This window comes from Lactuca serriola, chromosome 6 (assembly GCF_051521515.1).
Source record: "Lactuca serriola cultivar US96UC23 chromosome 6, Lser_US96UC23_V15, whole genome shotgun sequence".
In the NCBI taxonomy this organism is placed as follows: domain Eukaryota; kingdom Viridiplantae; phylum Streptophyta; class Magnoliopsida; order Asterales; family Asteraceae; genus Lactuca; species Lactuca serriola.
In genome coordinates, this window is record NC_136413.1 from 175,753,782 (window position 1) to 175,822,564 (window position 68,783).

General features: G+C 37.4%; 2 protein-coding genes and 2 long non-coding RNA genes across 4 annotated transcripts; all 4 read left to right on the forward strand.

The window, feature by feature from the left end:
- The first annotated feature begins 31,571 nt into the window (after positions 1–31,571).
- LOC145060428 (uncharacterized) lies at positions 31,572–33,879 on the forward strand. The gene is made up of 3 exons (XM_079008097.1): positions 31,572–32,252; positions 32,801–32,975; positions 33,113–33,879. The coding sequence occupies exons 1-3, from the start codon at positions 31,572–31,574 to the stop codon at positions 33,877–33,879; spliced, it is 1,623 nt and encodes a 540-aa protein (XP_078864223.1).
- Positions 33,880–34,967: 1,088 nt separating this feature from the next.
- On the forward strand, positions 34,968–36,357 carry LOC145059131 (uncharacterized). Its single transcript, XR_013686646.1, has 3 exons — positions 34,968–35,271; positions 35,477–35,544; positions 36,183–36,357. It is a non-coding gene; the product is annotated as an uncharacterized LOC145059131 (long non-coding RNA).
- Positions 36,358–42,230: 5,873 nt separating this feature from the next.
- On the forward strand, positions 42,231–43,572 carry LOC145059213 (uncharacterized). Its single transcript, XR_013686704.1, has 3 exons — positions 42,231–42,534; positions 42,740–42,807; positions 43,446–43,572. It is a non-coding gene; the product is annotated as an uncharacterized LOC145059213 (long non-coding RNA).
- A 3,467-nt stretch (positions 43,573–47,039) lies between these two features.
- LOC145057416 (uncharacterized) lies at positions 47,040–48,465 on the forward strand. Its single transcript, XM_079005253.1, has one exon. It carries the CDS (start codon positions 47,247–47,249, stop codon positions 48,261–48,263), a length of 1,017 nt encoding a protein of 338 aa, XP_078861379.1. The 5' UTR covers positions 47,040–47,246; the 3' UTR covers positions 48,264–48,465.
- The last annotated feature ends 20,318 nt before the right edge of the window (positions 48,466–68,783 follow it).

Below are 68,783 nucleotides of genomic sequence, written 5' to 3' on the forward strand. Positions count from 1 at the left end.
ATGGTAAGCAAAAGGGTCATTTCCGTCTGCACTTTCGGTTCCTTTGGATTGATCATCAGCCATTTTTCTAGCAGCATAATCTAGAACTTGTTTCATATTGTCAACTTTGTTTTCTTTCACAGTTGATTCTGAGTCAATTGCCTTTTGAGGCTCATCAAACAAGAGCATGAATTGGTCGAAAAGATTCGAGCTGGAGATAGTAACCTGACCATTCTTTGGAAATATGTCTTGTGATGCATCTTATGTTGCTTTTAACTTCTTAACATAACTATCGTCAAAAGTGACATAGTATGTTTTTTCAATTTTCTTCAAGCGTTTATTGAGAACTCTACATGCCTTGGAGTTCAGGGAGTAGCCTAAGAAAATTCCTTCATCCGCCTTAGCATCGAACTTGTTTCGATTCTCTTTGGAGTTGAAAATGAAGCATCTAGAACCGAACACATGAAAGAATTTCACGTTAGGTTTTCGATTGTTTAGGATCTCATAAGGAGTAATGGAGAACCGTTTATTTAAGTAAGATCGATTCAGAGTATAACATGCAGCCGCAATTGCATCAGGCCAGAAGTATAATGGCAAGGATGCGAAGCATAACATGGTACGAGCAGCTTCACATAGGGATCGATTTCTCCTTTCAACAATGTCATTTTGTTGTGGAGTATAGGGGGATGAGAAATTGTGGGTTGTCCCCTTTTCAGCAAGAAAACATTCAAAATCATTGTTTTTGAATTCCAGGCCATTATCGCTCCTTATATTACGAACAACCTTTCTGAGTTGCGTTTCTATCTGTTTAATGAAGAGCTTGAGCTTTGGTGTAGCTTCAGACTTTTTGCTTGAGAAAGAAGGTCCATGTGAACCTTGAGAAATCATCTACTATAACCAGAATATATTTGTTTCCTCCAATGCTTTCGATGGACGATGGACGACATAGATCAATATGCAGTAACTCCAATGGTTCTATTACCTTAGTGTTGATAATTAAAGGATGACTCTGTCGACTCTGCTTTCCCATTTCACATGCTGGACAGAGATGTTCTTTATCGAATTTCAGAACTTGCAGCCCTCGAACATGATCACCTAAGACCAATTTGTTGATGTCCTTGAAGTTCAGATGAGAGAGTCTTCTGTGCCATAACCAGCTTTCATCGAAGTGAGCCTTTGTGAGTAAACAAACTGCTGGTTTACCTCTTATCGGATTAAGGTTCAGGGGATACATTTCCCCTTTTCGCTCTGATACCAATTGATGAGTTCAAAAACTCTTAGATCGTTTAGATCTTTCACAAGAACGATAAAAGTAATGAAACAGTGTATGATTAATACGAGTATGAACACAGAACAAAATCAAACTTATGCTTATGATTCAAAACTAAGTCACGCCTCAGCAGAGCTCGATGAAGAACTTCCACTGTAGAGGCGGGCTAGGGTTTACAAGCAATGAAAATGAAAACAATGAAAGCGATGACATCTAAGTCTGCATGCATCCAGCTTATATACTAAACCCTAATACAAAATAATGCACGGCTGGACAGGCCCAATACCGGCATTCAAACTAGGCTATGAACCGAGCCTATGATGCAATCCAATAGACTCTACAAGTACTACAACTATCGAAGCAATTGTTCCACCACCATCACCAACATCCATCATTCCACCAACATCCACTACAATAGTTTCTCCAACTTTTGAGAACGTAATGCAAAAACCAATCACAACTTCATTCTCATCTCAATCTACTGAGCCTGAGAAGAATGTTACTGAAGAAGAAACATATGATGATGATGATGATGATGTCATGCTTTCATTTGCTGAGATAAAGTTAAGCAAAAATGTTGGGTAAACAATTTAAATTCTCTACTCCAAGATGAATTCAATTCTTTAAATCTCGAGTGATACTACTGGAAAGAAATCCGTTAGTGGTGTTGAGGTCGAATATCTTTTAATAGCTCAAGAGTATCGCATAAAAACTCTTATGGAAAATGTTGATAAAACAATTGATGATAGGTTGGCAACTCATTCTCATACTTCTGATTCAAAGATTTCAAAATTATGTGATGTTACGAATGATTGTCGTAAACTCTTCGTGAAGATGGTATATGTGTAAAAAAACTCTGTTGAGCTGAAAATTAAGGAGATTAGTTATTTGTTCTTCAAATAGGTTTATAATCTTGATAACTTTTGTGTTTCTTTGAATAAGAAACTTGATGTATTGGTTTATGCAACAACTCGATTGCTAAAAGACCTTACAGCTTTCAATATGGATTATTCTGGTATCTCAATGTCAAGTTTGAAATAGATGCAAAAGTATTTCAAAAGGTTGAGAAGTCTATTTCTGACTTTCAAGAGAATTTGTTGAAAGTTTCTCTTTCATCTCAATCTTCAATCTCACAAGACTCTATTTCTACCATGCTTTCGTATATTGAGTCAAGCTTCAAACTTAATTGGCTCCTATACTGAATTTTTTTCTTCGCTTACCAATGAATTCTCCGCGTCCTGCATACATTTCGCAAGGGGGAGAAAGGGGGGTTGGTTCTTCAAAGGGAACTGGCAATGAAAAGGGGTAGTTGTGGGAAGATTTATGTCCACGCAAATTCCCACATCGATTCCAATGAAACCGATTATGTCAACAACAACAACAAGCACATCAACAACGAATGTTCCTCAACTCAATGTTGACTCATCGAATTTGCAGAAGAAAGGAATTTCAATTGTTGAAGGATGATCGAATTATGTGGTTTTTAAGCTAACAGCAACAATTAATCCATAGGACAAAGGGAAGAGTATACAAGTGGAACCTTCACCTCAAAAGAAGAGACTGCATGAAGTTGTAATGAAAAGGCAAAGGCAAGTGAATAGCATTATGACTCAAAGGATGTATGATCCTACAGGTTTGAACAAGGGTGATCCTAATAAGGCTTGGTGCTATGAAACTATCTAGATTTTTGTGCTCGCTAGTGTGGAGGAATTTATGAAAAGACCAAAGAGAAGCTATGATATAAAAAACACCAAATTCAATCAACTTGATTTTCTAATGAATCATCTGATGTTTGATTTTTCCCAATTCAAACTTGCCGAGAAATTCAATGACAAGGATGAATACAAGAACTTCAAATTTTACTTCCATGCAGTTCTAGATAAAAATGAAGAAGAAGTTTGGTCACCAATGAAGATTGTGAGAGTTATTTTGATTTTTCCTGATGTGCTTTTTGAAGGGTTGATGCAGAATTTTTGATATTATGTGGTGCAAGTGGATAATGTGGCTTTCGAGTTCACGGATGTAGATTTTCCATTGGTGAATGTAAATGATCTCATCATAATCTCAAATATTTTGTGTTATGTAGATGCTTCACAAGTTGCTAAGGTAAATCGAAACACATTCATCATTGGATATGGTCACATCAAAGCCTTCATTGATTGCTACTATGATTATTTGGCTATTATAGACATTGAATTAGACATGGAAATCAACAAAAGATCAAAAGTGTCGAAAGATTTGTTGAAAGGGAGAATGAACATTGAGAAATTTGGAGATGGAGAAATAATCCATAAACCATTTGGAGTCTTTTTCCAATCGAAGAATAAATGAGGAAGATTGACAAAATTTCTTTTCCAAGCAAATGATGTTGAGAGATATACGAACTCTCCTTTTTTGAATATTTTGCTATGTATCAACAATTGCAAGAAGAATGAAATGAAGACAAGACGGAGATCCGAAAAATCATTCTTTGGTATGTGGAAATAAGGAAGGAGTTGCTACAGGCAATTAAGACACTAACTTGAAGTTTCGACTGTTCTCACAAAGAGTGAGAATGTAGAGTCGGAATTTGTTGTGGGATTCCAAGTAGTGTTATTTTATATATTTACAAGTCATATTAGAGGTTTCGCTTTTAACGTGTGGCCCATGTATTTTTTTGGTTTGTGAGTACCTTATAAATAGGGTAAGTACTTAGGGGTTAGAGTAAGGAACTTCCTCAGAAATACTCTTGTACTTGAAATATCTTTGTATTGTTCCAGACGTATATTGAGCTAAACAAATCTTATTTAGATAGAGGTGTTCTTTTCTTCTTTCCTTAATCGATTGACTCAAAATTGTTTCTAAACACTCTTCATGTCCAATTACACACGTTCAACACTCAAATTACTTCAATTGTAAGTGTGAATTAACCTAGAACAACTGAACACGAAAATGCAAGAATGGTGGTCTATATGATTGTGATTCTCTCATGACTCTTCTCGTTGCCACAAAATTGAAACCTTCATTGTATATTTAAGGGTCGTTTGTGATTTCTTATTTGACTCTTCAAAATACATTTTTTAAAACTTCATTTTGACATGGGATAAGCCAATAAACACTTAAATAATTAAAACCATAAGTTGTTTTAACTTAAATATAACATCCCAAAAATACCAATAAAAAATTTTCATTTTCAAAGCATCAAATTCATATAGTATTTGTTCCAAAATCAATCATGATAAAGTGTATCTCAAACATCAGAATGGAAAAGTAATAACAACGCATAAAAAGGTATCGAGGGATGATGTACAGTCAAGTCGGGCCCTTCCTTTTGGAACTGTAAGTATCTGAAAATGTTTAAACCACAAAACCATAATCACAAATCTTAGTGAGTTCCCCATAGTACCATATACGATACATATCAATAAACCCATCCCTAAGGGTGTATAACAACCACATGTGAATGTTATGATCCAACCATAGTCTTATAGTTACTTCTAGAGACAAACAAGTGTTGTGATCTAACCATAGTCTTTCATACAAATGATGTGATTCAACCATAGTCTTTCATACAGGTTTTCTAATGCAAGCATAGTCTTTCATATAGGTATTGTTATCCAACCACAGTCTTTTATGCAAGAGTCACAAAGCCATTCTAACAACCTACATAGTATAGTGAGAAGAATCACCTCAACCTACAGACAAAACAATCAAACACACGAGCTGATGATACTAGAACTCCTCACACATCCAAAATAAAAACCAAAAAATTAAGGTAATAACAACCACTCGAAGAGTCTTGATTCATGCCTAATCCTCCTTAGGAAAAAAGACCATTTTTCCATTTCAAGACAAAACCCAATATAGTTGACCAAAAGTCAAAATGGTCAAAATTCAACCTCCTGGTGCTACACTCAACATAACACACTGCACTACGCTCATAGTAGAGCTTCATGTGGAAACGGAAAAACGTAGGCTACCCTAAGCGTAGAGAAAGCTACGCTCAGTGTAGTTGTGCTGATACACCCACTTTGTATTGAGCTCTTAATACACAAGGACCAACCATCCAATTCTCAGATCTAAACCCACAAGATGTCTTAATGGGTAAAGTCTTTATCTTTACCCCTTTGCATGGCTAAAAAGAGCACAATACCAAACCTAAAGTTCTTAATACCGCCTTTTGCTTAAGAACTCATGCATAGATGGATAAGAGTGACCAAGCTCTAATTTTATGAGTCAACAACCCCAAAAATATCAGGAAATGGCATTCAAATGGTCTGGAGTAGCACATACTATTAAAGACCAAGATTATGGAACAAAAAGCATATAATTCCATGACCAAATTAGATCTAGCATGAAAGAACACCAATATGCAAACTTTATACCATCTAGAGGTGGATTATGAGGTGCAAAGTCTGGATCTAAGGACTCACATCTCTCATAAGGTAGCTAGTGTTTCAAGATGACTGAATAAGGAGGTGGAGGCTAATCGTTTAGAGGGACTCAAGGAGTTAAAGCCTTTAAATGTGCCTCACAACCCCAAAATTAGGCTTTTGGTAATGCTCACCTACGCTCAGCGTAATTCACTCTACGCTCAACATATGTCATTAAACCCCTCATACGATTTATCACATATGGCCAACATAGGGGACTATCCTATACTAAGCATAGGATACCAAAATGCAAAAATGACAAATTTAGTCTATAAAGAATTATTCATGAGGATACGGGTGTTACGACTCTCTCCCACTTGAATCAGACTTTGTCTTCGAAGTCTGCCACTTCAAATAACTTTGGGTAATGCTCCCTCATGTCCTCATCAAGCTCCTATGTCCACTTCGAACCCTTCCGACGCTTCCATTGCACCTTCACCAATCCCATTCGAAACTCGAGGTTTGATCATTGTCGGTCGGTGTAACTCTTCTTGTGACTCTGCACAGTCTGCAACCGACCACGCACCTGTTGGATCAACTCAATAGCCTTTTGTACTACCTTACTACTCCCCATCACTTGATTCCCGGATTCTCCCTAACAGACCGGGGTCTGACATTTTCCCACATACAACATCTCAAAGGGTGGTCGATCAATAATAGGATTATAACTATTTTGTAGGAGAACTCGGCCAATAGAAGATAAGTATCCCAACTTCACCAAAATCTAGCACACCTGCCCTGAGCATATCCTCGAGTGTTTGAATAGTCCTCTCATTCTATATGTCGGTCTAAGGGTGATATGCAATGTTGAAAAGTAGCTAAGTACCTAAGTCGCCATGAAACTTCTTCCAAAATCTAGAAGTAAAATGAACATCGCGGTATGAAACCACCAAAATTAGAACCCCATGTCGGATAACTAACTCCCTGATGTAGATGTCAGCCAACTTCTCATCGAAAATGTTCTCACTAATAGATGAAATGAGAACTCTTGGTCAATCTATCGACCATGATCCACATAAAATCGACCCAACATGTCATCCTTGGCAACTTGGTGATAAAGTCCATGGTGATCTCCACCCATTTCCATACGGGAATAGGTAATGGCTACATCTTATTTTGGGGTATTTGGTATTCGACCTTGACTTTCTGGCATGTTAAGAATCGTTCCACATACCATGCTATCTCCCTCTTCATGCAGGGCCACCAATATCTCAAACTCAAATCTCTATACATATTTGTGGCCCCGGGATGGATAGAAAACTTCAACTTGTGAGCTTGCTCCAATAAAGTATGTCTGACCACACCCACAATCAGAACCCATATTTTACTACACTGAATCAGTAATCCTCGACTATCCCTAATAGAAAATGGAATCTGATCCCTAATTTTTCTTCCTTCCACTTCTTTTTCTTTAACCCTCTACTTGTGCCTCCTTCATCCTATATAAGAGCGGTGAAATAATAACCATCCTCAAACATAGATCTCCGATGGGTGCACTTGTTGCCTTGCGAATCAAGGCATCAGCCACAACATTGGCCTTCGCACAATGATATAGAATCTTGTAATCATAATCTTTCACCATATCTAACCATATTTAATGTCTAATGTTTAAATATTGTTCATCCATCAGGTACCTAAAGCTCTTGTGATTTGTGTAAATGGTACAACGAACCCCACATAAATAATGTTGCCAAATTTTGAGGGTAAAAAACACAACCCCCAACTCCAAGTCATTCGTAGGATAATTTGCCTCGTGAGGCTTCAATTGCCTCGATTCATAAGCAATCACATGACCCATTTACATATGTACCACACCCAAAACCAAAATTGACGCATCACAATAGACCATAAAACATCCATACCCTCGAGAAGGATTGGAATCGGAGCCTCGCATAATCTTCTCCTCAAGGTATCAAAATGTCGCCTGCTTCTCAAGCCCCCACCCAAATGAAACATTCTTCTTTGTAAGCCGGGTCAGAGGAACGACAATGTTGGATAAATCTTGAATGAATCTTTAGTTGTAACTTTCCAACCCAAGGAAACTCTGAATCTCCGATGGTGTCCTCGGAATCTCCAGTTACATCACTACCTCGATCTTGGTTGGATCGACCAATATACCATTTTGGTTGACGAAGTGTCCCAAGAACTAGACCTCGCAAAACCAGAATCACATTTAGAGAAGTTGCCATAAAGCTTCTCCCTCCTCAAGGTCTCCAAAACCTCCCACAGATGCTCCTCATGTTGTTCCTTGGTCTTAGAATATTCCAAAATATCATCAATAAACACTGTCATAGATCGGTCCTGTTGGATTAATGTCTAAGTCCATAACTATAATTGGTAAGACTTGACCCGACAAGGCATGGTCCATTTGGGTTGCATGGCATCATGCATTTGGATAGACTATAATGCGAGAAATAACACATAAAGTTGGTTAATATATTATAAGTTCTAATATACTTATAAGATTATTTAATTAGTATTCAGCAAGAATTAATCTAGGATTAATTAAGTGATCAAAAGAAGACTAATTAAATATATGGGTTGATTGTGCAAATCATCCATAACTTATATAGTGGGCCAAACTCCATGGATAATCAAGTTGGATTAAACCCATAGGATGCTCCATGGAGGTTACATAACCCATGGGTCAAGGAAATGAAAGGTCATGACAATTAGGGTTTACATGGTGTAACCCTAATTGTAACACACTATATAAGCATCATATTATTCACCAAAATCGGCCACTAGTGTGTGAAAAAGAAGGGCTAGCCGATTTCATGAGTTGTCGATTTCTCTCAAGTCATTCCAAGTGTATTTGGTGTTGTGTGTACCATTTGGGGTGTCACACTTGAGGCACTAGGCACTCAAGCTTCATGAAGACATTATACATCAAGGAGGTATGTAATCTATCTTGTTATATTCATTGTTTTGTATGCTAGATTAGGATAATACCTTGGATGTTCATATTTGTATGTATAATAGAGAAAACATAGATCCAAGGTAGTTAGGGTTGCATGTACACTTAGGAGTGTTAGAATTCTCAAAACCCAATAGTGGTATCAGAGCCTAGGCTTGTTTTCTTGTTATACTTGCAAAACTGCATAAAAATCGAAGTTGTTTGCTGTCTGGGCATCAGACTCGGCGAGTCCATGCCTAAAATGTGATCAAATCGATCCAACTCGCCAAGTCGGTTCATGCACTCGACGAGTTGGACCCCCATACAGCATATATTCGACTTTGTTGGCTGGAATTGGACTAGGAACATTACCCTAAGATATTTTTGGACTTATAAACTTGTTTTTAATGTGGTAATGTTCATGCTAATCCAATTTCAAAGATAATTGTCGATAGATTCATGTTTTGTATTAGTTTAAGGTTTTGACTAACTACATGAGAAATTTTGATTTGAATTATCTTGTTCTTATGAGTTGCTTAGATTAATAGGAAGTTATGTGAAATTGTTGTTTTCAATCCATTTTAATCTAAGAGTTGATTCTAAAATGTGTTTTTGTAACTTGCCCTCAGGTTATATGAAAAGTCACATTTAAGTTTCATAAAACTCATAACAGTTGGCAATGGTTACAAAAAATGAAGAGTCTTGTCCTCAAGTTATGGAGGTTCAAGAGTCACTTCATTTAGTAATAAAATATGTAACCTTAATTAATTCCATAAGTTACAAAATAAAGAAAAAGTTACATTCTTTAATAATTTAAAGTCTTCCATAACTTGTCCTCAAGTTATGGAACTTGAAGAGTTTTTTTAATTAAAACTACTTTAAACTCATAAGTTATGGAATTAATTAGTTTTGAATAGTTTCAAAACTTGCCCTCAAGTTTTGGAATTTGTAAAGTTTTCTCTCATGAATACTTTAATTCCAAGTTAGCCGTTAGAATTTTAAAAGTTAAAATTCAACCCTTATACTTTATAATATTATAAGTTAATAATATTTATATATATATGTATAAGAGTAAAGTCAGTTTTACCGTTAGTAGGCCTCATTCACGAAGCCGGTCTATAAGGGGGTATAAGGTTACTACCTATAAAATGGCAGTTTAATGGGTGTCCACTCTCACCCACCGCTTCCTTGACCGGTGGAGGGTCGTTAGCCGAACGGGTAGGACAAGGACTAGAATTCTCCCTTCATTAAAAGTATTAATGATAAATACTAAGTAACTAAACTCTTATTAATACCCAATCTTAGTTACTTAGGAAAGTGTGAATAAGGTGCTAATCCATGAACTTACACTTTGCACTTTGTTTAAGTCGGTTAGTGGAGCGTGTGTGGTTAACCGGCACACTAACTCATATTTAACAATGTAGGCAAAGGGTAACTTAATGTTTATCATATTATCGATGGAGCGTGTGTGGTTAACAGACACATCGATTGAGGGGTAAACACTTAAGGGTACCAAGTAATTTGCATGGTTACTTCACACCTTGTTTTGTGATCCTCGGCATCCCAGTCACAAAACCTGAAGGGAACACTCGAGATTGAAACATGCCATTGAAAAGTTCAATGAATCTCAAAAGATCTAGGAGTTTCAAATCCAATTAAAACCTAATAATACATTTTGTTTATCTTGGTGGAAATTGGTGAATCGTCATTCACCTACCTTCAAATATTTTATAGCTTGGATTATGGCATCCCTCTTCTAAGTTATAAAATAGTTTGTTGGATCCTAGCCTTAATATTTCATATTGGGTGTCATATTAAGGACTTTAGATCAACTATCTTGAATATCTCCCAAAAGATGTCTGGTTTAGACATTTATGATCTTCCCAAATCTCTTGAAACAAGCTTTCCTAAATGATGATGATGTCCCATGGAAATCATACTTCTTTCACCTCCTCCAATTATTCTCCCTAACCCACAAGTTCTTGAAAAGTTTAAGGTCACTCAAGCCCTATTTGCAAGTAAAGGTCTATGTTTGGTCACATCTTTGAGATGTAGTCACATATTGACAAGCCGGGAGAGTTGGGTGTCAAAGTCTTGAGAAAGTTGGTGGATCAATCACTTTCTAAGTCACATAGTGAGTTCCTTTGGGACACCTATGAAACAGAATATGACAAGACCCATAATGATCTTATCTATTTGCTAAGATCTACTTCCTAAAACTTTATGGACATTGACAATAATGACATGGGATATCCAGTAAAGCTCTTTCTTCCCAATGGAAAGGGATCGGCCATAGTCGACTCGGTTGACCAAATGGTAAAGAGAGAGGCTAAGTCTGAGATAGTCTCATTATCAAGGGTCCATTTCCAAAGGAAGGGGCATTAGTTGCGAAGCTGCCTAATTTTACCTAAGGATGTTTGACTCTACTTCAGGTAAAGTCCACTACCTAACTCTGCTAAGTTTCTATTCTGAGATTCTTGATACATGATGTGACTGGGTCACATGTTGATGTTTTAAGAATCAAAGAGAACTGAAGAAACTTAAAGAAAGAATATGTTGAATCTGATCGCGTAGATGGATTTCTATCGCATAGTTTGAAGATCGGATTCTTGAGCTACTTCTTAAGAGTTATGAGATATTGCTTAGGAATAGATAACAACAAGTTTTCATATGGATTTTAAGGATAAGTTTTTCCGCAAAGTTTTAAAAGAAAAGGAAATTTTTGATTTTATTTATCTTATGTATCCATACAATGGCGTTTGTGGAAAATTGTTGCTTATATGATTCCATTAAACGCAAGAGTGGAAATATGAATTTGATTCTTTCATTTGTTGTAATGTATAAATTTACCAAATATGGAAAGATTCTCATCACCCAAGTTTCAGTTGGATAGAAACTTGGAATCATGCAAGTTGTATAGCATGATGAATGAGAACTTTGAAGCATTGGAAAAATTAAGACTAACTACTTGTTCACATGGATGTGTAAGTTAAGTAACGAACTAAGGGATCGAGTACACATTCTTGTGCACTGAGTAAGTCCACCACAAAAGATCGATAAGACTATTTGTCATAGTTTACTAAAGCTCAGTAAATATGATTATACTTACAAGCTTAAGTGTTACTCTGAGACATTGAAAAAGGTTCCAATGTATGGCAGAGCGAATAAGAAGAATCAAATTAGGCAAAAGGATAAAAGTTTCTCAAATCTGAAAAGATGGGTGAGTACTTTAGTATCATGTTATATGATCATCTTAATGATTTAGAGACCTTATCACAACTCATCCTCTAAGTGCATTCTGATAGTTAAGAAGAGGGGTTATCAATTGTTGAAGTGGTTAAATCAAGAAGATGATTCATACTTCATTCCAATATAAGTCTTAGAGCTATACTCCAAGATTGTAACTTGAGTGACATGTCTTAAAGAAGGTTTAAAACACTTGTCAAATGTAAGAGTAAAAGTTTTCTACTCTTATACATTTGAAATTGGTAAGTTGTGATGTTTTGGATAAAACAAAGACCAACGAAGGCCAATTGTGTGAAGTGTTTGTCTTGATTAGAATCCGCACTATATCTTGGATGTTTGACAAGGGAGTCTTATAGGTCAAAAGGATAGTGGGAGTCTTAAAGGTCTTGAAAGTCTCGAGAACTAATCAAGAATAAAACCTGAAGTTCTTCACTAGCATACAACTTGAGGTTCATAACCTATCGTATTGACATATTCTATGTCCATTCCAATTAAAGTTGGCTTTACATATGAGTTCTTAGAGTTCTCAATTGGTTGCACAACAACTTGGAAGCAATGGCAGGCCCTTGAGCTGCCAGGTGGCAAGAAATTAAGATTGAGTTCAGTCCATATAAGCTTGGATTTGTCATTATCCTTGTCGCGTGACTATGGTTTTGACAATTCACATGGATAAGAACACATACACCATTAAATTTAAGGGTCATAAGGTTTCTCTCTGGTTCATGAAAATGATGGCGAGGAAACACTTCCACCAAGTAGATTTGAAGTAGATAGCAATTGTAATATTTGCATTCTCAAATTCGTTAGTGGAGCTGTGTGGTTAACCGGCACACTAACATGGACTTGTGAGAAGTGGCAAAAAGGTCTAAACAGTTGAGACTATGATTATGGCATCCCTTTTCATAGTTCTAAAATTGTTTAGACACACCTGTGAGCTATCTAAAAGAGGTGTATGATTTTGATAAAGTTTTATCAAAACAATCTAGTATCAGAAATCTGAACTTCGGTATGAAAGTCAGCTAATTTCTGAGTACATGTCAAAGCTAGTGGGAGCATAAGTGTTATGCTAATAATCATCATGTTAGTGGGAGCATGATAATTATGATAAAGGTTGCAAGTTAGCAATGTTAATTATAGGAAACAAAAGTTTCAACTGGGAAAGAGTTGTTTTGCTATAAATAAGGGAGAGGAAACTATACTTCATCTCAAATCTAAAAGCTTAGATTGAGGTTTTAATCGTAGAGGTTTTAATCGTATTTAGTCAAGGATATATATATGAATTTCATGTTGGAATGGCTCAACATAAGGAAATTCTGTATATGGGTCCATTATTTGCGTTCTAAAATTCGATTATGATTACAGCATCCCATTTCATAATCTGAATTATGAGAACCTGGAAAATAGAAATGGAAATGTTATAGCAAAAGACTGGTTTAGTCTTTATGTGAGACATCATGAATCGTGTCCCATATGCTTCGGATATAGGATCGATTACATGTGCTATATTCATCCTTTCTAAAAAATTTCCAAATGCCTGGGGCATTAAGAAGGGAAAAGGTCTAGAATTGGATATGACTAAAAGGATTAAACAATTGTCAAGGATAATCTAAGGTTTACCAAAGATTGGTTGCTCAAGGACAGTTGGAAGTATAGTGATAATTCTGGAAGGACCATATTGACATAATATGTAAGGAGGCAACTGTTGTTCAGAAGTAATAGTCAAAATGGAATATGGAAATGTTTCAAGGTTAGAAATTATTCAATCTATGTAAGATTAGGAAACTTAATGCAAGAAGGTTGTTTCCAAGGAGTTGATCTCCTTTGGAATGCTCTGTAATGGTTATTGTCAAGTCTTTCTGACTTTGTACATAATCATTACAAGAGGATTAGTGCATATAAGTTTAGAATCTAACGGATTTCAGTAAATGGCATGAATTTGGAATTCTTGCATTTGCAGTAAGGATTTGGGACTATGAAAAGAGGATCATTAGAGTTATGTTCAATTGATCTATTTCACAAAGTAAAGATCATAGACAAACATAGTATGCATACTTGGTGTATGGCATGACTAGTGTTTAGAAAACATAGTGTATATGCTTGGAGCATGGGACAACTATTGTTTTAAATTCAAGAATAAATTTGATAGTTGAAATAGTATACAATGAATAATGTGTAATCATATGGTGATAAATAAAAGGTGTTTTATTTATGTTCATAGGCTTTGATACCATATTGGATTAAATTATTATTGTGTTTCACTTTGCATGTTTTAACTTCCTGAATAACTAGGTCATTGTTCTGGATGACTAAGTTATTAAAACCATCCACAGTCGGTCATATGTTGGAAGTAGATATGAATTAAGACTGTCATGGGTTTGCTTGTAGAGGTCTAAGATGTTGGACAAACAGCTACAACACTCATGAGTGCTCATAAGTTCTGAGTATTGGATTCAAACCGCGCTCATTGGAATCACATCATGGATTTTATCACGAGTGATCACGAGACGATAATATCTTATATTCTTCAAACCTAGAGATATGCGTTGTTACTATGAGTTGATCATACATTGATTGCACGAAAACGCATTGGTAACTCGATGTTATAAAACGTGCCTTTGTGTATGATTCAACAAGTAGTAGAACAAGCCATATGAGTCGAAGTTTATCCATTCCTTTTACCTTCGGGATAAAAGCGATATCTGTGGGGCCCTCAATGATTTGATGATGACAAATGGAAGTGCTTGGCCGGGCCAGGACTGATTTGATTTGTTCAATTAGTCAGTCGTCATAAATCGGAAATCGGGAAACAACAAATGGATAGAGAGAATGATTATAATCCATGTCTCAGTCCATATGATATCTAGAATGGAGGAATATACGATCCCTTATCTAATGGACAAGTCATTGACAAAGGTTAGAGTTCATCGGCAAGGTCAGAGTTCGACAGAAACTTTTGAGAGCTACGATTTCCAGTCGATTCTTGAAGTCATACTTGCAATAATAGTTTTAGACTTATCCAAGTGGGAGACTGTTGGATTAATGTCTAAGTCCATAACTATAATTGGTAAGACTTGACCCGACCCGGCATGGTCCATTTGGGTTGCATGGCATAATGCATTTGGATAGACTATAATGAGAGAAATAACACTTAAGGTTGGTTAATATATTATAGGTTCTAATATATTAATAAGATTATTTAATTAGTATTGATCAAGAATTAATCTAGGATTAATTAAGTGATCAAAAGAAGACTAATTAAATATATGGGTTGATTGTGCAAATCATCCATAACTTATATAGTGGGCCAAAGCTCCATGGATAATAAAGTTGAGTTAAACCCACAGGATGCTCCATGGAGGTTACATAACCCATGGGTCAAGGAAATGAAAGGTCATGACAATTAGGGTTTACATAGTGTAACCCTAATTATAACACACTATATAAGCATCATATTATTCACCAAAATCGGCCACTAGTGTGTGAAAAAGAAGGGCTAGCCGATGTCATGAGTTGTGGATTTCTCTCAAGTCATTCCAAGTGTATTTGGTGTTGTGTGAACCATTTGAGGTGTCACACTTGAGGCACTAGGCACTCAAGCTTCATGAAGACATTATACATCAAAGAGGTATGTATTCTATCTTGTTATATTCATTGTTTTGTATGCTAGATTAGGATAATACCTTGGATGTTCATATTTGTATGTATAATAGAGAAAAATAGATCCAAAGTATTTAGGGTTGCATGTACACTTAGGAGTGTTAGAATGCTCAAAACCCAACAGGTCCATCATCGGTGTGCACAGCTGATTCATGAGATCTATAAACGTTGCTGATGTGTTAGTGATCCCGAATGGCATCACCACAAACTCGTAATGATCATAACGATTCCTAAAGACCATCATCTGATGATAACCCAATCTCAAATTAATCTTAGAGAAACAAGATGCACCCTAAAGCTGATCGAACAAGTCATTTATCCTTGAAAGTAGATAATGCTTTTTCACTGTTAACTTATTCAACTCCCGATAGTCAATGCACATCCTGTGTGAACCATCCTTCTTTTTCATAAAGAGGATCGGTGCTCCCCATAGTGAGCTACTTGGTCTGATGAATCCACTATCTAACAAATCTTGTAGCTGTATAGAAGACTCATGCATCTCCAGAGTTGCTAAGTGATACGACGCCTTGGCTATCGACGCTGCACCCAAAACTAGACCAATATGAAACTCAACGTATCTCTCAGGAGACACTCCCAATAAATCCTCAAGAAACACATCAAGAAACTTGCGAATAATAGGCACGTGCAACACAACCTTCCTATCCTCAACCTCACATATCCACTACATAAGCTAGGAACCTAGACCACCCCTACTGAAGATACTTCCTCGCTCTCGCAACTAAACAGATAACCGGTCCATGTTGCGCACCCTCGCCATGAATAACCAATTATTCCTCATTTGGGGTTCGAAAACTTACTAACTGGTGCTCACTATCAATCGTAGCCCCATTGGGGCCTAACCAGTCCATACCCACTATAAAATTCGACCTTTACAGAGGAATCATAACCAGATCAATCGAATACCTTTCACTTAACGTAATCAGAACACAACCATAATGAACACTCGAAGCTCTCACAAAACGATCATCGGCAATCTCCACCACCAATGGATATTCTAGAGTCATTGGAGCGTTGCTAAACTTCTTTCTAAGCGCAAGAGACACAAATGATTAGGTAGCACCTGAATCAAAAAGAACAAGAGTCGAAAACCCATTCACTAAAAACATCCATAAATAATAGCAAAACACAAAGCATAAGCATAAACAATGAAAGAAATAAAGAGCATGAAGATACATACTGGTAACCACATCTGGTGTTGCTTGTGCCTTTCAACTATCAACTGGAATGATCTACTTTTCACCATGGAAGCCTCCACCTTGCCACGACGACCATCAGTCATCCTCAAGGTGGCTGGTATGGATATCGCAACTGCTCCCCCCATCAATCTCAGGCAATCAGCCTTCTTGCGTCCGGTTTGATTGCATTGGAAACATATCAATACTTCATGAGGGAAATCCCTACCAAAATGTACAATCTGACCACACCTAAAACAACCTGAACTCGCTGCTTGGCAAGCCCCATCATATGGCTTGTCGTACTTGCCACAACGACCCCGACCCTGTATCCCCTTACAACAAGAATTAAATGTATTGTTCATTTTCACTTGGCCCATCATTTTTCTTTATCTGCTCCGGCTTGCACTTCGTCCAAAGCTCCAGTTCAATCTCCCGTTCCCGGGCTCTAACAATAATGTCCTCCAAGGTCCTACAGCTCGACATGCTCACAAACTCCCGAATAACATCCCTGATCATTTTATGGTATCTTGTCTTCCTCATCTCCCCATTCACAACATACTATGGAACCAACAAAGCTCTCTCCCTAAATTTGGCAGTGATCTCAGTCATAGTCTCTATAGTATGGTGAAGGTCCTGGAACTCTTTCGCCAACTATTTCACCTCTATAATAGGTGCATAATCAGCTTTGAATCTTGTCATAAACTCACCCCAGTACATGGCCGCCATGGCCTTAGATCCCAATGCGTGACCAGTCTCCTCCCACCAGTCGCGAGTTCGGTTCTTCAAAAGGCAAGATGCAAATTCCACCTTCGACCCCTTGGGCAGAAACTCGCCTGCTGAGCATTCTCCATGTCAGTGATCCATCATCGGCTGGCAATAGGTTGCTTTTCCCAAAGAACTTTGGGGCCTCCACAAGCTTTAAACTCCCAAAAAAATTAGAGTTTGTGCCCCCAACTGATTGGCCATCATCTCGGCGCGAAAAGATCCTAATTGATCATCTAATAGCTCCATGATCCCATCTTTGATGCTACCAAACATCATAGGAGTCGCATCCAAAATATTACGAGTGATCTCAGACATGATGTACTCGTGTATCCTTTCATCAATCGGTTTAGCACCAAATCCGAAACCATAACATGAACCACAACCTCTTCCTCGAGTGCTCACCACCATACTAAAATACAAGCATATAAACGATCAAAATATACTTGATGGATCTCTCACACTAGAAGCTCCTTAGAATCTCCGTGACTTTCCATAATTCGAGTGCGGATCATGTGCTTCCAGTAGTACGGTCCTAATACTACCTTCCACACCTATATATACTTTCCTCAAGAACTATCTTGAATCCTCTAAGTCACTTTACAATAGAAACTCACATAAGCCTTACGTTAAACAACATACATGCCCTATTATAGCACTCTCAAGGCTCTCCTAGGAATCCTCGTCTCACTTGCATCTACCATATTAGTATCTTCTAACAACACCGTTGGTTTCCTTTTGCATGCAAATTATAAACAATACGGGATCAAATAGACTATCGAATAAATTACTCTACCCTAAGCCCACAACCAGACAAGGCACGGGCAATTAGGCTAAACTAGTCATTCTAGGGCTATATGATCCTAATCGTATATAATTTTTAAACACACCCTTAATAATTAACTTTTCCAATACATATTCCAAGTAATACAAAGCATCCAATTCCTCCAACACTACAAGGCATCACAAATTAGGCAATTCCTAAAGGTATCCTTAGCCCTAAACTAGCATGCAATCTCACATGATATCATACTCAGCGTATTACTCATGTATGGGTATTTTGAGATTCACTTACTTGAGCTCGGAGGATTGCATGCACCGCGCCCCTTTGTTTCTAAAAAATCATTTTATAAAATTTATTTTCTTTCAAAAAAATTTATCAATTCCTCGTTTTGAGTAGTGTGCCCCAATCCTTCAAACCAAGGCTTTGATACCAACTTCTAACATCCCAAAAATACCAATAAAAATTTTCATTTTCAAATCATAAAGCCATACAGTATTTTCTCCAAAATTAAACATGATAATTTGTATCTCAAACTTCATAGTGGAATAGTAATAACAATGTGGTAAAATCATCTGGGGTTGATGTGGATATTTTGGAACTGGAAGTACCAAAATATGTTGAAACCACAAAATTTTAAGCACAAAGCTTAGTGAGTTCCCCAAAATAACACATACCATACATATCAATGAGACCAACCCTAGGAGTGTGTTTCAACCCTATGTGAAACATCCCAAAAATACGGTCCAAAAATTTCATTTTTAAATCACTAAACAAACCATAATTGTTAAATCATTTCTTTCATAAACATAAGTTGTTTTATCAAAACAGAGTATTAATTCAAAACATGCTTATTTTATCAGAGTAAAGCATCCTAGGCTAAACTTCTTGGTGTGTGCCATGCAGTCATCCCGAGCTCTTCCCTCTACTACCGGAAGTACCTGAAACCAAAACTGAAAACTTGTAAGCACGAAGCTTAGTGAGTTCCACAATCTACCACATACAATACAGATAATCACATACGGGGCCCCCACCTGCTTCATCAGGACTTGCCCGACATTGGACTCACTCCGGCATCGGGCCCCGCCCGTCATCGGATCGTGATCCGGGACATATAACATACAGTACCTAGGGCTAACCCCCTGGTCTTCCTACTATACACAAACATAATGGGCCGACATTGTGGCCTTAGACCCATGCACACAGTGAGGAGACTCACCTTGCACTGCTGAAGTCCTGCTGATATCCTTCCGGCTGCTATCTGGAAATTCCCCGAATTGCTGATCCTTCGGCTCCCCGAGCTACCAATATCAAAATAACACTTAGTCCAAATCAATAATCGTTGTAACGTCCCAAAAATCCAGACCAAAGATTTCATTTTCAAATCATTCATCAAGCCATAATTATCAATCATAAACATAAGTCGTTATCTCAAATCAGAGTAACATTTCAAGACATGTTAATTTTATCAAAGTAAACATCCCTGTCAACCCGAGCTCTTATCTCCGCTACCAGAAGTACCTGAAACCCAATCTGAAAACCGTAAGCACGAAGCTTAGTGAGTTCCCCAACCTACCACATACCATACACATAACCACATACTAGGCCCCCGCCCGTTGTATCGCGACTTGACCAGTATCAGACTTGCTCCGACATCGGGCCCCGCTCGGTATATAGATCTGTCTCTCGTAGGCCCCGCCTGTCTCTAGGCCTCGCCCGCTATACACATACAAAATATAACTTACTAGCACATAAATAACCATACTCTACTGTACTTTTGTACTAAGGTCTCGCCTAACTTAGGCCATGCCCCCGGTCTACTACTGATGAGCTATGGAACCTCGTCCACACTCCTCCTATTAGTGAGACACAGGCCCCCGCCCACACTTACTACTCTCGGGCCTCGCCCCTACCCTGCTAATATTGAGATATGGAACCCCATCCATACTCAGCTAGTGATGAGATACGGGACCTCGCCCACACTCACCTCCCTACCACACACATACATGTATCACAAAGACAACAAGTGTAATCTAACATGCCAAATAAATCTTCATCAGGCTTGCCCCGACATCGGACTCTAGTCTGGAACACATTACCATATAGACATACTTCGGGATTGCCCCAGCATCGGACCTTGGTCCGGAACCTATCATTCTGACACATGCAAAAAATCACAAAGACCTCTAACATACTAATATTCCTCGGGCCTTGCCCGACATCGGATCGTGATCTGGAACATATGCATACAGTGCACAGGGCTGTCACACCCCAAAACCAAGAACAGCAGAAATGTTATGGGGCGGAGGACGTCATGTACAGTATCACAACAAGGAAAAGTAGTAAACAAGCAACAACATCATCCATTGCATTAATAATATAATTTTAATACAAGAGTTCTATTAAATTATAATAGACACTAAAGTATAAACAAAATGAAAGATGAGTCTTGAACGAGCTCCATCTTCTCTAAACCTTGCATCGGTAACTGTCTACTATTGACCTGAGGATACAAGTTATTTTGAAAGAGAGTATCAGCTTTAAAGCTGGTGAGATCATAAGTATTACTGTGTCTTAATTTGTATGTAAGTATTTGTATGACATGTAATGAAAGACTTGAAAATGCTTTGAAAGAAAGTTCGTGTAAGTATGAAAAGGTTTGTAAAACAACTGTAAATGTTTGAAAAACCCTAGAAATCCCTATGATTCCTACTATTATAAAAGGGAGTCTTCTACCAGGACCTAATTGTTTTGTATGTTCGTTTCTTGTAAGAGTGTGTAATTTTCCCAAGTGTAACTATCATTAAAAAAATATAGTTTGTACATTAATGTTTAAGTGAAATGATCACTAAATATATGTAAAGGGTAAATTAATGTAGTGCTGTAGTGTTGTATTATAGGAACTACTGTTGTACTAACTGCCTTAAACCAGATTTATATCAAGGTATTATGTAATTAATGGTACCATACTATTGACTATGTAACACGACAATGTAGGTCATAAAAAGGTATGACGTTTGGCACCCGCAGACCTGCAGGTCCGGCTGTAGCTAGCAGCAAGGTGTAGGATAGTCAATCCAGTATAGATCTATACGCAAACTCACGCTCTCCCTCCAAGAGACTCTGGCTACAACTCGGGACATGACATTGAAGGCATGCTCCGATACAATGGACCACAATTATGTTAATGTATTCATGTATATGTAATATATTGTTACTCGTTCTAGTATCGTTATATATGTTCTCTTTGTAGTATAGTTGTAAATGTTCTCTTTCTAGTATAGTTGTATATGTTCTTCTTCTAGTAACATAATGTATATGTTCTCATAGTAATGTAATGTATATGTTCTCATAGTAATATATTGTATATGTTCTCATAGTAATAAGTACTAACTCATGAATGAACTGACTCATTTAACATCTCATTATTCTAGCAATAGTATAAGTATTATCCTATGCTACCCTTATGGTAATTTACTAATGATGTAATTGGTATTTATGAATATGGAAGCATACCCTCGCTACCCAAGGGTATTGAATGAACTAGAAAGACCTTTATGACTATGTATGTACATATGATATATAACTAATATTTAAACAACCTTCGGACGGATACCCGATGTCCCACCAGACCACATCTCAAGCGCGAAAAGGAAATAGGGTGGATAGCCTTCCTAAGTCTTTTAAACATTTCTTATATAACTATACATATATAGGCATGAAATTTATAATATAAAAGTATAAAATAAGTTTTGTAAACCTTTGAACATAATTATTATCTAAGAAAAGATCGACTTGATGTCAATCTATAAAACGTGTTGAAAGCATGTGTTTGATAAAACAGTTTAAGTATAAAAAAACATTTGTTTGAAACACATTTGTAAATGAGTTTGAAATGAACATACGGAGTAAAATGTACAGTTTAATAAGGAGTTTTAAACCTATAAAGTGTTTATGAAAAACATTTGAAGGAAAATGTTTGGTAAAACGGCTAATGAGTAGCCAATCATTTGAATGCTGCTTATTAATCACAAGTGATTGATATATTAACTAGCATGATTCTACTTGTATCCCCCCATAAAGCATTTAAAAACATTTAAGATATTGATTAAGGGGTATGAACTCACCTGTTGCGAGTGGATCGGAAGGAAGTGTCGAATAAGTGCTTCGTTTCAAGTGAAGACTTAGACACGCACAAAGATCCTAATTACATATGAGGACATGTGTATATAAACAATTAGTCATTAAAAAACTAATAAAAAAGTCAAGACACTCTAGGACATGACAAACACTTTGTATAAGTGTTATAAGTGCTAAGGAGTGCATCTAAGTGTTGTAGGGAAAGGCTAGTGTGTTTGGGGTTCAAGGAACACTCCTAAAATGAGTTTACTCCCTAAAGACCAACACCCCTTGAGTTTACGGTCGTAAACCATTGAGTTTACGGTCGTAAACTCCTAACCTTTTTACCATTTGTTGTTTTGAAGTCTTCTAAGCTATTCCAAACATTCCTACTTCATGTTTAAGCCTTAGGAAGTGTTGTGTGGCATCAAAACACTCCTAAATGGAGTTTATGGACTAAGGACCATTTCTCCATGAGTTTACTACCTTAAACTCATGAGTTTACTACCTTAAACTCATGAGTTTACTACCTTAAACCCATAAGTTTGGTATTTGGGGGTTTTCAAGTCCTTAGCTCAATCATGGCAATAGTCTAGGTTAGATTTAGACATAAGGAACAGCCATGGGACTTTTATACACCTTTTGGGGTGTTTACGGTTTTGGGAGATCCCCAAATCGTAAACACATAAAAATGTAATGTTTTGGTGCTTTTTGTGTGATAAACGTATCAAGGATGAATCTAGACAAGTCCCTAAGGCATTGTGAAGCATCTAGACACCCTAAAGCACCCTAAGGCACTATATTTGGTGATTACGGTTTTGGGAGCCTCCCAAAACCGTGAACACCTTGTTCTTGGTGTTCTTGGGACTTTTCCTTGGTATAAACATGCATAGCAAGCTTTAAATGACTCTAGGATAGAAGTACTTACATTATGGATGCTTGAAATGAACTTAAAGTCCAAGAACACTAGTGTGTGTTCTTGGTGTTTTGGAAAAACTAGTCAAAACACATAAATGGATGAATTAAAGGGTGTACAATCACTAGATTACGTGATATACTAACTTGAAAGGGATAGAAACACTTACTAGATTGAAGATATTGAACAAAACTTGGATGATACTTGAGAGGGTTTTTGAGTTTACTCTTTTGGAGTTTACTCTTTTAGGGTGAAGAAATGAAAAGTGACTAATTTGAGGAGTAAACTCATGATTATGCATGAGTTCATAGTTTTTGGATGATTTTCCAACCCAAACATAAAAGTTTGGTCGCGAACTTCTAAGACACGAGGTGTTTGCGGTTTTTAAATTTTAAGACCCGAGAAGACACGTTCTTTCACCCATTCGTTTAAAGAATAATATTAAAATAATCAAACGAACTTTAAATTTGCCAAAAATAATTAATAATGTAATTGACCTATAAATCGAAGTGATTGACTGTTAGGGTTTGACCGAATGAAAATTTCGAGTTGTCACAAGGCCTAACCCCCGGGTCTTCCTACTATACTCAAACATAATGGGCCGACATGTCACCTTATACCCATGCACAAAGTGAGGAGAATCACCTTGTACTGTTGAAGTCCTGTTGATACCCCTCTGACTGCTGTTGGATAATCCCCGAACTGCTAATCCTTTGACTCCCTAAGCTACAAATACCTAAAATATCACTTAGTGCAAAACAATAATCCTTCTTACGGTAAAATGACCATTTTACTCCTAGTCCAACTTGGTCCACATCTAAGGGCTAAACCATGTTCTAAAAATGGCCCAACACTAGGTAGGCTTCCCAAGCCCATTAGTGGCCCATTAATGGCCTAATTTGCTAAATTGGGCCCAAACCCTTTAATAGGCCTTACCCTAAGCCCAAACATCTTCTTGGCCCACATTATCTGACTTATGGCGGCCCAATAAGGCCCAAAGACCCAAAACCCCTTGCATGGCCCAAACCGAGGCCCAAAACAAGCCAAACCCAAATATGATGAGTACGCTGGGCATACTCATATGTACGCTAAGCGTACAAGCTAAATGGTGCGTACGCTAGGCGTACCTACATGTACTCTCAGCATACTCCCTTGTTAAGTCACCTTCCCATTAAGCGCTTAATACTCTACCCCAGAAGCTACAAACATAGATCCAAGTCCTTTTCAATGTCTTAAACCATAAAGTCCTTCACTTGGTGGCTTGCAACCCACCAATAGAGCCCAAACTTGAAATGTGATAACTAACTTCCATTGAAATGGTGTTAACTCATGCGTGAACCCACTAGGACATCCAAGATGGCAACTTTCTACCTTAGAGACTCATTTAGAACTGAGAGTAGCAACTCCAAGTCCTAGAAATCAGATTGAATCACAAAGCTTCAACCTTTGGACCAAAATGGTCCAAAAACTCAATCTAAGAGATCTAAGGAGATAATCACCAAGTTTAGATCTTTATACCTTGAAATGGTTAGAAATGAAGCAACAATCCTAGATCTGCAACCTTTCCTTTGAACCACCACCTTTCCTTGCTCCTTTCTTGTTTGGAAAATGGATCTACAACACCAATATGCTTCTCTAGTGACCTTCTAAGCTCCAAGACACTCAAATATGGATTAGGGTTTTATCTCCTTTAGGGTGGAAATAAAGGCTGGCCTTCGAGAAATAAGGTTCTTTATATAGGGCTTAACCCTAAACTTAGGGTTTAGGAACTCTGAGCGTACACTAGGCATACTTCTATGTACGTTGGGCGTACGTCCCTCCGCACCAGCGACCATTCTCCTTTATATGCTGGGTGTAACCCAGCTTACGTTGGGCATACACTCGCGTCTACCACCTTGCATGCATGGTACTTTCTTGCCATCTTTCTTCATTAAGGACCAATATTGCTAATAACTTCAAAGTGCTATAACTCCTTAATTCTATGTCCGTTTCCAACGAACTTTATGTTAGAATAGTGTCTAAGCCCGTAACTATATTTGGTAAGTATTGGACCCGGTTGTGCATGGTCCTTTTGGGTTGCCTTCATCAAAGCAACTAGATAGGATGATTTATGAAGAAAGAGGTTAATTATGGTTTATTAATATATTATATGAATAATATATTAATAGGGAAATCATAATGTTTAATTAATAATGGACAAGAATTAATTAAAAAAATTAATTTTGTGGCTAAAATAGATTAATTAGACTTGGGGGACTAATATTGTAATTATAAGATAATTGCATTGTGGGCTATGGATTCCTAAAGGGAAGGAGGTTTGACGAAATCTATGGGAAGCCCATATGATTTTCTTCCAAGGGCCTTCTAGAAAGGTTCCATGGGTTGCTTAAGTCCTAAGTAGAGAATTAGGGTTTGTCCTGAAACCCTAGCAGCCCAAACAAGTATAAATAGACCCCTAGGGATCCCAAAAACGTGGCTAAGTCTTCTGGTAGAGATCTTGGACGGTTTTGGCGCTCCTCTCCTCTTTCTAATATCATCCTCTTGCTTGTGTTGTTTGTAAACCATTAGAGGAGTGATATTTGTGACTCTAAGCTCCGAGGATACAAGATTCAAGCCATTCTATAAGAGGTATTCATCTAGATCTGTTCTTACATGTTAATTTCGATATACATATGGTAGATCTACGGTTTATGGCTTTGGATGATTATTGCATGTTCATTAGACAAACTAGATCCAAAGCTTTAGGTTTTGCATGTACAACATAGGAATGATGTAGTTCTCAATACCCATCACTTTATACCCACAAAAGGTGGTGAGAAGCCCTACGCTTCTAACTACCCACACAAGGCTTAAATCCTTTCGAATAAAACCCGAGACCCATAAAAGACCGAATCGCTTATACCTTGGGCTTTAGAAACCACAACCGAAGTACTTTTCAAACGGGGTGTTACAATCCTTCCTAGGGTAAAATGAACATTTTACCCCCTAGTCCAACTTGGTCCAAATCTAAGGCCCAAAACAATAATATAAAAGGGCCCAACATTAGGTAGGCTTCCCAAGCCCACTAATGGCCCAATCTGCGAAATTGGGCCCAATCCCTCTAATGTGCCTTACCCTAAGCCCAAATGTATTCTTGGCCCAAATTATCTGACTTCTGATGGCCCACTAAGGCCCAAAGACCCAAAGTCCACTACTTGGCCCAACTCGAGGCCCAAAACCCACCAAGCCCATAACTGATGAGTACGCGAGGCATACACCTCTGTACGCTAAGCGTACTGGCTAAATGGCGTGTACACTGCGTGTACCTACATGTACGCCCAACGTACTCCCCTGTTAAGTCACTTTTCCCATTAAGTTCTTAATACTCCATCCCAAAAGCTACAATCACAGATCCAAGTCCTTACTAATGTCTTAATCCATAAAGTCGATTACTTGGTGGCTTGCAACCCACCAAATGAGCCCAAACATGAAATGTAACAACAAACTTCCATGAAAAGGGCTAGATCTCGTGCATGGTTACTAATGGTCCCTAAAGATTGAAACTTTACTGCTTATGGAACACTTTTAGCTCTAAGGGTAGCAACCCTAAGCTCAAAAACGAAGTTGCATCAAAAAGATCCATTCTTTGGACCTATGAAGGTCCAAAGCTCCATAACTCTAGATATAAGCTTCTATGAGGAAAGTTGGAAGATTTATACCTCCTTTGAGTGCCAAAAGATGAGATAATCCCAGATCCTTGAGCTCAAGGTACTCAAGTTCTTCTTCCCTAACTTCTCTTTTCTTCTTTCAAGCTCTTCTTTACCAAAATAAGCTCCAAAGGATCAAACTCACACAAAAATGGAGTATGAGAGCGGCTATCAAGGCTTTCTGAGTTTTAGAGACTAATAAAGAGGCTAGGGTTTGAGCCATAATGTTCCTTACATAGTGGTTAGCTCCCAAAATTAGGGTTTAGGATCTATAAGAGTACGCTAGGTGTACTTCTCGTACGTTGGGCGTACTCCTCCCACACCCGCGATCACTTACACTTCTACGTTGGGCGTACCCCCATCTTACGTTGGGCATACTCTCGTGTCTACCACTTTGCATGCATGGTCCTTCCTTTCCATCTTTCTCCATTAAGGACCAATAATGCCAATAACTTTAAAGTGTTATAACTCCTTCATTCTAAGTCCGTTTCCGACGAACTTTATATCCACAAAAAGGTGGCGAGAAACCTTACGCTCCTAGCCACACCCCAAGCCTGAAACCTTTCGGATAAAACCTGAGACCCATAAAATACCGAATCGTATATACCCTTGGCCTCCGAAAGCCACAAACGATTACTTTCAGAACTGGATGTTACATTGTGTGAATGCTATGATCCAACCATAGCCTTACAATCACTCCCAAAATATAACCCAACCATAACCTTCCTACCATGATCCAACCATGGTCTTCCATGCAAGTCACAAAGACAAACAAGTGTTGTAATCCAACCATAGTCATTCATATAGGTGTTATGATCCAACCACAATCTTTCATGCAAGAGTCACAAAGACAATCTAACAACCTACATAGTATAGTGAGAAGACTCACCTCAATCTATAGACAAAAAAATCTCATGCCTGCCCTGGTGATACTAGAACTCCTCACACTAAACATATCCAAACAAAACCCTAATTAAAAATTAAGGTAATAACCAATACTCAAAAAGTCTTGACTTATAGTTAATCCTCCTCGCAGAAGAAGACCTTTTTGCCCGTTCAAAACTAAACCGAACATAATTGACCAAAAGTCAAAATGGTTAAAAGTCAACCTCCTGGTGCTACACTCAGCATAACACACTGCTGTATGCTCCACATAGAGCTTCAGGTGGAAAACGAGAAAGAACCAAGTTACACTAAGTGTAGAGAAAGCTACGCTTAGCATAACTTTGTGGATACACCAACTTTCTATTAAGCTCTTAATACACAAGGACCAACCATCTAATACTCAAATTAGAACACAAAGAGAACAATACCAAGAACGAAGTTGTGAATACCACCTTTTGCTCAAGAACTCATGCATGGATGGATAAGAGTGACAAGGCTCTCATTTTTATGACTCAACAACCCCAAACACATTAGGAAATGGCATTAAAATGGTTTGGAGTAGCTCATACTCTTAAGGACCAAGATTATGGGACAAAATTACAAAAGCATATCAATCCATGACCAAACTAGATGTAGCATGAACGAACACCAAGATGGAAACTATATACCTTCTGGAGGTGGATTATGAGGTGCAAATTTTGGATCTACAAAGCTTGAAGCTCTGAAGTGCTTCTTCAATGAACTCCTACTTCAAAGATGCACACAAGAACACTCTAAGACCTAAAATTTCTCACAAGGTTGATAGGGTTTTGAGATGATTGGATAAGGGGGTGGAGGCTGAGTATAGAGAGGGCCTCAAGGAGTTAAATCCTTTAAATAGGGTTCACAATCCTAAAATTAGGGTTTTGGTGTTATGCACCTACGCTCAGCGTAACTCACTATACGCTCAAAGTAGTCCATTAAACCCCTGAAAGCGATCAATCACCTAAGCCCAGTGTAGGGGACTATGCTACCTCAGCATAGGATACCAAAATGCAAAAATAATAAATTTAGACTGTAAATAATTATACCTGAGGATATAGGTTAAATCTTGGATGCATTTTTTAGATTTGAGGCAAGCTTTGAACTTCTAGTGTCGTGGGCATGTAACTCTCTTTATATTGGTATCTAAATTCTAATTGATATTAATAATACACTTAACAAAACAAATTTTTATTGTTAATAAAACATGAAGAGGATTAGTAGCATGTAAATATGCTATAACTGATGTATTATTATTTGTTCTTCTAACTTTTTAGTATTATAACTTTTTTTTTTTAAAACAAAACTTTAATCGGAGGCACCGTGCAACAACACCAATTGCACACCCAGGGTCGCCGCTGCTTGAAGGCTGAGAAAGGTTCCTAGGTTTATTCCTTGTATAATGCGTGGAAGACCAAAAGAGGGTACTAATAGACCAGAAATTTTTTGTGGTTTTCTCATCTCCCCTCCTTTTATTCTCCTTTTTGACGACCGATAAGAAAAAACCCTTAAAGGGTTTTCAAGTTGCTTGATCATCAATCAAAGAATGTTTGATCTAGTTGTTTGCTACTTTGAAGCCACAAGGTGTGATTCTATTAGAGGGATTCTACTTCGAATCCTTGATCTTCTTGACAACATAAAAGTAATTATTTCAACCCCTTGTAGATAGTTAGTTATTATTAACTATTAAACAACGATCCATGTTTCAGTCATGATATTTTATTTATTGATTGTATTTTGATCGTATCAAAATTTACATCATGATCAAATTATCAACCACCCAAGATGTCCCTAATGGGTTTAACAGTAATTGTAATTGTCATAACTCTCCTTTAACATTTTATTCGATGATGTTGGGAAAATCTACATATACATATTTTAATAGAAAAGAATTGTTGGAACTTTGTAAAATGTAAAACTTTATCTATGGGACTTGTCCCACATTGGAAGAAAGAAGAAACTTATACTCCTTTAAAAAGCCTCCTACTAGTTGTTTACTAATTAGATCAAAGGCTCGAACTAAAGGGATTGGGTTGGATTTGGTGATTGGGCTAATCAAATTGGTCTTGAAAGACTTAGATTAATATATATATTTAATGGTCAAAATATTGGCCTTGGGCCTGATTTTGACTTTTATTTTATATTAAAAATCTGTTAAATTCGTTTTAACTATCTTGACAGTTATTTTCGGTTAGTAGTTTTTTGAGGGAAAAACAGTCAATCTATATTTATAAATTGATCACCAAAGAATAGATTTCGGGTTCAGAAAAACCACACACATATTCCTCATATAATTTTGTATTCCACAAACAATGAAGGGAACATAATAAATTTCGTCAGAATCAAGAGAAGATCTTGGTTGATTGTTGTATCCTCTTGACAGATCCCTACCATGGAAATTTCTCTCTGAGGACACTGCAAAGCAGGCCTCAATCTGTACAATTCCGTGATTATATTTTCTGTGTATTCTACATTCAAGTATGTTTTCTGTAAACTGATTCTTGTACATTATATATATATATATATATATATATATATATATATATATATATATATATATATATATATATATTTGAATTTTGTTTGTTTTATTTCAATTAGTTTTTTTGATTGTATACTTCTGTCCTAACAATCTAAGACAAAAATCAAATAGGGAAGAATAGATCAAAATTCCATCACCAAAACACATGTGGAAAAGCCTGAGAAATTCAAAAGCTCCGATTTCCGAAAATGGAAACAGAAGATGTTGTTCTATCTAACAACTCTCCATGTTTCTAATGTTCTCACTAATGATTCTCTCTCTCCTCCTACTAGTGTAACCACTGCAGAAGGAACAACACCACCCACTGAAGCCTAATTGGCAGCACATCAAAGGGCTGTGGAAACTTGGAACACAAATGAATATAGTTGCAGAAATTATATTATGAATACTTTGGATGATTCTATCTATGATATCTACTCTACCATGACTACTGCAAGAGAGATATGGGAATCACTGGAAAAAAGATACAAAAGTGAAGTGGCATGTTCCAAGAAATTTGTGATTGGAAAGTTCATGAATTTCAAGATGGTGGATACCAAATCTGTCCTCAAACAAGTGGAGGAAATTCAAGTCATTGCACATGATCTTGAAGTTGAAGGTACAGGTATAAACTCTAACTTTATTGTTGGTTCAATCATTGAAAAACTTCCTCCTTCTTGGAAGAATTTCCAACTATATCTTAAGCACTTAACTGATGACACAAGTTTTGAGCAACTTGTGTTGAGAATTCGCGTGGAAGAAGATAGTAGATTGAATGAGAAGGAAGATGCAAATTCCTTGGAACCAAGTGCAAACTTTTTTGGAGAAGCAAATACTTCAAGGACAAAGCACAACAACAAGAAAGGGAAGCAATGCTCCAAAAACTCTTCCAAAGATGGCAAAAATCATGGCCCTAACAAGAAGAATTCTGGTCCATGTTATGTTTGTGGTAAAACTAGACACAAGGCCAAATACTGTAGATTCAGGAGGGGTCGAGGAGGAAACAATGCAGGAACCAATGGAGGAAACAATGGTGGTAATTCTGGTGGAAGAAATTCTGGTCAAGCCAACATGGTTGAATCACCAAATCAGTTTGTTGTTGTGATTCAAACCAACATGGTTAGCAGTGGCGTGGATTGGTGGATTGATGCTGGAGCCACAAGGCACATTTGCAACTCTCAAACCATGTTTTCTACATACTAGAATGTCTTGGATTTTGAACCAATGTTTATACGGAATGGCTCCACTGCAAAAGTTAAAGGAAAGGGAAAAGTGAAGCTACAACTGACTTCTGAAAAAGAACTTGTTTTAAGTGATGTGTTTCATGTTCCTGAAATTACTAAGAATCTGATTTTTGGTCCTATTCTTAGTAACAAGGGATTCAAACTTGTACTTGACTCTGATAAGTTTGTTCTCACCAAGGGTGGGATGTATGCTGGAAAGGGATACCTTGATGAGGGTCTCTTCAAAGTCAGTGTCTTACCTTTGTACTATGGTGTAACCAATGTTACTGCTAATGCAATAATGGGCACTACTAGCCCCTCTTCTATGTATATGCATGATCCTTCATTTTTGTGGCATTCTCGTTTGGGACATGTCAATTTACGCTCTATTCAAAGAATGTCAAAACTTGGCATGTTACTAAAATTTTCATTAGACAAAAACATAAAATGTGACGTTTGTATAGAATCAAATTTTTCACAGCATCCTCATAAATCAGTTGAAAAATCTAATGAAATACTTGGCTTAATCCACTCCGATTTATCTGATTTTAGAGCAACACCTGCAAGAGGAGGAAAAAATTATTATATTTATTTTATTGCTGATTACAGCAAGTATTGTTATATTTATTTGTTAAACACCAAGGATGAAGCCTTGAATTCTTTTAACAATTACAAGGCTGAAGTTGAAAATCAACTTGACAAAAAGATCAAAATTCTAAGGTCTGATCGAGGAGGAGAATATGAATCCAAAGACTTTGCTGAATTTTGTTGTATAAATGGTATTACACATCAAACAACTGCTCCATATACTCCTTAACAAAATGGAGTGGCAGAAAGAAAGAATAAAACATTGAAAAAGATGATTATATCAATGTTAATTACTTCTGGAGCACCACATAATCTGTGGGGAGAAGCATGTCTTGCAACAGATTTAATACATAATAGAATCCTCATAAAAAGAGTGATAAATCACTCTTTCATCCATGGAAAGGGAGGTTACCCTCTTACAAAAGGATGAAAGTGTGGGGTTGCCTTGGTAAGGTACAAGTACCTCTTCCAAAGAAGACTAAACTTGGACCAAACACCATAGATTGCATCTATCTTGGGCTTGCCATGAATAGTGCAGCCTATAGGTTTCTTGTGTATAAATCACATGTTGATGATATCCATAACCAAACCATCATGGAATCAGCAGAGGCTAAATTCTTTGAAAATAATTTTCCTTTTCAGGATAAAGGGAAAGAGGTTACCTGCTCTAGGAAAAGACCTCTAGATGATGGACTGAATGATACCATTCCAAAGAAAAGTTTACAATCAAATGAAGAGAGTTCTTCTAAGGTTCAAGAAGAGAACTTAGAAACCATAAGAAGCAAACGGGGAAAAATTGCCAAAGATTTTGGACCTGGTTATATGACCTTTGTAGTGAATAATGAACCTCAAACATATAAGGAAGCTATGGACTCTTCTGAAGCTCCTTATTAGAAGAGGCAATCAAAAGTGAGATTGACTCCATTGTGTAGAATAACACTTGGAAATTGGTAGATTTGCCACCTAGGCAAAAACCAATTGGGCACAAATGGATACTCAAGAAGAATTTTAGGCCTTATGGTACCATTGAGAAGTACAAAGCTCTTTTAGTAGCTAAAGGGTATCGTCAAAAAGAGGTTAAAGACTTCTTTGACACATATTCACCTGTTACAAGAATTACACCAATTCGCACGTTAGTAGCAATTGCAGCCATTCACAATTTAATACACCAAATATATGTGAAAAAGGCCTTCTTGTATGGTGAACTAGATGAAGAGATATATATGAATCAACATGAAGGGTTTGTGGTTAAGGGTCAAGAAAAAAAATTCTGTAAGTTAGTTAGATCACTTTATGGACTAAAACAGGCTCCAAAGCAATGGCATGAGAATATTGACAACACATTACTCTCTAATGGATTTACAATTAATGAATGTGATAAATGTGTTTATGTCAAACAATACAAGAATGCTTGTGTCATTATATGCTTGTATGTGGATGATATGCTTATAATGGGTACTAATTTGGATGTGATTAATCAAACCAAGAAAATGCTACACTCCTCTTTCTCCATGAAGGACTTGGGAGTAGTAGATGTGATCCTTGGTGTAAGAGTTCAAAGAAGACCAGATGGTTATACTATTACTCAGTCTCATTATATTGAAAGTGTACTCAAGAAGTTTGGACACTATGATGACAAGCCGGTTGTCACCCCATTTGATGCTTCTAGTCAAGTAAAGAATAATAAAGGTGATAGTGTAGCTCAATTAGAATATACTTAAGTTCTTGGTAGCTTAATGTATATTATGAATTATACAAGACCGGACTTAGCATATAGTGTAAGTAGATTAAGCTGCTACTCCCACAATCCTGGGAAAGATCATCGGTATGCATTAGTGAGAGTGCTTAGATATTTAAAGCATACAATGAATTATGTATTGCATTACATGATATTGAAGGGTTTTGAGCATTCTAACCCTTCCTAAGTGTACATGCAACCCTATTAACCTTGGATCTATGTTTGTCTAATGTAACGCCCGGGTTTTCAGGGCTAAGCATTTTTGTCAATGTAATAGTCTAGGTCAACTATTGTAACTCTTTTTGAAGTAATAAATATAAAATATTTGAGTATTATGTGAATTATGTGTGTTTATGTGTTTATTATTTAATTATAAATGTATAATTAATAAAGAATAAAAATGAGCGTCAAAATTAAAGTGTGAGATAATCCTGATATCTCTACATAAAGTTGTAGAATACGTCTCAAGGTTTCCGTACATATAAAGAATGCCGAAATCCGAGCTATAACGAAGAAGTTATGGCCCGCCGAAGTTTTACGGCAAAACCGGCACGACACCGGGAGACGTAAATAGTGAATTTACGATAGAAGACTTTTTAGCCTTATCAATCTAAACAAAAGTCGTAGAATATGTTAAACTAAGAACATCGATAAAAAGAACGCCCAAATCTGACTTCGTATGAAGAAGTTATGATTTTTCTAAGATTCGGCTTAGCAGTGCACGGCCTGAAACTCGAATTTTAGTTCGAGCGGTTTTTGGCTTACGCAACGTAAATGAGAGTTGAAGATCTCATTAATAGGAAATCAACGGTAAAAAGACAGACAAAAACAGAGTCCGTATGTAGAAGTTATTAATTTTACGCAGACGTTTAACAGTATAATCTCCTTGTACTGTTAAATTTAAGATCGATCGAGAATTGGCTGACGGTGTCAAAATGAAAGTTGTAGATCTTATTATTACCTACGCGTGGATATAAAGAACGTCAAAAACGGAGGTCGTATGTGAAAGCTACGGATTTTAGAAGTCGGAAGTGTGCTGTGCGAAAATGGGTGATGTGGCACAATCTTGGCCATTGCTTTCTCCCCAAGGCTTGCCACCACATGGTGACATGTGGCACCAAGTTCAGCCACATTTCACCCTATAAATACCACCTCTCCCACCCTCATTTTCTTCACACCTTTCCCATTCTTTCTTCTCTTTACTCTCTCTCTCTCTCTCTAGAACCTCTCTCTAGCCCCGAAATCCCCCGAAAAGCCTAGGGAACCTCCCTAGCACGAGGCGGAAGCCCCGGAGTGCTCGAAGGCTCCGAGAAGAAGAGCTTTTCGGCTCGGGAACGCTGCTCCAAGCAAAGCCCGGTTTTCTATAAAACCCGCTGTAAGTGAGCTACGCCTACGCTATTTTTAATATAGTTTTTATTTAATTATAGTAACGTTATTAGGAACTTATAATAAATACTTGGGCTATTATTATGGGTTATATAAGTATTTTTTTTGACGCTTATATAATAATAATAATAATAGCTAGACTATTAATTAGTCTCGACGAATAATAAACTAAACTCTAGTGGTAATAATACTAGGTTTCGTCGAAGAAAATTCTTTTTAAGAAGCGAAGCGCTGTCTGAGTTCGGAATCACCACCTTTTCAGGTGAGTGCATATTTACTTTCAACTTACACATAGATATGAAGTATTTAATATAAATTACGTGATATTTGTGCATATTATCTGAATACTTGCTATCTATGCTGGATGAACGTTTTATACATGTTTTCAAAGATTTAAACTGTATATGTATTTTATATCTACAAAATGTGTTGGGTAAAACATGGGTAGATGTAATAGTTGCTGTGTGACAAAATAAAATAATGAGAGGCCTCGTTATAGATGTTATTGATGATCCAGTCATCTAGCGGAGTATAGATGACGACCACGGACTATTCTAGACAGTCCAGTGGAACACTAGCAGGCTCGCAACCTGTAGGTGTTTATTTGAACTGTGTGTTTATTTGAACTGTGTGCTCACCAGATGTACTCCATCCCCCACATGGTTGCCTATTAGGACATTTATTGCTGAGGAATCCCCTTAGTAGTAGTGTCCGTCCCGATGATGATCCTTAGGCTAGGTCCCTTATGATAGGTGTTTAGGGACGTAAAGTGAGGATAACGGGAACGGGTAATCGGGTTATTGTTGATTGATGAAATTAATAAACTATTTATTGTGGGTTGAAAACCCTATGTGCTCACCAGGCTCCCAAGCCTGACCCACTCAGTTTTATGTATTACAGGTAGTGGCGCTTGAGCATATATACGATGTTTGGACGAGGGATTACGGATATAGGCCTGTAGATATGAAATAATGTAGTAAGGCTTGTATTGTACTGTTTATGCTTTTGATCTGTACGAACATGACATCCCGAGTCTTTTAATGAAATACATTTCTATGGAAATGCTTTTGATAAATCTTTATCATATTATTGTTTTGGGACAAATTCCGCAACACTTTTATTTAAAATGTTACTCTGATTTTTAAACAAAGCATAAACAAACCGGTCTTTTCTGGCCGTGATTTTGGGGATGTCACAGTTGGTATCAGAGCATTAGTTTAAGTGAACTAGGAATTTGTAGGATTTCTAGACTTAAACTTAGAATGCTAAGTGATGATTGTGAGGTGTGAGCACTAGCCTATTTTAGGAATTGTGCGTAAAATGCTTTTATGTGCTAAATGCTTTGTCCATAATATGCTGTTAATTGTTCGGATCTATGGTCTGTTGCCGACCGGATCTGGAAACTTTATGTGCTTAGGATTCTAAACGTATGACTACGCTATTAGAACTAGCATGTAAATGTTTCGGAGTGATAAGGACGATTTAAAACGTCTCTCCTAAATAAAGATCTAAATTCACCTTATTCGGTGTATAGATCAAGATGGCAAGGACCCGTAGCGGAAACGTAAACGCAAATGGGAACAGACACCAACGCCCCGTGATCGGGCAAATACCAGTTGTGGAAGCCGCTGCCGGACCAATAACGATGGCCGGAGTGCAAGCGATGATCCAGGCTATGTTGGATCGTCAAATGGAGGAAACTAGACGTTTGCTCCAGCAAAATCGAGAGGAAGGCACTATTCAAATCGAACAGCCCGAGTTGAACGAAGGGCAGACTGAGGAAGGAGACTACAGTGGAACTGTTGGTCAAGTCAACCAACCAATAGTTCAAGAAAATAACCAAGATGACGGATTCGAGAGAAATGGATGCAAGTACAAGGATTTTCAGACTTGCAAGCCATCGACTTTCACGGGAAAGGAAGATCCAATCGGAGTCATGGATTGGATCTCGGAGATGGAGTTAGCTTTCATGACATGCGGTTGCAGAGGAAAGCTACAGACCACATTTGCAGTACGTCAGTTTCGAGGAGGCGCTGTACGTTGGTGGAATACCTTGGGGAAGACTTTAAGCCCCAACAAGCCCCTGCAACTGACATGGGCAGAATTTCTGGTGCAATTCAAACGAAAATACTGCTCGGCTCAAAACCTGTTAGAGTTAGAGAACCAGTTTCTAACCTTGAAGAAGGGAAGCATGTCAATCGATGAATACACGAACAACTTCACAGAAAAGATGGAGTTTGCCTTGCGTCTTGTTCCGGATGAGCTGACGAAAATTGATAAGTACGCAAAGGGACTTCCATGGGAGTACGCGGTGCCAGTACGTCAGGCACCTACTTTGGAGGCAGCTATCTGGGCTGCCAAGTCTGTGGAGGACATGATTAAGGGAAGAGCTGCCAGCAAAATCGAGGTTGGCGAGAAGAGGAAATTTGAAGGGTCTGCTAAACCCAACAAAAAGAAGAGCAAGTTCGGTTCAAAAAAATTCGGGGGAGGAAACGAATTTAAATGGTGCGAGAAGTGCAAGAAGAAGCACTCGGGAAAATGTGGCGATGAAGTAACCTGCTACAAGTGTGGGAAAACAGGGCACTATGCCAATGAGTGCACCACCAACAAGAAGGTGTGCTACGAGTGTCGTGAAGAAGGGCATATTGCTAAGGATTGCCCAAGGAAGAAAGATGCGGGAAGGCCCAACATACCACCAAAGCCAAAGGCGAGAGCCTTTCAGATGACGCTCGAGGCTGCGAAGGAGGCAGCAGACGTCGCTTCAGGTACCTTTCTTGTAAATGGTTTGCCTGCAAATATACTATTTGATTCCGGAGCCAATTACTCCTTTGTGTCGCATAAATTTGGTGGAAGATTAGCATTGCCTGTAGAAAAACTAGATAATGCTCTGATTGTAGAAGTTGCCAGTGGCAAACTCGTACCTGTTAGTAATCGTATTAGGAACATCGTCATTGACCTAAACGGAAACGAATTCCATGAGGAACTATTACCCATAGAGTTAAACGGTTTCGACATCGTTTTGGGTATGGATTGGCTTAGCGCCAACGATGCCGAGATATTATGCCAAAAGAAGATAGTTAGGATAAACCCACCCGGAAAGGAATCATTTATGGTGTACGGGGACAAACGCAGAGTAACTTCTGGAATCATCTCCCTGATGAAAGCCAGGAAATGTTTGTCCAAAGGATGTGCATCATACTTGGCATTCGTAATCGATGCTAAGAAAGAAAAGAAAGAGGTGCAGAATATGCCGGTTGTGTGCGATTATCCGGAAGTCTTTCCCGAAGATCTTCCCGGATTACCACCTGATAGACAAGTGGAGTTTCGTATAGACTTGTTACCAGGAACAACACCGATAGCAAAGCCACCTTACCGATTAGCACCGACGGAGATGAAGGAGCTCATGACACAACTTCAGGAGTTGTTGGACAGCGGATTCATTCGACCTAGTTCATCACCCTGGGGAGCTCCGGTGTTATTCGTGAAGAAGAAGGACGGAAGCATGAGGATGTGCATAGACTACCGAGAGCTGAATAAGGCAACGGTGAAGAACAAGTATCCATTGCCGAGGATTGATGACCTATTCGATCAGCTGCAAGGTTCGAGCTACTTCTCAAAGATCGATCTTAGGTCAGGATATCATCAGCTGAAGGTAAGAGAGCAGGATATTGAGAAGACTGCATTCAGAACAAGATATGGACACTACGAGTTCTTGGTTATGTCATTCGGACTAACCAATGCTCCCGCAGCATTCATGGATTTGATGAATAGGGTCTGTAAACCATTCCTCGATAAATCTGTGATAGTGTTCATCGACGACATTCTTATTTACTCGAAAAGCCAGGAGGAGCATGGCAAGCATCTACGAGAAGTTTTGGAGGTGTTAAAGAAGGAGAAGCTTTTTGCGAAGTTCTCCAAACGTGACTTCTGGATACGGGAAGTCCAATTCTTGGGTCATATTGTTAACCAAGAAGGAATAATGGTTGACCCCGCCAAGATCGAGGCTGTAATGAAGTGGGAACGTCCGAAGAGTCCCACGGAGGTTCGAAGCTTTCTAGGATTAGCCGGATATTACCGACGATTTATCCAAGGCTTTTCTTCGATAGCTGCTCCATTAACAGCTTTGACCCATAAAGGAGCTACGTATACATGGAGTGAGAAACACGATGAGGCGTTCGAGAAGCTAAAGAAGAAGTTATGTGAAGCACCGATACTTTCTCTACCCGATGGAGTTGAAGATTTCGCGGTTTATAGTGATGCATCTGGAGTCGGGTTGGGTTGTGTTCTGACCCAAAGAGAAAAGGTGATAGCATACGCATCTCGACAATTGAAAGAGCACGAAAAGAACTACCCCACTCATGATCTGGAGTTGGCAGCGGTAGTATTTGCCTTAAAGATATGGAGGCATTACCTCTATGGCACGAAGTGTAAGCTCTTCACTGATCATAAGAGTCTCCAGTATCTCTTTAATCAGAAGGAGTTGAACATGAGGCAACGACGCTGGCTAGAGCTTCTCAAGGACTACGACTGTGAGATACTTTACCACCCAGGTAAAGCAAATATTGTTGCTGATGCTCTCAGTCGGAAAGTCAATCTTGAAAGAAAAAGGCCAAGAGCGTTAAGAATTGAAGTCGTCTCGACGATTGTGGAAAGTATCAGGAAAGCTCAAGAAGAAGCCTTAGAAAAGAATGACCAAAAGGAAGAACGTTTGGGAAAAACGTTAGTGTTCGGTACAAACAGTCGAGGACTGAAGGTATTCCAAGATCGAATCTGGGTACCTAAGATGGGAGGAATAAGAGATCTTCTAATGGAAGAAGCACACAAGACCATGTACTCGATTCATCCCGGTAGCACTAAAATGTATAGGGACCTAAAACCCTACTACTGGTGGCCGACGATGAAGCTCGATGTTGCGAAGTATGTGGCCGAGTGCGTAACATGCGCGAGGGTTAAGGCACAACATCAGAAACCGTATGGGAGTTTAGAACCTTTACCTGTACCCATGGGTAAATGGGAAGACATCACCATGGATTTTGTGACTAAACTGCCCAGAACGAAGAACGGACACGACATGATTTGGGTAGTCGTGGATCGTTTCACCAAGAGTGCACACTTCATAGCCGCCAACGAGAAGTGGTCTATGGATAAGCTCGCAAACGCTTACGTGAAGGAAATTGTAAGACTTCACGGTGTCCCTCTTACGATTGTGTCAGATCGTGATAGTCGTTTCACGTCAAGGTTTTGGAGGAGTCTACAAGAGGAGTTGGGTACAAAGTTGTGTTTGAGTACTGCTTACCATCCGCAAACTGATGGTCAGAGTGAAAGAACGATTCAGACGTTGGAAGACATGTTGAGAGCATGTACCCTCGAATTCCAAGGGAATTGGGACGAGCACTTACCTCTAGTAGAATTTTCCTACAACAATAGTTTTCACTCGAGCATCAAGATGGCACCTTATCAGGCCTTGTATGGACAGAAGTGTCGTACGCCGTCTTGTTGGCTTGAAGCTGGAGAGAAGCAGTTTATGGGCCCCGAGATAGTCCATGAGACTGCTGAGAAATTGAAGGTGATTAGGGAAAGAATGTTAGCAGCTCAGGATCGTCAGAAGAGCTATGCTGACAAGAAAAGACGACCGATAACCTTCGAAGTTGGAGATTCCGTTTTACTTAAAGTCTCACCGTGGAAGGGACTTATACGATTTGGGAAACGAGGAAAGTTGAGTCCAAGGTTTATTGGACCGTTCAAAGTTCTTCAGAAGATTGGGAACCAAGCTTACAAGCTGGAATTGCCCGAAGAACTCAATGGTATTCATAACACCTTCCATGTGTGTTATTTGAGGAAATTCATGGGAGATGTTCCCGACATAATTCCAATCTCGGAATTAAGGATGGATGAGAATAAAAGGCTGATCGAAGAGCCTGAGACAATTATTGACCGTAAGACTAAGAAGCTACGACGCAAGATGGTCAACTTGGTGCTAGTCCGATGGAAACATTCGAATGGGCCGAATCTCACTTGGGAAACAGAGGATGACATGATGAGTCGCTATCCACATCTGTTTGCTGATGCATGATTCCGGGACGGAATCATCCTAAGGGGGAGAGAATTGTAACGCCCGGGTTTTCAGGGCTAAGCATTTTTGTCAATGTAATAGTCTAGGTCAACTATTGTAACTCTTTTTGAAGTAATAAATATAAAATATTTGAGTATTATGTGAATTATGTGTGTTTATGTGTTTATTATTTAATTATAAATGTATAATTAATAAAGAATAAAAATGAGCGTCAAAATTAAAGTGTGAGATAATCCTGATATCTCTACATAAAGTTGTAGAATACGTCTCAAGGTTTCCGTACATATAAAGAATGCCGAAATCCGAGCTATAACGAAGAAGTTATGGCCCGCCGAAGTTTTACGGCAAAACCGGCACGACACCGGGAGACGTAAATAGTGAATTTACGATAGAAGACTTTTTAGCCTTATCAATCTAAACAAAAGTCGTAGAATATGTTAAACTAAGAACATCGATAAAAAGAACGCCCAAATCTGACTTCGTATGAAGAAGTTATGATTTTTCTAAGATTCGGCTTAGCAGTGCACGGCCTGAAACTCGAATTTTAGTTCGAGCGGTTTTTGGCTTACGCAACGTAAATGAGAGTTGAAGATCTCATTAATAGGAAATCAACGGTAAAAAGACAGACAAAAACAGAGTCCGTATGTAGAAGTTATTAATTTTACGCAGACGTTTAACAGTATAATCTCCTTGTACTGTTAAATTTAAGATCGATCGAGAATTGGCTGACGGTGTCAAAATGAAAGTTGTAGATCTTATTATTACCTACGCGTGGATATAAAGAACGTCAAAAACGGAGGTCGTATGTGAAAGCTACGGATTTTAGAAGTCGGAAGTGTGCTGTGCGAAAATGGGTGATGTGGCACAATCTTGGCCATTGCTTTCTCCCCAAGGCTTGCCACCACATGGTGACATGTGGCACCAAGTTCAGCCACATTTCACCCTATAAATACCACCTCTCCCACCCTCATTTTCTTCACACCTTTCCCATTCTTTCTTCTCTTTACTCTCTCTCTCTCTCTCTAGAACCTCTCTCTAGCCCCGAAATCCCCCGAAAAGCCTAGGGAACCTCCCTAGCACGAGGCGGAAGCCCCGGAGTGCTCGAAGGCTCCGAGAAGAAGAGCTTTTCGGCTCGGGAACGCTGCTCCAAGCAAAGCCCGGTTTTCTATAAAACCCGCTGTAAGTGAGCTACGCCTACGCTATTTTTAATATAGTTTTTATTTAATTATAGTAACGTTATTAGGAACTTATAATAAATACTTGGGCTATTATTATGGGTTATATAAGTATTTTTTTTGACGCTTATATAATAATAATAATAATAGCTAGACTATTAATTAGTCTCGACGAATAATAAACTAAACTCTAGTGGTAATAATACTAGGTTTCGTCGAAGAAAATTCTTTTTAAGAAGCGAAGCGCTGTCTGAGTTCGGAATCACCACCTTTTCAGGTGAGTGCATATTTACTTTCAACTTACACATAGATATGAAGTATTTAATATAAATTACGTGATATTTGTGCATATTATCTGAATACTTGCTATCTATGCTGGATGAACGTTTTATACATGTTTTCAAAGATTTAAACTGTATATGTATTTTATATCTACAAAATGTGTTGGGTAAAACATGGGTAGATGTAATAGTTGCTGTGTGACAAAATAAAATAATGAGAGGCCTCGTTATAGATGTTATTGATGATCCAGTCATCTAGCGGAGTATAGATGACGACCACGGACTATTCTAGACAGTCCAGTGGAACACTAGCAGGCTCGCAACCTGTAGGTGTTTATTTGAACTGTGTGTTTATTTGAACTGTGTGCTCACCAGATGTACTCCATCCCCCACATGGTTGCCTATTAGGACATTTATTGCTGAGGAATCCCCTTAGTAGTAGTGTCCGTCCCGATGATGATCCTTAGGCTAGGTCCCTTATGATAGGTGTTTAGGGACGTAAAGTGAGGATAACGGGAACGGGTAATCGGGTTATTGTTGATTGATGAAATTAATAAACTATTTATTGTGGGTTGAAAACCCTATGTGCTCACCAGGCTCCCAAGCCTGACCCACTCAGTTTTATGTATTACAGGTAGTGGCGCTTGAGCATATATACGATGTTTGGACGAGGGATTACGGATATAGGCCTATAGATATGAAATAATGTAGTAAGGCTTGTATTGTACTGTTTATGCTTTTGATCTGTACGAACATGACATCCCGAGTCTTTTAATGAAATACATTTCTATGGAAATGCTTTTGATAAATCTTTATCATATTATTGTTTTGGGACAAATTCCGCAACACTTTTATTTAAAATGTTACTCTGATTTTTAAACAAAGCATAAACAAACCGGTCTTTTCTGGCCGTGATTTTGGGGATGTCACATCTAAAATACATGAAAAATATGATTTCCAAGGTTCATAATCCTATCTATCATACATGGAGACTTTTATCCTAAAGGGATGGCTACAATTACATACCTTGTAGTTGATTTGATTCCTTGAAAACCTTGAGAGCCTAGCACCCCAAGTGTGATGCCTCAAATGCTTCACACAACACCAAATGCCATTGGAATGACTCTTGAGAGAATGCACACACTTGTAAAATCGGCCTAGTCCTCTTATTCCCTTAGTGTAGCCAATTTTGGTAGATAACAGGTTCCTTATATAGTGTGGCACATCTAGGGTTACACCATGTAAACCCTAATGTGTTACACCATGTAAACTCTAATGTGTCATGACTCTTTATTTCCATGACCCATGGGTTTGCAACTCCTATGGAGCATCCATGTAGCATCCTATGGGTTTAACCTAACTTGATAATCCATGGAGCCTTTTAGCCCGCTATACAAGTTATGGATGATTTACATAATCAACCCATATATTTAATTAGTCATATTTCGATCACTTAATTAATTCCAAATTAATTCTTGATCAATACTAATTAAATAATACTATTAATATAGTAGAACTTATAATATATTAATAAACCACAAGTGTTATTTCTCTCATTTAGTCTATCCAAATGCATGATGCCATGCAACCCAAATGGACCATGTCGGGTTGGGTCAAGTACATACCAAAAATAGTTATGGACTTAGACACCTTATCCAACAGAGATATCCTCCTGTTCTTGAAGGATATTGTGATGCAAATTGGATTCTAATACTTCAGAGGAAAAATCCACATGTGGATATGTGTTCACTCATGGTGGAGTTGTCATCTCTTGGAAATCATCTAAGCAAACTGTGAATACTCATGTTATAATGGAAGCAGATTTGGTGATTGAGCTAGTCAAATTGGTCTTGAAAGACTTAGATCAATATATATATATATATATATATATATATATATATATATATATATATATATATATATATATATATAATGGTCAAAAGATTGGCCATAGACCTTGGAGCTCTTGGGGTCTCATTAGCTAGTTACAATATTTTACATATATATTAATTCTGATTTTAACTTTTATTTTATATTAAAAATCTGTTAAATTTCGTTTTTAACTGTCTTGACACTTATTTCCGATTAATAGTTTTTGGAGGGAAAAATAGTCAATCTATATCTATAAATAGATCACCAAAGAACAGATTTTGGGTTCAGAAAAACCACAAACATATTCCTCATCTAATTTCGTAGTCCACAAATAGGTCTGGCAATGGAACGGGTTTTGACCCTGATCCGATCCAAACCCTTAACAATTATATGGGTTTGAAGCATAGTTTTTGATTAGTTTACCCGTTAACGACCCGTACCCACTAACCCTTTTATTAAAAGGGTCAGGTATGGATCATCATTGATCTGCTCCGTTACCTGCCCTGTATAAATTTTAGAATTATATATTTATATCTAATACTACCTAAAGTTTACTTTTAATTCCAATTGAAAGTCCAAAGAGAAAGCACCAAAGACAAAAGTATTTTTACATAAGTCTCGATGACTCGATTTCTAGACTTCCAATCATCTACTAAGAATCATGATGTCGTTCGTTTATATTCCATCAAGAAATCACCAATTTCATTTGTATATCAATAAAGTCATTTATCAACCGAAAGAAAGTTTGTAATTGCTATTCTTTATCAATGCAATCGGCGGTCAAAAATCAATCAAAAGTTACTACAATAATGATATTAATTCCAATCAAAAGTCCTCGAGTACGCAATATGTTTTCTAAATCAACATTTGTTTTATTTGATAAATGTTATTTTAAGATTTATGATAAATTTGTTTGATTTTTCAAAAAAACCTACGGGTTACGGGGCGGGTTTGGATATATGTTGATTTGGCGAATAAGGGTATGGGTTTGACTATTCAAAACCCTGCGGGTTTGGATCGGATTTTAAAATTTGTTAAAAGGGTTTGGATCATGGTCGATTCGCTCCAAGTCCGCCCCATTGCCAGGTCTATCCACAAACAATGAAGGGAGCATAGTGAATTTCGTCAGAATCAAGAGAAGATCTAGGTTGATTGTTGTATCCTCTTGACAGATCCCTACCAGGGAAATTTCTGTCTTAGGACACTGCAAAACAGACCTCAATATGTACAATTTCATGATTATATTTTCTGTGTAGTCTACATTCAAGTATGTTTTCTATAAACTGATTCTTATATATATATATATATATATATATATATATATATATATATATATATATATATATATATATATATATATATATATATATATATGGGAAAAGTGAATATACCCTTAAGGGTATATAAGCTTAGGTACCCAAACAAACTAGTTCCTTGAATTTTCGAACTACATGTAACATTCCTACATTGTTTTTATCATTTACCCGTGTGTTTGGATAAGAAAAAAATAAACTATTTAGTGTTTATTGCTTAATCCCACTGCAATAAGCAAATTTAAGTATTTTGATAGGAGTCTTTAAAAATCAGCTTATTGCGGTAGGAATAAACTAAATAAGCCGATTTTAATAAGCGCGGGGGGGGGGGGGGGGGGGGGGGGGGGAATGCTTATTGCTTATTGCTTATTTTACTCATATAAGCTGCTTTGTTTGTCAAACACTTAAGATGTTTATTACTTATTGCTTATTCTCACCGTAATAAGCTAATCCAAACACATTTTAAAAAAATGTTTTTTCACACCGCAGTAAGCAAATAAGCAATAAGCTAATAAGCTAAAAACTATTTATCCAAACACCATTACTGATAGTTGAACAAAAAACCGTAAAACTAACTTGATTCACTATATACTCAAATGAACCTTTATAGTTTATGCGTACTTTGTATCGTCATTTTTAAAAAAAAAAAAAAATCCAAAACACTGTGTTAGGGTGTGTGGTTACGACATGTTTGATTTCCTTTATATAGGGGACTACAACGTAAACTAGTAAAATTCTTTTTTTTTCGGGTCCAAATAAATGAGTAAGATTCTTTCTTTTATCGGGTCCAAAATAATTTATTCTAAATTTACTTGTCATATTTTTAACTAAAAAAATAACAACCGGTCATTTTATGAATATCCCTATATCTATTTTATGATATGATATTCCAATATTTACCATATTTTATGATTATGATATACCAATATTTATTATTTTAATGAGTAGCCCTAAAATTATGGTTTACGGCTTTTCATTTTGGGTTCCTCATAGATCCCATACACCCAACAAAGATTGTGAAAAGAACCTTTTTTAATTTTGTATACATGAAACACTTCGTATGTCTGCAACAAACAGTTCTCTATGTACTTGTATAACACGCATTACGATCTGTACATTGCTCTGGTTCAATCAATTTTAGGTCTGGTAAAAGCACTTTCCTTACGTTTCTCATATACAAATAAAAGTGAGAGAGACAATCTAATAGCCTTTAGCCTCCTTCCATTTTTGATCTCATCAGTTTTCACGCCATGGATTCCGGTAACAGTGGCAGCTTGCAATCATCTAGCGGCTGTGGCGACGGCGGAGTAGGTGGTGGTGGTTGTGATGAGGTGTATGATTCAAGGACGGAATCTGTGTTTTTAAATCCTCCTCCTACACAGTTTAACCACATGCCGATGTTTCAACAACCACCGCCATCATCATCGTCGTCGTCGCACCACCAACCACAACCACCGTCCACCTTCTTTGATCCGTCGTCCTTTTCACAACCCTTAAACCCAAACACTAATCCGATGTACAATCTTGATTCTCTCTGGTCCAGAAACCAGAATTCGATGTATAATCTTGATTCTCAGCAAGATCCGTATCTTAATCCGACACCGGTGGATGATAATATAAACCCGGATACTGAACCTGAAAAAGTAGGTCATGTAACAACGAAGAACCCCAAGAAGCGTACACGAGCTTCCCGACGAGCACCCACCACCGTACTCACCACCGACACCACTAATTTCCGACAAATGGTTCAAGAATTCACCGGTATCCCCGCCGCCCCTTTCTCCACCTCCTCCTCGTCGTCTCCTTTTTCTCGCCGGCTCGATCTTTACGGTGGTGGACTTGCGCCGTTGAATCCTATACGGCCGTCGGCGCAGAAAATTCAGCTACAACAACAGCCTACATATTTGAATTCCACAACTGCAACGACGAGTAATTTCCAATTACCCCCTGCTGAAACTCACCTGTTTACAAAACAACCCCTGAATTTATCAAATTTGCAAAGGCAGATGTTTCAGTTTCAATCTCTTTCACAAACAAGGCTTCCTCAGCAAAGCAGTGTAATAGAAGGTGAGAATCATCGATCGGAACCACCAAATGCGTTTGAAAGTTCCTCTTCGACGTCGTTGAAAAGATGGAGGGGTCAAGAAGAAACTTTGATGAATCTTGAGGGGGGAAGGGGAAATGATCAGAACGCTGTCGTTTCATCAAGAAGTGATGGTGATCAACTCCCAGGTAACGAGGATTCATGGATTTGTCCTTCTGATTAACTAAGCTTTTATTTTATTTATTTTTCTAATTTTCTGTAACAATTCTAATTAATTAATAGCATTCCTTCTTATACAAAACTACAATATTGGTGTAAACGGTGATTTTTATTAATTTTTTATAATTAAAATCACCAAATACATGGTTAACAATCATTTCGTAAATTTGAAGAATCTATGTATCTTGCATGATATTGTTGTACTATGCTCTTTGTACATTGATAATTGGTGTTATAATACTTTTGGGGATTATATTCTACTAGTTGTTATTCCACTTATGCATGAAATTCCATGCATGCTCATCATTTTCTGTGCCAATGTAGTTATTTGAAATATATTCTCTTCTGAATTGCATGTCATAACACAATGTATCTTTATGTGTATGTGTATGTGTATGTAAATGCTTATGTTATTTATGTTTATGCATGATGTATGTGTGTCCTTTTGATAGTATGTATGCGTATGCGTGTCTTGTGTTAATGTGTGTATTTTTAGCAAAAAATCATATCCTCTTTGCCGTATGGTCCTATGTCGGGCCGATCATATGTCAAACGATATTCAATAAATTTATATATACACCTATAGTGTCATAATCTGCAATTTTACACGATTTGAATTTTTCTGGAGAAAGTTAGACATCATAAATAAATAAATCTTCACATATAAGTATACAAAGAAATGGATATATATATATATATATATATATATATATATATATATATATATATATATATATATATATATATATATATATATATATATATATATATATATATATATATATATAGTTAGTTAGTTAGCTATTTTCATACCCAAAACATAAACCGCAGAAACATAACTTTGGATGTTTAATCTCGAATATGATTAAAAGAAAATTTAAATAATAAGATTGAAGGATTCATACACGATTTCATTATAATATTGGAATCCGAAGAACTAGGTTGGGTTTTCAAGTAGATATTAAGAACTTTCTAAAATCCCTCAGCAATTTGACCCACAAATCTTATGTGTATTTTATATGTCTTGATCTGCTCCTCGTCACATGTATATTTAGATGGAGATATACCCTAATGTGAGAAATGGAAGAGATCTTACGGATCTTGAGTCAAATCGGGAACTCAACCCACAAGGTAAGTAAATATTCTATCAAACGGTTCATCAACAATTTATATTCTTACCATAATAGACGAGTTTAATGATAACATTCCATATGTATGAAGTGGTCACATAATTATCTAACAATGTCCCATTGGACCACGCATATATAAATCTATATATAAGCGTATAAACGCTTTAATGAATGTTATCAGAATATTGGTACCCTTAAACAATCTCGTCCACTAATCATATATATATATATATATATATATATATATATATATATATATATATATAGTTAGTTAGTTAGTTAGTTAGTTAGTTAGTTAGTTAGTTATTTTCATACCCAAAACATAAAACGCGGAAGCATAACTTTGGATCTTTAATCTCGAATCTGATTAAAAGAAAACTTAAACAATAAGATTGAAGGATTCATACCTGATTTCATTATGATATTCGAATCCGAAGAACTAGGTTAAGTTTTCTAGTTGATCTCAAGAACTTTCTAAAATCCCTCAGCAATTTGACCCACAAATCTTATGTGTGTATTCTATATGCCCTGATCTGCTCCTCATCACATGTATATATAGATGGAGATATACCCTAATGTGAAAGATGGAAGAGATCTTGAGGATCGTGAGTCAAATCGGGAACTCAACCCACAAGGTAAGTAAATATTCTATCAATCGGTCCATCATCAATTTTTATTCTTACCATAATAATCAGATTTAATGATGGCATTACATATATATGAAGTGGTCCCATAATTATCTAACAATCTTCCACTGGACCACACATATATAAATGTACATATAATTGTATAAGTGATTTAATGAATGTTATCATAATATTGGTACCTTTAAACAATCTCGTCTACTAATCATAATAGTTTAGGATCTAGGCGGTCTTTGTTACAATTTACGTAACTAAACCTGTCAATGGTCACATATGCATATATAACTAACGACATAGATTAAACATGACGTGTTGTTTTAAAATCAAAATAGATTTCCAACGAGTTCATCTTTAGATTAAAGTGAGATCAAACTTCAAATAAGTGCAACTAATAATGGAGTTAACCAAATTCTTAGTTCTGTACAGAAAAACATAATTGTTCTTAAACAAAACATAAAGCACCATAAACTCCCACTAAAACCAAATATCACACCAACGTGTGTATTATGCTCATGAAAGACCTAGGGAGCTAATCCCTATATGAGCGGATATGCTTTTATGGAGTTTGTTCATATATGCTATAAATATTTCCATTTTGCACTATTGTGTTAATAGAAGAAAACTTGATGTCAATATGAATGACTTAATAGAACTTTTGTTGTTGGAATATAACATTGCTGACTTATTATCACAACTTTAGTGGTCTTTCAATACCAATAATGAGCCTCGTGTTTCCACAACCATATTCCATGGTACAAATTATTCTTCCATTTTGGAAGAAGTTACCGAAGTCTATTGCATGAAATGGCTCATCGTGCTAAAATGTAAAAGTATCCCGATATGGATTGGTAACCATTTTAGCATCTAATAAAAATGATCTCCAAAATATTTGATTTCCTATAGTTTAGCATATAGCCTTTTGTTATATATAGATATCTCAAAATCCATTTGGTTGCTTTCTTATGATCCAAACTTAGGTTACGTAGATATCTGCCCAAAAACCAAAAAGATAAATTTACTCCCACTTAATCTGTGATACATAAAATCATCTACTGTATTTACCTCAAAACTAAATGAGATAATAAATTGATGAAAAATATGGTACCACACATAGGATATCTAAAGTTAAGGATGTTGAGTCTGCGTATTAAGAATAGGAGATTGAATAACATCGTTGATCACTAATTCATAATCTGCATACTATTGAAAGCAATAATATGAATCAAGAATAATTCCTCCTTAAGGACAATGTTTTAACCTTGTTTCTCCTGTAAACTCAACATCCTCAAAGAATGTTTCTCTATCCAAAATGCAAGTTTAATATCCATGCAATTGAGAACTAACATAATGCCCTCATTCCATTTATTAAAGTTAATCTCATTATGTAAATAAATGTGATCAATGTTAGCAAATATAATACCATAATTCAAATTTGTTGTTTTGAGACCATACGCAAATGTATTTTTATGATCATTAATCCATAAACCGTAATCAATAAATTCAATTTATGAAATCTTTACAAGGTACCAACACAACATTAATATCAAGTCTTTGGACAGTAATACTAACTTGCAAGAGATATCCTTGTTTTGGTGATAAAATTGACAATAAATCATGTCAATTAACAAGCCCCTCTTTGAATTGACTTATTAATCACATGGAACCAAAAAAAAATTGTCACATGTTTATAACCGAATATATGTTTATTCGACCAAATATCAGTCTACCTTTGGGTCGGCTAATACTCGCATTAGTAAACATATAAACTATAAAGTTTGATAATAAGAATTGACAATAAATCATGTCAATTAATAAGACCCTCTTTGGATTGAGTTATTAATAGCATGTAACCTTATATATATATATATATATATATATATATATATATATATATATATATATATATATATATATATATATCAAGGTTGGTTCTGAAGATTCAAATGACCAGGACGAAACAGATGAAAATGACATTAAGCCTTAATGTGTAACGAATTAAATTACGTAAACTGATTTTTTTATTAAAATGACGATAAACCTTATAGCAATAAACATAGCAAAATCATAGTACTTTAATGGTTAATAACATATCCTAACAGCTAACCGACAATCTGTGAAGCTTTCCTAGCATTCTTGATTGCAAATTGCTTTATCAACTCTTTGAAGTCTATACCCTCTAAGATTTTGTTCTCGATAGATACCATCACCAAACCGCTAAGACTTTCTTAGGTCATTGTGGAGCATAAGTAAGATTCCGTAAAGTTTAATTTGGAAAAACTCTTTTCTATAGATGCGCCCGTTACTTGAATAGTCAACAATATTCTATATGCAATGCTTGAATTTGGGGAATAATTAAGTTCTTTCAAAAACTTCAAAACACCTATAGGTTTGCTAAATTCATTGGTTTCCAATGTCTCAAATAATTTCAATTCCGTATAAAGTTCCTCGACATCAATATCCGATCTTACTTCAAACTTGAGTGCTTTTTCAAGACGGTGACAATACAACTTAAGATCTTTATCTTGAATTCCCCTCAAATTATGTGGAAATAAAAAACCAAATACGTTGTCATACTCTTTGAATTATTCAAATCTTGTCTCAAGAGAATAAATAGCTTGATCAACAATGTATAAGAAATAATCGACTCTGAAATTCTCTTCAGGTGTAAATGAAACTTCTTCATTACTTGAACTCTCATCAAACCTTGTTTTCCTTTCAATCAAATGTTTTGTGGAAATATTGGATAAATACCCATTTCAATAGCAATCTCCTTACCTTGAAAAATCGCTTTTGAAAAACCAGTTTCTCTATAATCCTTGATGTACCCAATCAATTTGTTTATTTATGTAATAGCATTATCAAGATGCATATCCTTTGATTGTAACTTCTTACTCACAATATTCACATGGTTTAGTACTTCATACCAAATAACAGTTGATACGAAAAATTCAAAGTCACCATGTTCTTTTTCTGCTAGTGAAGTTGCTTCACTTGTAATTGCAACATCATTATCTTTTTCTCCAACTTGAAGTAAAGCTTCCCGTACATCCACAAGTTGCAGTTTAATAGCATTTACACTCTCAACCCGACTTTCCCAACGATTTTGACACAATGAATTAGGACTCTAAGCTTTAACATTATCTTTCAAAATTTCCCACCTCTTAGTAGAATTTGCAAAGATAGTATAAATACGTTGGATGAATCCAAAAAAGTTCTTTCCTTTAACACACTTGTAGCCATATCATATAATGTTAGATTAAGAGAATGGCAACCACAAGGAGTGTAAAATGCTCTAGGATTTATATCTAAAAATCTGTTTTGCATTCATTGGTCTTTTCCTTTCGTGTTTTCTCCATTATCATAGCCTTGACCACGCATATCATCAATTTAAAGACCAAGAGACTTTAACTCCTCAAGTATAATAGCAAATAATCCTTTTCTGGAGGCTTCATCAATATTCAAAAAACCTAAAAAGGGCTCCTCGATAGTAACATAATTATATGATAACTTTAAATACCTCACTAGGTGTCTAAGCCCATAACTATAATTGATATGTACTTGACCCAATAGTAGCATGGTCCTTTTGGGTTGCCTTCACCATATCAATTTGATAGGATGAATTATGAGAAAGAGGTTGATGAATGATTTATTAATATATTATAAGAATAATATATTAATTGAGAAATCATATTATTTAATTAGTATCGATCAGAAATTAATTTGGAATTAATTTAGTGATCAAAAGAGACTGATTAAAAGAACAGGTACTGATTATGTAAATCAGTGATAGTTGTATTTTAGGCTAATGGACCCTATTGATAAGGGGTGGACGAAAATCCATAGGAAGCCCATAGAGTTTTCATCCAAGGCCTATCATATAGAGGTATGTGGATTCCTTAGGGCCTAAGCAAGGGAATTAGGGTTTCCATTTGAAAACCCTAGTAGTAGCTCAACTGTATAAGGAACCCTAGGTTTGAGGTTTTCGGCCATATACATTCTTAGAGAACCCTAGCCGAATTCAAGATGCCTCCATCACCTCTCTCTTGTTCATCTTTTGCTAAGTGGTGTTTATGACTCCATTAGAGGTGCACCACTTGAGGCACTATGTAGCACCTGGTTCCTGAGAGCTGTAGAAAGAAACCCTAGCCCCCATATTGTTCTTGAGAGTGATTTTGGCTTTGTGAAGAAGGTTTGGAGCTTAGAAGAAGAAGGAAGAGGTTGAAGTGTGAAAGGAGGGGAGGTAGATCCGGAATCTACACTGTGGGAAGCTTCCATTTAGGTAGAAAAGTTCTTACCTTGATCACTAGTTCATTAGATCCTTTTTTGTCCCAAATTAGTGGTTTTCAAGCCCTAAAACCTCAAACTCCATGTATTTACGCTCTATGTTCTGAAAGGACTTCAGATTGGGACCTTATGGACATCTTAGAAGTGTAAAGTCTCTGTGGTTGGAGTTATTGGGGTCCCTATTGAGTATATGACCTCCTAAATAGCTTGGATTTGCCTTCTTGAACTTATAAGACCATGCATGCACGTAAAGTTTACAACTTTACGTGATAAGCATGCCTTAGGAGCATAGATCTATGGGTTAGAAGCGTTGCATGTCTCAGATTTGGTCTGTATGGGAAGTGGGTCGAAGGGACTCGACGAGTCCCAAAGTGGAAATCGGCGAGTTCTATGAAGATGGTCTTAGACTCAGCGAGTTGGATGAACAACTCGGCGAGTCCGATGAAGATTGCCTGGAACTTGACGAGTGGTTCTTCAAACTCGGCGAGTCATATGAACTATCACTGAGTAAGAGGGGTTTAAGTGTTGAAGGTCCAACCCTTCGTATCTGCACGCGGAATTAGCAATCTAACGTGTAGCAATAGTCCCAGAACCCCAAATCCTTTTAAGGGATGCTTTGGTGAGGATTTGGAAGCGAGTAGGAGATCTGCTTGTGGGGACTCGGTGAGTTGTTCTTGGACTCGGCGAGTCAGATCACGAGTCGGTTCTATAGTCCCGAGTAGTGAGTTAAGGGTGACTCAGTGAGTGGGAAGAGGGCCTTGGCGAGTAGGACCAGGTTAGTAGGAGAAGTACTCGGCGAGTCTGTGCCATGACACGGCGAGTCCAATCAATTGGAAGTTGACTTTGACCAAGGAGTTGACCTTGGACCAGGGGTGTGTAACGACCCGTCTCCGGTATGATGATTCCTTGGCTTTTATTTTGAAGTTTTGCAAGAGGGACTCGGCGAGTTCATAGCCTGACTCGCCGAGTAGGGACGGGATTTCGAGCACGTGTTAGCTGGCGACTCGACGAGTCTGTCCGTCTGGGAGAAACCCTAAATCCCCGGGTTGCCCACTATTTAAGCCATCTTATGGCCTCCATTCTCGCCTCCTTCACCCTCAAAAGCTGTGAGAAAACCCTAATTCGTTCTTGAGTGATTCTAAGTGATTTTGTGTGCAATTGTGAAGGCTTGAAGAAGGAGAAGAAGAAAGGAGCAAGGAGAAGGATTGTAGAGCAGAGATTCAAGGGAAAACAAGAGTTCTTTGAGGTATTCTTCGGATTTCCTTCCCTTTTATGCTTTAAAACCCCCTCTAGATCTAGTTGATGCTTTTCTCAAGCCTTATGTTGATATGGAAGCCCTGTTATGTCAAAATATCTTTAGATCTGTTCATTTAGGAAGTAGAGCCCAGATCTATTGCCTTTATGGAGCTATTTTGCATCATAACCCTAGATCTACCCTTTTAAGTGCCTTTTTAGCCTTTATTCCTTTGTTCATGTGTTTGTACACGTAAAGTTGGAAACTTTACGTGGTAAATCAGCTTATTGGACTCAGATCGATCATTTGTATGTTTTGGATTCGAGCAGAATCGAGTGTAGAATAGTTGCATGGCGATGACTCGGCGAGTCGGAAGAACGACTCGGCGAGTCGAGTCGCGAGTCCCCGATTTCTTCCTTTTGAGCGGTGTCGAGTGGGACCAGTGAGTAGTGGAGTGGACTCAGCGAGTTTGAGGGTAGACTCAGTAAGGGAGAGACTCGGCGAGTTGTTCATACAACTCAGCGAGTCCAAGGCAATCTTCTTAAGCTCAAGAACAACTCGTCGAGTTGTTCATATGACTCGGCGAGTCGGATGAAGATTGTCTGAGTTTTTGGATCGAGAGGGTACTCGTCGAGTCGATGCCATACTCGACGAGTAGCAGCGAGTAGGGTCGAGGAGTGAGAATAGGGACTCGGCGAGTTGGCGGCCCAACTCGGCGAGTCAGGTCAACCGAGAGTTGACTTTGACCGAGAGTTGACTTTGACCAGGGGTAAAAGAGTCATTTTACCCAGCGCAGTGTTTAGTATTTGATTGAGTGTGTTTATGGACTTGTAGCCGGGGAGATACCGGAACAGCAGCAGCTAGCTTCCAGAGCCATACACTCAGCAGCCAGTTCACGAGGTGAGTTTCCTTTCAGTAGGAATGGGTCTAAGGCCACAATGCCGGCCCGTTTAGCTAGTAGTAGTATCTGGATTTTGATCCGATGCAGTAGTTAGCATGTTTGATGCCTTCGTGGCTCAGACAGGATTTATGTGTGTTCATGCTAGTGATATGTTTATGCTATGTTCAGTCAGCTTCGGACTTCGGTCCGATGTCAGCTTCGGACTTCGGTCCTATGTCAGCTTCGGACTTCGGTCCGTTGGAGGGGGCAAGGCCCCAGTCAGTTAGCTTCAGACTTCGGTCCGATGTTGGGGACAAGGTCCCAGCCAGTCAGCTTCGGACTTCAGTTCGATGGAGGGGGCAAGGCCCCAGTATGTGCTTGATATGTTATTGTATGGTATGTGTAGTTTGGGGGAGCTCACTAAGCTTCGTGCTTACAGTTTCAGTTTTGGTTTCAGGTACTTCCGCAAGCAGAGGGAAGAGCTCGGGATGATGGCATCGCACACACCACAGCGTCAGCTTTTATCCTAGGAGTTGATTAGTTTTCGATTTTGATATGACATAGATATGATACAGTTTTCCGCATAGTGTTTTTATTATGTTTGGGATACATCACGTATAGTTTTTATGATATGACACTCAGATTATGGTTTTTGGTTATATGGAAAAATGAAAATTTTGGGTTGTTTCAGGGTGGGTCAGTCAATTGACCTAAGGGTATTTATGAGTGGCTAATCTATGTTTATGGATTTGTAGCTGGAGGATTGCTGGTGCAGCAGCCAGACGTCTAGCAGTCAGACTTTCGGTAGCTACTTTTCGAGGTGAGTTTCCTTCCAGTAGCAACGGGTCTAAGGCACCAAGGCCGGCCCGTATAGACGATATGTTAGTGTCGGAGTATGGGCAGAGCCCGTATCTCATAGTTGAGTTTGATTACGATATATGCCACTATGATAGAATTTTTTATACTCGTTGTCTGTGTGATACTTGTGTGTTATGGTTAAGCAGTTGAGTGTGGGCGAGGCCCTTTTCTCCCAGCTAGTGGAGTGTGGGCGAGGCTCGTATCTTCATGAGTGTGGGCGAGGCCCGTATCTCCTAGCTGTTCATTGTATGTTTGTATGGTATGAGGTAATATGGGGGAACTCACTAAGCTTCGTGCTTACGGTTTACAGTTTTGTTTTGAGGTACCTTTTCTTCAAGGGGGAAGGAGCTGGCGCGGTAGCAGTACATCATTCACGCACCTTGTTTTCCGCACCATGAGTCATTTTGGGATTTTGTACTCTGATAGTTGATTTTTTTCATGTTTTGTTTTTCAGATACGATGTATGTTATGAAATGGTTTGACCAGACAGTGTTTTAATTACAATCGTTTTCTAAAGTATTGATTTAAAAAAGAAAATATATGGACGTGAATTAGGGTCGTTACACACTAAGCTCTTGAAGGTCAAGATCAAGCTATTAACAAGAAAGGTATTCTTCTAAACCCTAATATGATCAGATTTCGTTTTCTTGTATGCTAGATTAGGGTTTTTCTTTGGAAAATTAATTTTCATGTATAAAGTGATAAAAACCTAGATCCAAAGGAAATAGGGTTGCATGTGCACCATAGTAATGTTGTAATGCTCAAAACCCATCAGTGGTATCAGAGCTTAGGGTGTTTTTCTGTTATATATGATGCAAATGTAATTTGTTCAAAGCTAAATTAAACTCGTTTTTGGTCTCTTCCTAATGAACTCAACGGATTCTAAGATGAACTCGACAAGTTGGACCAACTCGACGAGTCCAAGCCCTGACTCGACGAGTCGGTTCTTCTGTTGGTAGATTTTTCGGATTTCAGCCGTAAATTAGATAAGGATCATTACGTTAAATTGTTTTAACTGTTTAAATTCGAATTTTATGATATGGTAATGAATATCCTCATCTAATTAAAAGATAATGGTCAAATTTTAAGATAATGTTCAAAATTATGTGATTAGTTTAATTATTTAAAATTTGATCTAGAAGTTTTGAAAAGTTTCAAAATTTTCCCTCAAGTTTTGGAATTTGAAATTTGATTAAAAGTTTTAATTTTGAAATATTAAATTCTAAAACCCTAGTGTTTTAAAAGTTTAAAATACAAACCTTACACTATTATAATATTAAAAAATTAATATATATATATATATATATATATATATATATATATATATAAAAGATAAGTCAGTCTTACCGTTAGTAGGCCTCATTCACAAAGCCGATCTATAAGGAGGGTATAAGGAAACTGCTCATAAAATGGCGGTTGAATGAGTGTCTACTCTCACCCACCGCTTCCTTGATTGGTGGAGGGTCGTTAGCCGAACGAGTATGATAGGACATTAATTCCTCATTAATAAGTATAATGAATATTATAAAGTAACTAAATGTTTTTTTTATAAATTCCCAATATTAGTTAATTTAGGAAAATGTGAAAATGATGCTAGCCCATGAAATTTCACTTTTCACCTTGTCAAGTCGTTAGTGGAGCGTATGTGGTTAATCGACACGCTAACTTGGACTAACAAGGGTGGCAAAGGGTAGCTCGAGAATTACCATAGATCAATGGAGCGTGTGTGGTGAATCGGCACGTTGATTAGGTGGCAAACGAAATCGAGAGTGCCATGCTAACTTGCATGGTTATTCACACCTTGTTTGTGATCCTCGGTATCCCAGTCACAAACTTGAAGGGCATCATTGAGATTAAACATGCCATTGAAAAGTTCAATGAATCTCAAAAGAATCTAGGAATTTCATTTCATTTAAAACCTAATTCTTCATTTCATTTTTCGTGGTGGAATTGGTAAATCGTCATTTACCTACGTTTAAATAATTTGCAATTGGATTACGGCATCCCTTTTCCGAATTGTAAATTATTGTGTTGGGTCATAGCCTTAATATTTCATTTAGGTGTTAAATTAAGGATTCTTTATCTAATCAAAACTTTGTTCCTTTTCTTTTTCAGTTGTCTGGCTCAAACAACACTTCTGGCTCGAACTCCAACTCCTCAAGCTCCTTTTCTCTTTTGAACATCTGTGAAAGGGTCACCTTCGATGGGTCCAATTTCAATGATTGGATTCGTAACATTCGAATGGCCCTGCGATACGAGGAGAAAGAATACGTCCTCAAAAAAGAAGTCAAAGAGATAGATGAAACCAAAGCTATTGTCGAACAAATAGCTGAGTATAGGGCTCATGAAAAAGACGTGACAAAGTTGTCATGGATTATGGTAGCCACTATGACTCCTGAGCTGCAACGGTTCTATGAGGACTATTGGCCTTATGACATGTGCCAAGATTTGATGGAAAAGTACCATCAAAGTGTGCGTCAATAAAGGTACAATATTGTCGCCACGCTAATAACAACCAAGATGAAAGATGGAGAGTCCATCATGAGCTACTTGCAAAGGATGCAAAGGTATGTGGATCATTTGCTCAAGTTGACTGTCAACTTTGACGAAGAGTTGGCGATTGATATAATCCTACACTATTTACCTCCTTGTTATGATCAGTTCAAGACGACTTATCATATGAACAAGGAGGTAGTCACCTTGAGCAAGCTTCAAGGTTTGTTGAGAACTGCTGAAAGTGGACTTAAAGGCAAAGCTGTCAAGTCCACCCCTACTGTTGTTGCCTCGGTCCTCGCTAGAGGACATGGTAAAGGGAAAAAGAGGAAAGCTCCATCTAAGAGCCACAAGGGAAAGTCCCATGTTGGATCCTCTTCAAATGGATCCAAAGGTAAAGCCGGTTCTACCACTCCCTCATCGGATCCTAAAGAAGCAACATGCTTCTACTGTCACGACAAGGGGCATTGGAAACGAAGATGCCTGAAATACTTGAAGGACATCAAGAATGGGAAGATAAAGCCCTTCTTCGTAGGTATATATACTATTCAATCTAGTAACTCATCACATGCTAGGTCTTGGGTCCTTAATATAGGATGTGGTTTTCACATTTGTTCTAATTTGTAGGGGCTAAGAAGAAGTAGGGACATGGAGCATGGGAAGATGAACCTGATAAGGGAGAATAGGAAATCATCGCCATCACCAAGATCGGGATTTATTCTTTAGTTCTTAGTAGTGGGTTAGGATTAGAGTTGAATGATTGTTGTTACACGTCGGAGATGACAAATAATATTATTTCTTTTCATGGTTTATACAGACAAGGTTTTAGATTTTCATTTAATAATGAAGTTTTTTCTATTAATGCTTTCTATAATGGTACATTATAATTTGAAGCATTGCCTTGTAATGGTGTATATGAAATTGTGATGGTTGTAGATAACTTAGGAAATAATGAGTTGCATATCGATTCGTCTAATGGTTTAGACAAGGCATGCATGTGGCATTGTCGTCTTGGACATGTCAACAAGAAGAGCATAGCCCAACTCCAAAAGGATGGAGTTTTGGAGTCATTTGACCTAAAGTCAGATGACACGTGCGAATCTTGTTTACTTGGAAAGATGACTAAATAACCTTTCACTGGTACTTGGGAAAGAGGTGAGGGATTGTTGGATCTCATACACACAGATGTGTGTGGGCCCTTCAGATCCATCACAAGGGATGCTAACCATTTCTATGTGACTTTTACCGATGATTATAGCAGATATGGGTATATCTACTTAATCAAGCACAAGTCAGAAACCTTTGAAAAGTTCAAAGAGTTTAAGCAAAAAGTGGAGAATCAATTGGGCAGGAAGATAAAGATTCTTAGATCTGATAGGGGTGGTGAGTATCTTAGTATCGAGTTCCACAACTATCTTAAGGAATGTGGAATTATTTCACAATTGACGCCACCTAGGACACCGCATCTTAATGGTGTAGCTGAGAGGCGCAATCGAACCTTATTGGAAATGGTTCGTTCCATGATGAGTCAAGCTTCGTTACCTATCTCATTTTGGGGGTATGCCTTAGAGATTGCCGCCCATATCCTTAATCTAGTCCCAACTAAGAAGGTTGCCAAAACACCTCACGGGATGTGGACAGGGAAGGTTCCCTTGTTGGCACATATCAAGGTTTGGGGTTGCGAGGTTTCGTAAGACGAGGGACTCACGACAAGCTTGAACCTCGCAGTGAGCGATGTATTTTCATCGGCTACCCACATAAATCTTTTGGATATCTTTTCTACAGACCTAGTGACAACGTGGTCTTCGTAGCAAGGAGAGGGGTTTTACTCGAGAGAGAAATCATATGCCAAGAGGACAGTGGGAGGCAAATTGATCATGAAGAGCTTCAAGAGTCAAGCGGTGAAGGAAACTCTAACACTAGCAGTTAACCTAAGAAAGACATTCTTGTTGAACCAGTTGACGAGTCCTTACCTCTGAGACGTTCCAGTAGAGTTAGTGTTCCACCTGTGCTGTATGGTTTCCATATAACTACTGAAGGTGATACGTTTATCAGTGATAGTACACTGATAAATTTGGGTGAACCTAACAACTACAAGGAAGACATGGTGGGCCCGGAGTGTACAAAGTGGAAGGATGAAATGGACAGCGAGATTTAGTCCATGTATGATAATTAAGTTAGGAACTTGGTTGACATTGTATCGGGTCATAAGAAGGTCGAGTGCAAGTGGATCTTCAAGAAGAAGACTGACATGGATGGGAAAGTGCACACGTTCAAGGCACGACTGGTTGTGAAGGGCTTTACTCAAACCCTAGGGGTTGAATATGATGAGACCTTCTCACCAGTGGCCAAGATCAAGTCTATAACGGTTATGCTGGCTATAGCTGCGTTTCATGATTATGAAATATGGAAAATAGATGTCGAAACTGCTTTCCTTAATGGGAATTTGGCTGAAGATGTTTACATGTATCAGCCAGAGGGTTTTGTAGATGCGAAGTACCTAATAGAGTGCGCAAGCTTGAGAAATCCATCTATGGATTAAAGCAAGTGTCTCACAAATGGAATCTTTGTTTCTATGAGAAAGTCAAAGAGTTTGGATTTTCAAGAAGAAAAGATGAGTCTTGTGTATATTTCAAGGCTAGTGGGAGTATAGTTAGCTTTTTAGTTTTGTATGTTGATGACATATTGATCATAGGAAACGACATCCCGACCTTGCAGGAGGTTAAGTCCTGGCTTGGGAAGTGTTTCGCTATGAAGGATCTAAGGGAAGCTGCTTACATTCTGGGGATAAGGATTTTAAGAAATAGAAGTAGGAGACTAATAGGAATTAGTCAAAGTACTTACTTGGACAAGGTGTTGAAACGTTTTAGCATGGAGAATTCCAAGAAAGGGGAACTACCAATCAAAAGCAATACCAAGTTGAGTAAGACTCGAAGTCCGAGTACCGATGCAGAGATATCAGAAATGAGTCGAGTGCCATATGCTTCCACCGGTGGCTCGATCATGTACGCAATGACGTGTACTCGCCCTGATGTGGCTTTTGCGTTGAGCATGGTTAGCCGATATCAAGGGAACCTGGGTAGAGCTCATTGGACATCAGTTAAGAACATTCTTAAGTAACTGTGAAGGACTAAGGACTAGGTCCTTACACTTGGTGGGAGTGATGATTTGAGAGTGACATGGTATAGTGACACCAGCTTTCAGAACGACAGAGATAACTTCCGCTCTCAATCGGTCTGGGTATTTACCCTAAGTGGAGGAGTAGTTACATGGAAAAGTTCCAAGCAGGAGACTGTGGCTGATTCAACGTACGAATCAAAGTACATAGCAGCGAGCAAAGCGTCGAAGGAGGCAATATGGTTAAAGAACTTCAGTGGAGACCTCGGAGTTGTACCAGCCCTAAATGAGCCTATGGAGATTTTCTGTGATAACGAAGGAGCGGTTGCCTTAACCAAGGAACCAAGGGATCATGGTAGATCCAGACACATCAACATAAAATACCATTTCATCAGACATCAGGTAGAAGAGGGACTCCTCGTAGTCAAGAGGGTATCATCAGAGGAGAACACAATAGATTGTCTTACAAAGGGTCTGAGAAGGGTTAAGCACTTATAGCATGCGGGGAGCATTGGTCTGAAGGACGATATTAGTTTTAGTGATTAGATAGATATTTAGAAACTTATAATAGATAAATGTAATTGACATTTAATGTTTAAGTAATGGAGATTTATTTATGAGTAAAGTTTACTATCTTGTGTCGATTGTTTACTATTGTTTCACTTTTTCATGTTTTACTTCCAGAATAATTAGATTATTCAAATTATCCACAATCAATCATACTTTGGGAGTAAGTTATGAGGTTAGACAGTCATGAATTGGTTTGTAGATTGTCTAAGTGTTTGGACACAACAAAGGCTTGCTGCAACGTTCATGAGTACTTCTGAAATATGATTTGAGTATTGGATTAAACCCACACTCATGTGAATCACTTTATGGAATTTATCACGAGTGATTGTGAGACAATAATATCGTATAATCTTTAAACCGAGATATATGAGTTGTTGTTTACGAGTTGGTTGTGCATTGATAATGTGTAAGCGCATCAGTAACTTGATGTTATAAAAGGTATTTTTGTGTACAATTTAATGAGTAAATAGTACAAGCATATAAGTCAAAGTTTATCTGTTCCTTTTATCCTAAGAGGGTGAAAGCGATATCTTGGTCCCCTCGATGATTTTGTGTTAACTTATGTGTCAGGATCGGTCAGGACTGAATTGATGTGTTCAATTAAGTTCTATGTCAAACAAATCAGAAGTCGGGAAACAAATTTTTGGACATTAAGAATGATTATGTTCCATGTCTTTGTCCACACGGTATCTTGTAGAATGGGGGATTATATGATCCCTTATATAAAGGACGTGTCATTGACTAGGTCAGAGTTCGACAACGGCTTTTGAGAGCTACGATTGCTAATCGGATTTGAAGTCATATTTGCAGTTATAGTTATTAGACTTATCCAAGTGAGAGACTTTCAGATTAGGTGTCTAAGCCCATAACTATAATTGATATGTACTTTAGCCGATAGTAACATGGTCCTTTTGGGTTGCCTTCACCATAACAATTTGATAGGATGAATTAGGAGAAAGAGGTTGATAAAAGATTTATTAATATATTATAAGAATAATATATTAACTGAGAAATCATATTATTTAATTAGTATTGATCAGAAATTAGTTTGGAATTAATTTAGTGATCAAAAGAGACTGATTAAAAGAACGGGGACTGATTATGTAAATCAATGATAGTTTTAGTTTGGGCTAATATACCCTATTGATAAGGACGAAAATCTATAGGAAGCCCATAGGGTTTTCGTCCAAGGCCTATAATATGGAGGTATGTGGATTGCTTAGGGCCTAAGCAAGGGAATTAAGGTTGCCAGTTGAAAACCCTAGTTGCAACTCAACTATATAAGGAACCCTAGGCTTGAGGTTTTTGGCCCTATGAATTCTTAGAGAACCCTAGCCGAATTTAAGAAACCTACATCACCTCTCTCTTGTTCATCTTCTGCTAAGTGGTGTTTGTGACTCCATTAGAGGTGCAACACTTGATGCACGAAGCTATTGAAGGTCAAGGTCAAGCTACTAACAAGAAAGGTATTCCTCTAAACCCTAATATGATTAGATTTTGTTTTCTTGTATGCTAGATTAGGGTTTTGCTTTGGAAAATTATTTTGCATGTATAACTTGAGAACAACCTAGATCTAAAGCAAATAGGGTTGCATGTGCACCATAGGAATGTTGTAATGCTCAAAACCCATCAATTGTAGTCATCTGTTCTTGGTGACTTGAATCAAGAGTAAAATAAAATATGATTGCGTAGTACTTTGCTTCCTTTATCTTCTTGATAAGTGTGTTTTTAATTTCTTTAGCTATCAAAGATATTTGTTCGTTTTGGATTAGGTGGCCAAGATAATTCACATGAAGCGCTTCACTTGTGATCCGTCACATATGTTCTTTGATAACCGGGTCAAACTCTTCCAACATTTCAATGACACCCAAAAAATTTGCATTACCTATTAAATACAATTAACAAATAAGAAGTGGAACCAGTCATCATAATTAACAAAAAGGTTTTTGGTGGAACTAGAATAAAAAAAAAATACCATTTATAGTTACCTTTTTTATACAACTTTTCATTAAATCCATGAAATGCTAAATTATGTTTAGCAAGAAACTTCACTACTACAATAATTCTTAAAAGTAATTGTTTCTAGTAATCTCTTTCTTTCTTGAACTGCTCGTGCTAAACTTTATCAATTGTTTCATTCAAGTTCAATCTTTTACACATGACAAACCACTTATTCCTATTTGTAAGATGATCCAATGAAATTTTGTGTTCTTTAACCCTAGTGGTAACATGCTGCCAATCTGATTAACCTTCACCATCTAATTTACCTTTCAAAATCCATTTTCTAAACACTTTACAACAGAAACAAAATACCATGTTTAGCTCTTTCGAATATACTAGCCATTCTCTATCACACTTCTCCAAATTTGATAAAGTTCTTGTATATAAAGCTACAGAAAATCATCTACCGAATTTATCATAGGGACCATACATAATATATTATCTCTTTTAGGACCTTTCTCAACCAAAAGTTTAATCTCATCAAAATTAAGTTTTTCCCACCTCCTTGGATTATATATATATATATATATATATATATATATATATATATATATATATATCAACAAGATCTATAATAGGCTCATGCTCTTCTGTCTCTTCTACTTCTACATGCTCTTGCTCTTCAACATGCTCTTCAATGTGCTCTTCAACAGGTTGTCTATGGATAAACTTATCTAGAGCACCGCCATCAACCTTTCTCTTTTCTTCATCTAGTTTTCTCTTTTTACGTTTTTGATAACCTGATGGTTCTTTAGACTTCATCACTATAAGTTCATTAGTTTTAACTCTCAAGTTATAACTTTCTACATTCAAGCAATTACAATTAACATAATTTGAAAATCCGAGAATCGGATAACCAGATTTATGATAAACAATTTTACAATATACATAAACTCATAATTTAAACTATTAAACTTATATCTGTGAATCTTAGAAACTGATTTATTCATTCATTATTCTATTAAACTGATTTCTATATTAGATAAACTTATAATAAACTATTAAATTCATTCAATATTATGTTAAATTGATAATCTATGAAAGTATGAATCATTCAAGTATGCAATTGAAAACTATATATTGATAATCCCCTTCTCATAAATCATATGTGATTAGCTGGTTAGCAGGAGATAAAATCAGATAATCGACCTTAAGTTCAAACCTTGTTGAGTTGTAGTCTCGCTGAATCTGTGAATCACATTCACCCTTGCTCCTGTCGTCGCTAAATCAATAAGACGCTAACACAGGTGTCGATCGTTTTTTTAACGAACGAACCAATTACATAATCGAGTAATCAACGATTGTGATGATGGCTTCTGTTCCGTCCAATTCCTTCTCCCGTACGTGATGAGCCGATGCCTGATACATTTGGATTATTGGGCTGAAAATTGTATATACTACTAAAAAAAATTGGGCCCCTTAAAATTATGGGCCTTGTTCCAATGCCCACCTTGCACATGGGCTAAACTGGGCATCATATATATATATATATATATATATATATATATATATATATATATATATATGTGTGTGTGTGTGTGTATATATATATGTGTGTGTGTGTATGTGTATGTGTATGTGTATGTGTGCATGTATGAATGTATGTACGTATATATATATATATATATATATATATATATATATATATATATATATATATATAGAGAGAGAGAGAGAGAGAGAGAGAAATATCAAATGAGAACCATTAAAAGTTAAGAGCCACCTAAGAACCCTTTTGAGGGTATTTTGTCCAGATACATTCCTAACGTTACAACCATTAAATCAAAAATTAGATCACACATTTAAATTTCAAAAATATTTTCAAACTCGCTGAAACTTTTTTTTAAATTCTCTCATCTCCTTCTAACTTTCTTATGAACCTTCAAGAACTATAAACCTAACACCACCTCGGCCACAACTTACCGCTGCCACCTACTGGTGCAACCTGCAGAGCCACCTACAACCGTCGCCTCCTTCCATCGCCATCGTTTTATCACTGCCTGATACCACCGACCAAACTCACCACCGTAATCTCCAGTCTCTCAGATCTGAATCCAAATGTCACATCCACTACCTACCACCGTCATCTTCATCTCCTTCTGATGAGCTTCCATTAGCCGCCCGTAACTTCTCCGACTGAAACACTGGTGCCACTGAGGATAAAAACTTCCGACCATTACTTTACAAAAAACTGTTTTGTGCCTCCAGATGTACGATCACCTCCAATCGTCGCCTCCAGAAAACTATAACATCACCTTGGCTCTTCATCCAAAACCACCATATTTATCATATCTTTGTTCAAATCTATTATATATTTGTTCAAATCTAAATCTCCTTCTGATGAGCTTTTACTAGCCATCTATGACTTCTCCGACTGAAACACTAGCACCGCTACGAATAAAAGCTTCCGAACACAACTTGACGAAAAACTCTAGTATGCCTCTAGATCTACGACCACCTCCAATCTCTGCCTCCAGAAAACTATAACATCACCATTGCTCGTCGTCGAAAACCTCCAGATCTATTGTATCTTCGTTCAGATTTATCGTATGTTCATTCAAATCTAAAGCTCTGGTTCAGATCTACGACATCCACTACTAATGACATCTAGATCAACAAGCTCTAGTACGGATCTATGAATTCCGCAACCACTGATGTGAAGATCTACGAGCAACGACGAGATTGGAGGAGTTATGGAGAGATCCATTTTCTTGTTCTTCAGTTTACACTCATGGTTTTGTGTTCTTGGTCTCAAAGACACCAAAATGTCACCAACTGCGATTAATCTTTCATATCTGAAGTCAAAGATGCATTGATTTCTTAGATCTGTTCATATTTGATGTTATTGATGCACTTTCGGGCATATATCTGGTGTATACGATGCATTTCATGGTGGCCAACGGTGGTTCGATCCACCATTTCATCATATCTATTCCAGCATCATTGCTTCCTCACCTCATTCTGTCGGAAATGTCACCAACCGCCATTAACCTTTCATATCTAAAGCAAAATATGTCAATTTATTAGATGTGATCATATCGAGTGTGTTTGTTGTAATTCAGGCATATAGATCTGGTGTATACAAAAGATCTACTTCAGATCTAATTTATATGGTCATTATAGATCTTGTATGTATGGTGCACACAAGGTGTTTAATGAAATGATTCAACAAAATTAGGTATGTTTTAAGCTGTGAGTTTGTGTTTTTTATCTATTAATTTGTGAATATGTAAGTCACTAAGCTGTGAATGTTTAGTTTTTTTTTTAAGCATTAAGTTATCAATAGTGTCTGAAATATTGAATTAAGCTGTGA

Excerpts from the sequence above, each read along its gene's own strand:
- LOC145060428 (XM_079008097.1), top strand. The coding sequence starts at position 31,572 with ATGTTTATACGGAATGGCTCCACTGCAAAAGTTAAAGGAAAGGGAAAA. Across the intron at positions 32,253-32,800 it reads TTAACAATTACAAGGCTGAA|GATAAAGGGAAAGAGGTTAC; the intron begins GTTGAAAATCAA and ends TTTCCTTTTCAG. Across the intron at positions 32,976-33,112 it reads TGCCAAAGATTTTGGACCTG|ATTTGCCACCTAGGCAAAAA; the intron begins GTTATATGACCT and ends GGAAATTGGTAG.
- LOC145057416 (XM_079005253.1), top strand. The coding sequence starts at position 47,247 with ATGGATTCCGGTAACAGTGGCAGCTTGCAATCATCTAGCGGCTGTGGC.